We start from the raw sequence: 72,089 nt of genomic DNA on the forward strand, positions 1-72,089 counted from the left end.
AACATGGTGGGTTTGTAGTTGACCAATTGTCGGGACCACCCTTCAATGAAAGAGAAATGCCGGCAGCCCCAGAAAGCACTGAGGCTCCGGTGAGCTTGCAAGACCATGGCAGAACACTCAGACAGAAAGCTCCACTTCCCATATTTTGTCTCTATAGCACCAAACAAGCTGAACTGTCCTCCTCATGGTATGATTTAGGGCTGAAGAATACTAGGGAAGAGGATATTAACTTGAGACCTCTTTCAGATGGTAATTTCATTGCACAGTCTAGGGAGCTTTGGAAAAATTATTTGCCCATGAATTAGGGAATGCTTAGCAACTCTCAAATAAATTTGTATTAAGCTTAACTTTCTGGCTCATCCCCAGAGTCATTTTATGTAAGCCTCTGCTACCAGCAGTAATGGAATAGCAAAAGCACTGTGTCTGTGTGTGTTAATCCATGTGGATTATGTTGGTTTTCACAGAAATAATTATTTTGGAGCTGCATAAAACAATATTCGTGTTACCATTGGCTGCATCTTTCAGATCACTGTTCCCGGCCATGTGTGGCTCTTGACTTTGCCCATTCGTCTGCCTAGTTTGCCCTCTCCAGATTGATTTGTTTATTCCTCTTTGTTGTGCCAAAGCTCGCTGCTTCACCTCCATTAGCCTGCTGCCTCCTCTTTTCCTAAGTCCTTTCCCCCTAAGCTCTTTTTGTTCTTCCTCCCGGCCCCTAGCAGCTGAACGGGGCAATCAGTGGCAGACAGAGACCCTTTAGCACCACTTCCACCAGTGGCAGCCAGAGACCTTCCCTCTCTATCAGCTCCAGTCGACAACACCTGCCAGCCCCACTAACAAAGCATCAAGGGAAAGAGCTCGGCTTTCTAACAAGTTCGCCATCTGTTTGAGGAGAAAGAAGTCCCAGCTCTGTGAGCTCCAGGGAAATTCCAGCTGAAGAAGCAACTCAGAAACCTGCAGGTGAAGTGCCTGAGTGAGGAGAAGGTAAGAACTTTCTGTGGATTCGGCTTACTAAGCAGCAGCTGAAGCCGATACCAAGGCATGGCAATGGGTTGGATCCAGATGTAAACCGGCTTGGCTGCACTGATGGAAGTAGATTTCCCTAGGCCCTTCTTTCTCAGCGGAAGAGATGCTGGAAGGGACCTTTCCAGCTGAAAATACTACACAGAGTTAGGAGAGCCAGCTGAAGGAAGCACACCATGGGAGCGGGGAGAATCCCTCCAAACCCTGCTTCATGAACAGGGCCTTTCCTCTGGCACAAAGCTGATCCCTTTCGTAGAAGGTATGTCCTGGACGGACTATTGCTTGCAGGGCAATAAATTGCTTGCAAAGAGAGGTGGAATCCTGTAGAAATGTATGACTCCAAGATTGAAGTCTAGGGGTGATCACCCTTGAACAGAATGGATCCAGACTGCCGCTGATTAGTATCAAAACTGTGGCAGAGCAGCCTGTACTCTGAACCCTGGAGGAAAGCATCCAGTTCAGAATGAATCATCTCTACATGCCCTCATGCCCCTTTAGATCTGCAGGGGAGGCCTTGCTCCGGGAACCCTCTTTGAAGGAGGTACGGAGGGTATCTACTCGGAGGAGGGCCCTCTCTGCAGTGGTGCCCAGACAATGGAATTTGTTCCCCAGAGAGGTCCGACTGGCGCTGACTCCTTACTCTTTCTGGCGCCAGGTAAAGATTTTTTATTTACCCATCATTTTAATAATTAAATTAATAATTTTAATAAATTAATAGTATTTTATACAGTCGCATTTTCTTTTTCTTTCTTTTTTCTTCCTTCCTTTCTTCAGTTTTGGATTATATTATTGTTAGTTTTGAGTTGCTATTATTGAATGTTTTGAGTTGAATGTTATTATTGAATGTTTTAATTCTATTTTATATTGTAATTAATTTTTTGTAAGCCATCCTGGGGCTTGTGCAAGGAACGGGGCAAAAATGTTTTAAATAAATAAATAAAGTCTCTAGAGGCCAAGGTTGACCAGGCAGGCAGCATGTCCAGATATTGGCCTCCTCGTTTTGTTTCTTGGTGCTTGCAGGAGGCCTGAAACTTGCCTCCTTCCAACAGGGAAACTGGAACTCAGTCTGCCCCACACCCCCGATGCATGCTCTTCCCCACACAGGTGAGTCCCAACTTCCAGGCTGTCCCATTTCCCTTCTGTTCACACACACCAGAGGAGGAATTAACATTGCTAGCGCAGAAATAACAGTGAGGCTGGATGCCCTTTCAGAGGATTTCTCTCGGGGTCAGGCTTGCCTAAGCCCCACCTCCTGGAGGTACCCCACACCCCTGAACTAGACCTTTTAGACATTTGTGGTCCAGTATTGTGCATGTTTGCAGAGAAGGATTATTATATTCAGCAGGGCTCACTCCTAAATAGGTATGCATAGCATGGCAGGCCTTGTCTTCCCTGTTGGTTCTGTTGAGACACTTTGCCATTTTGCTGGATATTGTTGGGAAAATTTGGATAAATCCTGTCTGAAAAGCATTATTTCTATGTGCTTTTTGCATTGTGGGATCAAATCCTGTCTTCCTTCTCAAAACCAAGCTGTCACTGTTTAAAATGGCATTCCCCCACTCCTTTCCCTCACCTTTAGCTGTAAGCTACAGTACACAGGTCATTTAGTCTGAATTTACATTGTATACCTTCACAATGATTAAATAATCATTGTCGGAATTCAAGGAAGTATCTTCCTAGTCCAGAGGCTCCATGTGCCCTGGCCAATTCAGAATGTCTAGAGTCTAGATAAGAGTCTTGAGCTCATGCATAGTTTCTCAGTAGCTTGAATTTACATGTCTAAGCAGACCTGGAGATGGGTTCAAGCTACTGAACTAAAGTATCAATACAGGAAATTAGAAATATTGTAATCTCATTGTTACTGTGTGATTGACTGACATTCCTTTATCTGTTCTGTATGTGATGACCTCAGAATCTTATTGTAATCTCTGCATTATGTCATCAATTGCCCCGTACCTGGGAGTGTATAAAAACTCCGTAGTTGTGATGAAGTTTTGCAGCAGAGTTCACCTCTGCCTGCCCAGTAATGCTTGCATTATCGTGAGTACCGCGGGAACCTTGGGGTAATACAATAAAGCCTCAGATGGTCTGGACGCTTGATCTTTCCCACGAACCTGAGTTTTATTTCCTCTTCTCAAATTGAGATTCCGGGATTCTGACAATATCAATCAAGTTTGAGCTGGAGTCACTTTGTCACACTTGAGTCCCATAGAAAACAATGGGGAAAGTTGGTCATGTCTAATCCAAGGGTGAACAATTCAGTTCTTTGATTTCATTGTTGTTGCTTTAACTTGGAAGCCTTTAGATTTAAAAGCAGGCAGTTAATTGATTGGGTAGAATGGAGGGATGGAGGGATAAATGCCATACTAATTCCTTCTCTCAGTTTTCTAGCTTAGAAAGGTGATTTAGTGGGATTAAATACCCATTAACATCCATTACCCAGCCTGTAATACAGTCAGGGTAGTTAATTGAAAATGGAATGCACTCCCCAGAGAGGTCCGCCTGGCGCCATCATTATTTGTTTTTTGGCACCAGGCTAAGACCTTTTATTTAAACAATATTTTAATAACTTTTAATATCATCTATAGGTTTTAATTTACAGCCAGGGTGAATCTGGATTTTATTTGTATTGTGTTTATTTATTTTATGTAAGCCGTCCTGAGGCTATGCGATGGGACGGCATGCAAAATTCTAAATAAATAAATGACCATCAGTGGTACAGAGTCTGACTTCACTACAGTCCAAAATTCAAGCAGTTCCTGCTTTGTACTGATCAACCATCCCATATGAAATGACTGATGTAGAGAAAACAGTGCCACCTTCTGAAGGGAAAAAGCCATGGCAAAGCACAGCGCTTGAACTGCTTTTCCTTCAGGACACATACTCCCTGTTTCTTCGCACGGACTCATGTGTTGTCCATGCCATGCTATATAACATGGAGGGCTCCCTGAAGGCACGTGTATTTCCTATGATGCCTCTTTCCCCTTTTCTGTATGTGTCACTTCTTGGGAATTCTTCTGGGTTGCCCTCAATAAAACGGAGGGCATCTGGAGAGATTTAGCTGCAAATGGTTGGCGCTTGGAAAGGTGAAAGCATTTTGCAGCCTGCACTGTGTAACAGAAGTCTACTATTTGCAGGAAATGATGTATTAGTAAGAGAATTTAAGATGTCATCAAACATAATTCTGCTTTGCTATTCACTGCAATATTTTCTACTTACTTCTGATGGAGCTGAGTTCCAATAGCTTTAAAGAAATAAAGTGACTAATGCCATTTGGTTTAAGAGATACAACTGGTAGCACTGCATTTCCAGACCCTTACACATACTTTCATGTTTATTTACATCCCTCCCTACAGCATACCAGCAGTGTCGTATTTGAGAAGCCTTGATCACTGGAAGCCAGAAGTGACAATGTAGAAGAATGTTTTGCCCACAAAATCTGGAATATTGGGTAGACTCCGGCCACAAGTGAACTGTGCTTTAGTGCACAGTTTCAATGGAACAGTGAATCTCTCTGTACTTGATTGTGGGCAAAAGATTCCCACATATAGCATATATCCACATTCATGAGTTCTAGAAACTTAATCAAAAAGCGAAACGTTTATAAATCTAAATATTGTGATAGATTTCACAAGTATGGAATTGTAGGTGATGAACAGACCCACCTATAACCCCAAATGAATAGATCCAAGCTATTTGCTCAGTATACAATATCATACCATTAAGATAATGGGAAACTTAAAACATTTATTAAACAACTGCTTTTTCTTCCTGTTTGAGAGAACTGGTGGTTATATTTTGCTTCCTATATAATGGAAATTGGCTCATTCCAGACAGTCTTTCCTCTAATGTCTGAGCTGCCTCCCAAGTTCCAACTTCAGTTGCAAACTAAATATATGAAAATGCCTTTGCTCTGAATGCATCAAAAGGGCAGTGTTCCTGCTATTTTCTTGTAGCTGATTACTAAAGACTTTGACAACAAAGAGCAAGTTTGTAGCACTTCCTTCCCAGAGGCAATGGTGTGACACTAATGCAGTTTGAATTCTTTTTTATCTCATGTAACCAACCCCCCCCCCCCCACATTTCTCAAGGAGACTGTAAACAAGCTGTTTTCAAGGAAGGCAAGTTGATATTACTTTCTACTGATAGTTTATCTGCTCTTCTTGTTTAAAAAAGATCATTTAATCATGTCATGGTTTTGTGATTTTTTAAGAAGGTTGGTGCTAATAAAGGCATTATGGTACTACTCCTCTTCAGATTCTATTGATTGGTGTCTATTCCTATCAAAACGCAGAGATTACGACAAATATTTCCCCATGTATCACATGCTTCCTCTACTGAGCCCAGGAAGAGGGGCCCTTTCCCCCCACTGTCCAGCCATTCCTTGCCGATCAGCAGAGCAGCATGGAGGTAATCAAAGGGGGTGGGGAGAAGGTGTAACCATTTCCTCCCCCCAAATCCTGCACAAAATCACCACATTCACCTTGGGCTGCTGCTGTACAAATCTGAACAAGCAAGACGAGAAGGCCAAGCTAGAACAGGAGGAGGAGAATCCAAGCGCAACTCAGCCGGGGCTGCGGAGTCACTGGCCCTTTTGGCCACCCACTTACACGCAGGCATGAGGCACTTTGGGTTCAGTGGCTCTTGGGGCATCGTGATGCACACGGAAGCACAGATCTGCCTGTTCCTCAAAGTCCTGCTTTAGCAGCACAAGTGCCCTCTGCTCTAGAGCAGGGCCTGCACCCACACAGTGTTGCTTGTGATGCCCTCGGACTACCTCTGAGTTGCTCCTGCAGATCTTGCAAGAACTGGACCACAGGTGCATAAGGGCCAGAAGCTGATATTCCTAGATAGCCTCAATCCCAGCCTAAAAGAATATTGTTCTCCACCCCTAGTGCTAATGGATTCGCAGGCTGTGGCAGGCACTCACGGATGCCTGGGCCCTGCTCAAGAGCTCCCTCCACATCCTCCTGCTTGGACCTCCTCTTGGAGAGCCAGAGGAGTGTGGGAAGATCAGCGCCATCCCACTCCCCCTGCCAAAACAGGCTAGGTGTTTAGCAGGCAGCTGGCGAACACAATTTAGCAGGCAGTCACACACAGTGCTGGTAATTCTGGTGCCGCACAAAAATAATTATCTCCTGGTTTTGTAATCTTTGCTCTCATTTAATTTGTCCATTATTGTCTTTTGCAATACCTGCAATGAAATGGATTTGGCAGCAGCATATTGTAACCAAGTTACCACACTTCATGGTTCCTTTTAAAAAAGAGAAAACATATCTCCTGCTTGCTGCAACTGCTAATATACTTTACACTTTGTTCATGGTGATTGAAATATATTATTCTCAAGTCTCATTAAAGGGCATTTTCCTTCTCTGTCAGTTGATGGAATGAATTAAGCTTTATTGCAAGAGCTGACCTTTAATCAAATCTTTACAGACTGTATATTAGCATTGCCAGGACAGGATCCAAAGTTAAGCACTTCCAAGTGACAATTTGAAGGGAAAGTTAAGCTTCTGCTTACATTTCTTCTATCATACCTAATGAGACTTCAAAGTGCTTGATGTTACTTCTACTAGGGCCCTTACTAAGGTACTAGTAATATTCAAGCTTTTTGAAGAAAGGGTTAGTTAACAATAATGCCTTAACATTAATTATTGCAAGACCAGTAAAAGAAATTGAAGAACAGAGTAAGATATTGCAAAATTTCACTAAAATTTCAAGTTGGAAATGTCAGGATTTTGTTACTACTCTATTATATGCAAGTTATTTTTTCATAGAAGTTGACAAAACTCCATGGAAATGTATATTTATAGCAGATATGATTAATTCCAGGGAATAAATGTACAGATAATGAGATTTTATGTATCATGTACTGAAATCTTGAGTACACATTTAAATGCTGACTATGAAATGGCACTGGAATTTGATGCATACACACATGCCTACTATCTCTTTTGTCCATCTTATCTTAGGCTTCACTCCAGGAAAAAATTTAGCATATTTATGCTGGTAAATTTAGTAAAAGAGACCATGATGCAGTCCAGATTGTTTTAGGACTCATTGTTAACAAACAATGCTGACGGATTCATCCCGTGGCCTTTCAGTATTAATAAACCCATTGACAGAACTGGACTGAGAGCCACTGGATGGGTACATAGAATGTTACTTTGTATTCAGGTTAGGAAGACATAAGAAAGGCTTGCTGAGTCTGTGCTTCAGGGAACCTTTTAGTCAGGCCTGAAAGCAGCGTGTTTTGCATCTTCCGTAGGCTTCAAATTACATTGCTCAGGAGCTGCTTTCGCTTTGCTCTTCCTCTTGTGCTCTTGGGCACAGACCTGTCAATTCTCAAGGATTGCTGCCCTGCTCCCCTTAACCTCAAAACATTCAGGTATCTGATTTTGCTGTCTTGGTGCGTTTGCCCTTGCTGTGAGGAGGAGAGGCTGAGGTTTGGGCAAAGCCAGCCGTGTTCATCACAGCCACCCTCAAGAGGCACTTCTGACGTTCAGTTCTGGCACGCAGCAGGTCAAAGTTTTCCCCCAGAGTGGTTCAAAACACAGCACATCTATGCAGAGGTTGTCGTGCCATTTCTGTTTATTTTACTGGCTTTATGGTTAGAGCTCATTTGCTTGCACTGAAGTTTCCAGGGTGCAGCTTCTGATCCACACCTTTCAGGGCGAATAGATGATGGAGAAGTCCCTCACAGTCTGAGAGATTCGACACCTTCTGGTTGGAGAATGCCAGGGAACGCCTCCCTCAGGACTGCAAGCACAGGGATCCAAAGTACAAACGGGTTGCCTGAAGGACCCTTTCAGGCTAGGCCATGTGCACAGGAGTCAATAGGGCTGTAGCCATGCAGAGTGGGATTTTGTTGCAGGAGCAGTGGGGAGAGAGGATATAAGCCTTGTTTTCCCTGCACATGGCCTTTCAGGGATGACTCATTCCCTCCCCCCCCATACCTGTAATTAATTAAAGAGGGAGACATTGCTGCAGGTTTCATATTAAGTGCAACATGTCAGTCTTTATTTCACCAATTTGTAGACAAATGGCATTGGGGTACCTGGAGCGATTCACCCCTGAAATGTTTCCTCCTTCCATGGAACCAATCAGTGTTACGGATTTTCATTAAAAAAGTCATATGCTAATTTATGTAAACATGTGCCCTTTATTTTGTTACATTGGCACACCGGTGCTCATTTAGCATAACTGACAACAAAGCAGTCAGAACACAGAGTAACAATCACTATTCTAAAGGCATGTATTTCCTTGAAGAATGGAATCAGAAGCGATGAAAGACCTGGCAAGGTTATTTGAAGATATTTTCTTCAAAAATCAGATTTGTCTTTCCACAAAATGAGATTAGAGCACAGCAGCACTGAATCCAGTCCATGTCAAAGCGAGAGGGCTTTTGCTCCTCCGCAAGTACAGTTCACATAAAACCAGCATCACAAACGTTCCAGTAGGCTGCAAAATTTATGAGTGGTACGAATAGAACAGCTGCTGTCCACACACCATTCATTTAAATGGATACAAAGTTAAAGTGATAGCATATTTCAGGGTCTTTAAAAAAATGACTTCAAAGCTAGGTAAATGCCCTGATGACAGGAAAGACTGGGCAAACTGGTGTAATGTTGGTTACATGACTTTCCTTCATGGTAGAAACCAACATATATGAGGAGGTAACTGCACAGCACAACATCAGTATTGCAAATCCTTATCAGCAAATATAATAATAATAAAAACATTACTCTCTTCTTCCAAACAAAGTGCTAGCATGAAAATAACAAAACAGAACAGAACTGTGGCTTGCAAATTATCTGGCCTCATTTGCAAGCAATGCCTGGGTAAACAAGAAAGAGAAAACTGGCTGCCAACCACACCGGCTCATGCCATCCCTGGGGTCATCATGGTTTTGAACCTGGAACCAGTAGGCAGGCAAAGTACCCACATTCATAACACATGGTTAGTTCTAAGTTGCAAGCTGGGGTTGTTGCTCTCACAACACCCTCCAATTCTGGGTAGAAATGTCACAATAAAGAACATAGGAATGGAGTGTCTCTGGGCTTGATGTGAGAACCAGGCACACCCCAGCATCTTGATGCAAACCTGAATTTTGTGGTCCTGAGCAAATACGAAGCTGCTGAGTTTGGGTCATCACACCAACCCTTCATTCATTTCTGTTGAGGATTTAGCATGCAATCCTGTGTACCTTTAGACAGAGAAAAGGCCTTCAATTTCCAGCATGCCCCAGCCAGCCCTGCTGGGAGTTCTAGGAATTTTCTCTGTCTAAAAATGCCTAGGATTGCACCTTTAGATGGTTTTTACAAAATAAGAGCTCCACATTTTTGGTGCAAACACTCTTGCAAGGTGCAAGCTCTTTCAGGGCAGAGTACTTTGATTTTTGCTTTGTTCTTTGTTACAGCAAAAAATATATATAGGCTAAAAAAGAATTTGAGATAAGGAAATAGAGAGAAGCCCCTGTCCTTGGTTCACCGAGCAATCAGTCTGCAATATCTCACAACAAGAACACTAGGCCAAGGCAACGTTCTGAAGCACAGAGTCCTGCTGGCCGCACGGGAATCATTTCAGTGACTGCACAAAAGACAGGCTATGCTCAGTTTCATTAGCATCTTCAAACAGAAGGTTAACAAGTGGCACCATAAGATGAAGTCGAGGCTTAGGAATTTAAATCAATTCGATTTGTAATTAAAAAGAAAGTGCTTGTTTCCACAAAGTGCACATTTGAACATTTAACACCCCAATAAGCTCTATTTCCTCTTTTTTATCTAAATCGCATACACATGGAGAACAGAAGCAAGGACAGAAATGACACAACCCATCCGGTATGAAACTTCCACACAATGAAAATGGCGGGGAATGTGAGGAGCTGCTCCCCATTCACAATTTAGGGACAGTGGGAGGTCATCCGAACTTGGGGGAGGGGGGACAATGCATGGGTGGGGGGGCCACATGCGCTGTCTAGCACCTCCAGCAATGTCCCTGTTTCCTCTGCCATCAAAACAAGGTAAAAGAAGTAAAAATGGTACATAAACGCTGGTGAAAGCTTACTACAGGCAACTGTAGCTTGTTTTCAAGCAAAGTTTGTCCTTAGTAAGCCTCTGGAAAGGCTTTGGAGGCTTACTAAAGATAAGTTTAGTTGACTTTCATGCTCCTTTTCTTTCCTTTCCCTACAACCACCATGGCAAGTGTGCAGTCCAAGGGGTGAGGGAGAGAATTGGACCTCGGCCTGCTTGAAGAGGCCTCTGCCTAATCTAAACACCCATATTACAGTTGGAGTTTCCAACATTTGCTGCTGGAAAGGGAGCCGATAATACTTGAGGCAGGGACTGACAGGGAGTTTTTATTCTAAAATACAGTGGTCCCCAAAAGTATGTTTCACAGTTTTAATTGGATGGTAAGTGGATTTCTTTCTCTTGCCATTGGATGAAACATGATCCTTGCCTTCCAAAGAAATAGGGGTCTCATCAGAATAAGCTGGCAAGGGCAAACTGCATCAGTTCGCACATTGTGTGTTTCCTAAAGCGTTGTTCATACACCCAAATTAAATGTTACCTGCAAATGCAGCACCAGCATCCCCTGGCTCACAAAAATGGGAAAAACTATTTCTAGACGGTCATCTGGAAACAAGATGCAGCAGCTTGCATCCTTTTCCCACCTGCAATTTCCAAGCAGCCAGATCTCCCTCTCTCCGCTCCCTCTGTGGATCGGAATCCAAGAACATAAGCATTTAAACCTCTGTAGAGAGCAAAATCTTCACTGGGGGATGTATTTGCAAAGGCAAAATGAAATGGTGAGCAGCTGTAGCATTAGGATAAGGCAGGTGAACTTTTCCAGTGCAGTCTTGTAGTACCCTCTGAAACTGTGTGCATCTAAATGCACGCCTGTTTAAGGCAACAAACCCAAGCAGACCAAACAGTTATACAGTTGCTCACAACTGGTTCTCTCAGGCTGTAAAGTGTGTATTCACATTTCACACAGAAGAAAAAGGACAAGAGTTTTTGATGACTAAGGCGTAAAGATTCCTCTGGGGTAGCAAAAACGTGATCATCTGATAACTAAAATATGTGGCCAGAGGCAAGCTGCTAATATTAAGACCAGCCTAAATGTATGGACCTAGGTTAGAATGTGACAGGTTGTTAAATTGGCAGCAATTTGGCAATTGTGCAGTGGCTATGTGCGCAAATGTTCGCCCCACAAGAGCAATGGAAATACTTATAGTCACAAACATCTAGTAGTACTTAGCAGAAGGAAGCAGGACAGCAGAATGTGATCTTAATACTGAACACAACTGGGGTAAAATCGCACCTGTACCCAGTTTTCCCTGGCCTATCCCCCTCTTATGCACCCCTGCCCAGTTATTCCTGAGCCGTTCCTGTCATCTTCAGGGATGAAACCCAGAGGTTTAGGATTTGTTAGCGATTCTGCTTTGCTTTGCTTTGCACAAGCAGCATTTATCAATAGGGACCAGGCTCCAAAGATGCATTTCCAGCCATCTTTATTGTGCACCCCCATGTGCCCCAAATCATGTCTGGGGATTGAAGAACTCTCTGAAGTGGCATGTCATGTCCATGGAAAAGAGAAGTAGATGGGTGGAGGAAACACCAGACCAGTACGCCAGTCCAGGAGTCTTTTGGATCTCAGTCAGTGAGATCCTCAGCATATCCAGTGAGATCCTATATACATCCCACAAATGCTGTCAGATAAAAATGTAGCATCAGTGTTCTAGAAATATAGCTCAAAAGAGCAAATGCATTTTCCCCTATGTGTGTCGGGGGCTCATTCCACAGTAAAATTTATTCTTTAGATACTGTGACCTCTTTCCTTCTCGGTCATACAAATGGGACACATTTTTGGCATGATATTTGTTGTGTGTATCTGATGAGAGCTACCAAATTTCTGTGTAAATCCGGCACATAATAGACAACGTGAGCATGGCATCACAACAAGGCACCGCATTTTCACCCACTTCTTCCAAGCTATAGAGATACCAGCAGCGCATTTTGCAGAAAGGGGCTCTAATCTTATACAGAACTTGAAAAGGGAACCACCAGTTTGCCAGCCACATAAACCTCTTCGATATTTCTGTCATCACCTGCAATCACAAAGATGAAAGAGATTACTACCCTTTCAGGAGGGCATCCTATACCACTGTGGAAACCTGGAAGGGTCAGGTGAAGGCTGGGAGCAGAGCTGGGCACTCAGCACCCCTTTCTGGGTATCTAATGAGAGGCAGGGGGCAGCCAGGAATGCTATTTACCTTCACTTATCTTATGCTTACCCAAGAAATCAAATATCACAAAACCGCAGTACGACTGCAGTGATCTCTCTTCCGTAAAAAACCCAACCCAGGCGGTTCCTCTAGAATGTCTTGCAGTTCTAGGAAGTAGGAAACTCTTTGCACAGGCAGCTGTTACTCATGTTGCTCGGACTTTGCTGACTGGTTTTTGCAAGAGGAAGAGTGTGTGGTCACAATGTTACAGAGTTAGTTCCAGTAAGGAAAGTGGGCAAGGATTGATAAAGAGTTCATCAGCTACCATAACTATGGTCCAAACTTCATGTGTAGCGGCAGAACCATGTCTTCCAATATGGATCTGGGCCAGTCATATCTAAAGTGGACCCTTGGGTACAATTATGTTTGTTTCATTTTTATACCACCCAATAGCCGGGAAAAGTTAAAAACACACAAACAAGAAAGAGAGAGGGAAAAACCCTCCAAAATTAACATAAGACAATATAACTGCTGCAATGGCAACCAAGTCAGCACAGGGGTATAACAGTAGTACAGCATACAATGCAACAGTAAAACTGAAGTTAAAAAATTAACTGTTAAAATACTGGGAAAATGAAAAGGGTTTCACTTGGCACTGAAAAGAATACAGAGTAGGCAACAGGCGTACCTCTTTGGGGAGCTGATACCATAGCCAGGATGCCACAACTGAAAAGGCCCTTCTCTTGGTAGCCATCCCCTTTCCTCTGGATAGGGCTTCCAGAGAAGGACCTCTGATGATGACTTTAGGCTCTGGGTAGGTATATATGGGATGAGGTATTCCTTCAGATAAGCTAGCCCCAAGCCATTTAGGGCTTTGAATGTGAATGCTAACTCTTTCAATTGCATCTCTGAATGAATGAATGGGAATGATGCATCCCCATGGCCCTGCAGCTGTGCCCTGTATCAGAAGTGAGACTGAGCAGGACAAAAGCACCCCCCCCCCTCGATCTCATTCAAATGGGTCAAACCTATATGGAAGCATTGCATGTGGTTTGGACCCAAGACTAGGACAATTTGCGTGCCACTTTTTTTACTTCATTTAAGTAGTCATGGGCTTTCCTGAGAATGTAATAGCAGCTGTTCTCATGATGGCAGCCTGGTCGTAGGAACTGCAGGCAGCTGGCTACAGCTGAGCCTCCCAAGTGGCACATTATGCTTTCTGATGCAGGCATGGACACAGGCCTTGTCTATACCCGTGACTTCTAGTGTTCAATGGAACTAAAGCATTCTGTGTGGAGAGTCCCTGAATGCTCACTTATTATAATAATTCTGGTAAAACATAGGAATCCTTTCCATTGCTGTTTTGCTCATATCTCATCCTGCTGAACAGAAGCCTATTAGATTTCTAGTCTCTTGAACAGATGTAAAAAGCTGCCAATAACTGCTACTGTGGGACAAGAAATTGATGGCACTTCACTCAGTGTAGACTAGAATCCCAAAGCACCTTGACCCTAATCCAGATATAATCTAAGCAAAAAAAGTTGCATGCAACCAGAAACAAGTGGGAATAATTAAACTGTTTGCCATAGTACTAAGCAACACATTAAAGCAGCTCTTCTTTTCACATTGAGGGCTGAATGGCAATATGTTCATTCACACACGCTTTGCCAAAGCAATGGGGAGTGCGTAAGGTACTGCATATGAACATCTGGACATGCATATGCATCCTGCCCCTGCAAACTGGCACCAGGACTCGTGTAAGTCAGTTTCCCATACTCAGTGCCAACCTACATGTGAACAAGCTGGTCTTTGGATCTACTGTATTACCTCCCATTAACAGTGTATGTTAGCATATGCAGGCCATCAGTTCAACACAGAGGCAGTATTAGGGGGCTGAGCCCCAGATGGCTGGGAGGCTGCCTGCCCCACCACACTGCTGTGCATGGGCATTTGCTGAAACTGGGGGGTCCTGAAAATCTCTGTTGCATCCGATTCTCCTTCTTATGCTTCTCCTCTTGCTGCCTGCTTTGAATCTTCCTGCCTGAGGTCTTTTTCTGAATTTACATGCACTCCTCTGCCCTGTCCTTACATGCTTTGTGCAATTTGGGACGTCTTTTGGAGGCAGGGGCTTTAGATGCATATATGGACTTCAGCATATTTCTAAATCAGCATATGCCGAACTGTGCATTTTTTCTCCTGTAGGCCTGAGCTGTGGATCTTTTTGGTACCCAGCGCTGCCCTGAGTTCAACTATGCATCTTGTCACAAAGACAAAATCTTATCGTGAAGACAAACTGATGCTGGACAAAGATGATAGATGGGTCTGTTTCAGGTATATTTTCTCATGGCCTGACATTTTTGGGTGTACCAGAATAGATTCACTACGCAGTCCTGTTAATATTTACTCAGGAGTTAGGCGCACTGAGTGTAATAGAACTTACCCATTGGAATTTGAACCTTCATGAGATAAACATCTGTTACTTAGTAAAGTTTACATATTGTGACCATAAAAAAATAAAAGCATGCATTGTAAAAGGGGACAACAAAAACAAGGAAGTGCCTTAATGTCTGTAATGATTAGATGACAATATCTATAGAGGGAAAACTGTTACATACCCAAATACAGGAATTTCTGGGTAAGATCCTAAAACATGGAAGAAAAAGCAAATATTCAAAAAGTAGTTCCTCTCTCTTAATAAAAGAACTCAATCAAAGTCTAGTAATAGTCTTCAATATCAAGCAAATGTAAAATGAACGACTAATCCAAATCAAAGCTGGCTATTGGCTTTAAGGATAATTTAGAATGATCACTGTGACTTGACCTGTGCACAAATGGCTTCTCCAAATTCTCCAAGCTATACATGGGCAGAGACATGGAGAGGGTAAGTTCACCAAATTTCTCCAAGCAGAGGAGAAATTACCAGCAGTTTCCTCCAGGGGTCGCCCTTGGGAGGGGTAGCACAGCGTCTTTTGTGTTGCCTAAGGGTGCTTTACATTTTGTGTTCCCACTGCAAATGGCAACAGCATCAATTCTGATGGCAGGCGCCTCCCCCAGCACTTTTACACCCACCACAGTAGAACTAGCAGAGTGCTGTCCTCCAGGCTCTTCAAATTCTTCTTCCTCAAGGAAGAGGCTTCATCATTATCTCATAATTAAGAGGCAGTTGGGGGTGCTGCGCGTTTTCTTTTATTACACATCTTTCCATTGCTTTGCAGCCTCCCAGAGTGCCCATGCTTCCAGATTTGAAAAAGACCATAGGAAAAATGACCTCATAATGAGGTTTAATTGAAATTTGGGAAGCTGAAGAGCCAACAGGATTCTGGACTGATGATTACTGTTGTTGAAAAGAGGACATGTCTCCCAAGTAAGCAAACCTCAGCAGCCCACAATCATTTCTCCAAAATGTTTTCACTATTAAATTTCTTTTTGAAAACTATTCTTTTCTTTAAAATTGGAAGAGAATGGTTAATATTCGATGGTTAAAAAAGTTAACCATTCAACTACTGCTGTGTCAAAAGAAATTTTTGACACAGCAGTACTTGAAATACTACATTAAATTATCAACCAATTGTAAATGCTTTAGCACATCTTATTTCACATTCGATAGGTTCTCAAATTGCCGCACTGTCCTGTTTCTTCCTTTCTGATGCAATTCTTTTTTAAAATTTCCAGTGTGCAGTCCACAACCCAAAAGCTCGTAGTCTGCACACTGCCAAATACTTGGGAAAGAAAATTGTGTTAGTGGGGAACTGACCCAGATTCTTGCCACAATGTCTCCGAAGGAATCATGGCTCACCCCAGGCTTTTGAAGGCCCCTGGGGAACAGCCACCGTAGGGCCTTCTGCTTGGTGATGGCTCTTTCTCATTCTCACTGGCATTTTCTGATGTTGCTTCTCCCTCCATCTTTCCCATAATTCCCCCCCATGGCTTGCTTGACATGCAAGGAGCCGGTGAGCAAGGAGATGGGGCATTTGCTGCTTCTTCACCTGCTCATCACCATCACTGCCTGGGCCAGAGAGAGAGCCAGGTAAGCAAGCTCTTTGCCATGGTGAAGAATGGCAGCTCCTGGTGTCTCTAGCCCCCCTCCCCCACTGGGGTGCAGGCCCTCAGCAGGTTCCCAGCCATATTCACAGTGAATGTTTCTAAAACAAGGGTAACCACCTTTCACACAATTCTCACAGGTCACTAACATAGCCAACCCACTCCAGGCCATTACTGTTTAGCTTGCCGATTTCTCTCTGTGGTGCGTAATAGCAATCTTGAAGAAGGGCTGCCAAGCATCCCACAGGGTCCTTATACTGATGGGGTGACTGGAAACTTCTGTAGTCCAATGCATTGGACTAAAGCAGGTTTCTCCACTCATGTTGCTTTTCATGATGCAATATTTGATTACCTCAGGGGTGTCAGAAGCAAACACATCAAAAGGGCTGTCAGAAGCTTTTGTGTTGATAAGCAGTGCATCGAATTCCTTGCCAACCTCAAAGTTTCCAGTCACAGTATCTAGTCCTAGAGCTATGAGACAAAGTCGGATTATAAATCAGGCTTTTCTGTTACACATGATCAAATTCTTTGCATTCATATGAACTCTCAAAAGGATGCAAGCATGGCACCTAGCAGTGGAAATAAGCTGCCCAGTGCTTTCCTCCTCCCCTGCTCCTTGTTTTCCCAATGGCCTCGTGCCCTTGTGTTTTTCCTGGCATCATTCCATCCTGGGTAAAGTCCCACTCTGACCAGGAGAGGGCAGGCTACCTCGAAGATTTTTCTTTAGACTCCCTGTAGGACCAGTCCTAAAACATCCAACCACCAAATGATTTTGCCCAAAATATGCAACAGCACTGAAATGATTATCTGAACTCAAATAATACTAAATAAGTAGGGGCAAGGACCCTCCTTTAATTTGAAGGCTGCAGTCCCTTGATGCTCCAGAAGTGGGTGCAACTGCAGTTGCAAATGGATGGGGCTAGGCCTGGGCTTGGACTAGGGGTCATTATGGCCAAAATCAGAAGTACATGGACCACCCCCTTTTCCTTCTTCCCATCTCTTTCTTTCACACAGACCCAATCATACGAGCCCATTCATCCAAATTCCCCACTTTCATACATAACTTCACACATTGGTATTTATAGAAAGACAGACAGACAGACAGACAGACTGCCTTCCTACCCAGAAAAAAATGTCAGTCAAAGTCCCTTACAATCTTAAATAAAATTCAATTAAGACAATAAAACAATTGTAATTAAAACACAGCACAGACACATCCATCCCTCCCTCCCTCCCTCCCTCCCTCCCTACACACCCCCACCCTTCTGTGGTGGATGAGAAAAAAGAGGCTTTTCTTTCTTCCATCCTGAACAGTGGAAAAGAGGCTACAATGTCTGCATGGAAAATGCAGATAGAGAAACAGATCACAGTCTGCTCCAAAGCAAAGGGATGGGAGGCAGTGAGGAGAGGCTGTGAGCAAGGAATCTACTCCTGATTTACAACAACTGTATGTTGTAAGTGATATAATCAATCATTCCCTGGAGCATCTGCTGTGGTGCCCTATTGAAGCAGCATGGGGGGGGGGGGGCACAATTTATCACCCCTCCCATGCCTGAACCAAGATATTAACCCTGAAAGAAACAGCCCTGTTGAGCACAAGGAGAGTTCAGGCTGATGTCACAATGAGCAGAAAGAGAGCTTTTCAAAAATAGTAAGGATTATCCAAAATCCACAGTTGCACAAGAACTTCATTAGGACCAACCAAAATACCACAAGGGATTATATAAGCATTTATATTCTTCATTAAACTAGGTAGCACAAAAATCAGGGGATGGAGGAAGAAACAGGAAGTAAGATGGTACTGAACACAGAGAAACAAAAAGTGGCTTTGCAAGGCTTGTAAGTCCAGAAATTTAATTCTAGGTAGGGAAACTATGACCTGCGCAGGGGGAGATAAAACAATACCTGTCCAATTACAAGAAAGAGCTGTGAACTGATCTTTAAGTGCTTGTGATTTTTCTTAAATGATCCTAAGCAAAAAAACTGTTCAGAACTGCCACATGTCTTCACAGGCTAGATGGGAGACCGTGATCCAATCCTTCTAGAATTTCTCTTGGAGAAATCTAAAGTATTTGCCTTAGTTATGAAGATGTGATATGATAGCAACAAAGGTACACAAGGTAAAGCCATAAATTCTGCTGGTGGACTATCTCCATACTATTCAAAGAAGAGAAACTATCCAATGCAATCAACCTCAAACCTTTTGTTCCGCTTCCGTGCAGTCATCTTCACGACAAACCATTCTGAGAGAGAAGGCAGACCTTGTGTTCCCAGTCTAGACTTTGACTTGAGAAGTTCACTGCCTACCAGCTTCAGGGAAAAGTACTGGAAGTTCTATCTGCCTTATGTACATCCAGGATCTATGCTCTTAGACTAAAGGAGTACAGGGATGCTAAGTGCTTGTCATTGCTTTTTTTAGTCACTTCTTGGAGATGTCTAGTTTTGTTTTCCTTTTCTTTTTCCAGTTTTGCTCTAAAGAAGCGTCATTTATCATGTCTAAGTACAATGCAACAGCGCATGGCTATGCCACTATTATTATCAATATCATATTGACTAGCCGTGACATTTCAGCCACAGAAATTAAAATACAGCAATGGAAGAAATTGTAAGCATGGAACTTACTTCTGAGTAAACATGCATAGGATTGCACTGGCACTGGAGAAGTTATTGTATTTCGACATAGCCTCCTACCTACGGCTTTAATTTATCTCAGTGGTGCCTTTGGTGCAGGTTCCATACTAAACACAAGAGGGTGGCATGAGATCAAGTCAGAACTAATCTGATAAAGCACAAGAGAACCAAACCAGCATCATGCAGAGATAGTTCATAGCACAGAAATGCTGAAAACTGAAGACAGAGCAAACATGAGATGGACTGACTGCCTAAAGGAAGCCACAGCCTCGAATTGATGCGAGCTGAGTAGAGATGGAATCTGTTTTGGGGGTGGGAATCCACTGGAAAGCCTGGGCTCAGCTCCCAGACTCCAGTCTGCTTTGCCACACTTGTGAGTCCGAGATCCTGGAAAGCGCACTCAGCATTCACACAGCTCCCACCAAGAATCACAGTCCATGCACATGTTGCACAATTGTCATCCCTCTTCTTTCTTGTGTGCAGCAGCCTTTCCTTGCATTGCACCTGATGCAGAACAAGCTTGCTGCGTTCCATGAGCACTGGCAAACTTCCTCTCAGCTCCGCTCACTTTCCAGGACAGGGCAGAGCGGGAGAGGAAGGCTGCGAATGGGAGAGGGACGGATTCCATGGAGCTTCGCTGCATCCCCAGCGCTCAGCAGGGCTGTGCAGGCCTGGGCATTTTAGAGGGCATTCATTCATAGGGTCTCCCTAAGGCAGAGGTGACTCGACAGCACAGAACAACACTGGTTTGTAACATTGTCCCAAGGGCCCTTTTTAACCAGGAAAACCAGCGGAGAGGAGAAGGGGTTGAGATTACAGAAGGACCAAGGGAGAAAGAAGGTGTTCAACCTTTTCCTCCACTGTTTCCCCTTCTCCAGATCACGCCCAGCACCTTATTCTTGACAAGATATGCACATATCTAGAGTTTAACAAGGAAAAGCCACCTGGAGCGAGGAAACAAGGGTAGGGAGAAAGGGAGAAACTCTCCCCCTTTTATTGCTGCTTCTCCAATCTGGCTCACCCTTCGGGAAGTGATGTTTCCTGCTCAAGGCATCTTGCTGCCAGAGGCAAAGACAAGGGAGTGTTCCATTCCATTCTGTGCACAATGGCTAAATGGGCTGGCAACTGAATCATACTTGAATGCTGCTGCCTTCCGCCATGCCTGCAGGCAGGAGGCTTGCTTACAAGGGGCAGAGCAGGCTCCTGGCCCACAGCTCCAGCACCCAACTTCCACCTCTCAGCACCTGCTCCCTCTGATGTCTGCCTCACTCTGCCTAGTGGCAGGGCCAGCCTTGGCGCCCTGATGGAAACGGGCTGATCGGTTAAGTGTATGTGTATGTAGCTGCAGGTATTAAATAGCCTGACTCTGAGAAGGCACTTTGGATGTTGTATCCCACAGAGATGTTGCGACAGGAAAATACTATACCATGTATGTAATATGCTATGTCAGGGAACAAGAACAGTTTTCATATTGTGGTTACATATTACAGGAATGCTTTCTGAAAATAAAGCAGAATGTTACACAGGTTTTAACTATTATAGTGTGGCCTAAAGCACAGGTGTTGTCACCAAAATAACACACACGTTGAATTCTCTCCAAAATGTAAAATTCATTCAAAGCTGAATTCAAATGCTGAATATGAAATCTTGGTTTTCATATTTTCAGATTATCAGTCAACCAAATCTCCTTATTTAAGGATATGAGAATATTTCAGCTCTATCTTTGTATAAGAGGTTCTTTGATAAAATTATCCTAAGCAATGCAATTCCTATGGCAGAGATTAAAAGAAGGGAAAACATCATTACCTTGGCTCCCCCCAAGGGTTGCTAGTCGGAAGGCCTCCTTCAGAGTTAAGGCTGTTTCATCCTCTTTATTAATATTAAGAATGTTAGAAACCATAATTGCCTTTCTGATTGCATCGAGCATGGAAGCTGAATAGCCACCAGCAACATCTATAATAAAACAGAATATTAAACATCAGCCAACCCTTGGTGCAAATGTGAGTTTCACTCAATATGGCAAGTTGGTAGGCAGACAGGGACGCCTTAGTATGACACAAATGTACTGTGTTGTAGAGCAAGCATCTGCTAAGGAGCAGCTTGTTGGCAACTGCAGCATTTCCTGCATGGTATCCTCCTAGCTAGGGCAGGATTCCCATTCTGCATTAGGGGGATAAGCACACCTGAATGTCAAGTGCAGTGTTGGGCCTGCACACCTCTCCAGAAGCACCCGGATGCATCAAAGGCATCCACCCAGCTCTGGGCTGTTGCTCATTTCTGAGGAGAGTCCTGTGGCCACACCAACAAGGCTCTGCCTTCTCTCCCAGACTTCAGAACCACACCACCGTCCATTGGTCCAGCTAAGGAGGTGATTCCCTAGGAGGAAACTTGCACAAAGATTTCCCAAACCCGTGGTTGTCACTAGCTCTCCCAGTTCTTCATTCGACTTTTTCCAGTCCTGGAAAGTGAATGTGCCTTGTGACCCTTGCACTGACGCTACCACCATCTGTTCCTGTATGAATCTGCCCAGTTCTTAAGGGGGTCCTTAAGGGGGGCCTGAGGTCCTTCTTGGGATGCCCTTTAGCTGGAGGGTAAAGGGCCTGGGGAAAAAGCTGCTCCAGCTGCAACGCCCCATGGACAGAATGCACTGTTCAGGCACTAAATGCTGGGGGCGTTTTATTTACTCACATCTTTATAAACCTTCAATTATTATGATAATAATACCTGCTGGTTTTACTATTTGTACCCTGATCTGTTTTGAGCATTGTCCTGTATTTTAAGATGGTTTACATGTGGTTTATTTTGAAAAACAAGACAAGTGAGAAATGTTAACAAATTGAAAAGCACGTTAAAATGTTTTAAACAAATGAAGCCACCCATCTCATGCCTTCTACAGGGCATGATATTACAATGCAAGATATTACTCCTCCCACTGAGGGCTATGCTGCCTCAGGCATCTTCATCTTCTGGAACACCAGCTCAGTAAACACACCTCACACCTTGAAACAGGATAATTATTTTGCTCATTGTTGGCATTTAATGCCTTCTTTCAAGCATTAACTCACTGAGGTGCTGTCATTGAGGTGCTGTTCTATGATGGAAGCTCATATGGGGTCTGGTGACAGAAAGAGCTGCCTGGCTGAAGTGCAGAAGCCTGCTGAGGTTCAGTGTCTACGCCTTCCTGCACCAGTTCCAGTTCTGGTTGCCATTTCCTGGGGAAAGCAGCCAGCTCCTGCACCCCAGTCGCATGCCCCCCTGGCACACGTCCCAGCCCTGTCCCTCCTGGGTTGGAGGAATATGTTGCAAGGCACTGGTGCTTGAAGCGGGGTGGGCTGCTGCATGGGAAATGAGGCCTGGGTCTGAAGGAGAGATTGTGGGTTCTGTTGGGTGGCCCGGCATCACTTCTCTGCAACTGAGCAGCTTATCTCAGAGCTGGGGGCCTCCCCGGAGTGCTTGTTGTGCATGGCAACCTCCTTGAACTTGTTCTTTAGGGAGTGCAGTTTACCCTTGCACTGGGCTGGGGTGTACAAGAGGTCCCACTATGTAAGTTACTCTGAAAATCAGGGGAAAAGATGCCCATGGCATGTGGACCTCAGTTGTTCCTGTGCCTCTGGACTGTCCCATCGATAGATGAATGAGCCCTGTTCTTTGGCCCAAAAGCAGTCTTGCAGGACTGTGCTGGCTGCCCCTCTGTAGCCGATGGTGCTTCCTTTGGGAGAGACTGCTGAGGAGGGGCTTGGAGGCTGCTGAGCTGGGAGAGAACGGGCTGGGTGTTGCAGGGCTGATGCCAGCATCCTCTCCAGCGGCAGAAGAGGCTCCCATGCCAGGGGATGGACCACCGTGCGTGAAACTCGGCGCAGCTTTCCAGAAGCAGCCCCTGTCTGGAATTCCCTGCGGATGTTGTGTGGGAGTGGATGGTGACAGTGTAGCAAACCTCATATGAGGGGAGGACTGTAAGGAAGGCAAAGTGGGGGACAGCATTCTTCAGGAGAAACTCTCCTTTAGTGATGCCCGGTCTGCTGCCCATGTTAACCCCATTTGGAACAGTGACACTAAAGGCAGGAGGGAGGTACTCTTGTGAGAACGGCAGTGGAGAGATAGCCGTGCAGAGAGTGGCCAACTCCATGGTGCCCCTCTCTGCTGCAAGAAAACATCAATGGGTGGACATCTGGAGGAAAGCAGAGAAGAGGAGGATGGGAATGAAGAACAGCCTGTAGGTGCAAGGCAGGTGGTGAAACATCTGTTACTAGGCACAAAAGGATAGCAGAGGCTGATGGCCAGAGCAGTTGCCACTCTTTCTAAGGGATTCTGTGACAGCTTTATTTCAGGACTGTAGAAACTACAATGCTGGGTTCAGATGTCATAAGAAACCATGGTGGAACATAGTAGCCATAAAACAAACTATTGGTTCTCCTTGTGGTTCCTAAGGACCAAACATACTACACTGAAATACCATGACTTAGTTTGGGCAAAATGACAGACAAACCAAGACTGAAAAACCCATTATGGGTTGTCGTGTCATATGAACTCAATCACTCTTTTATTCTTGCGGGTCTTCTTTTAAGGTTTAAATGTTTTAAAACCCCTATTCAATGTGAAAATATGGGTGACTACTTTCTTGATGGCAGATGTAGTAATAGTACCATGTGGATATATACATGGCTTGTATCCCTTTTTGGTCTTTTCAAACAAATATTATTTAAAATGAAATATTTAAAAACACTAACCTGTGCCAAGGCCGAGCTTCACATCATGCTTCAGAACCTTTTTTGCATTTAAAAGTCCACTAGACAATCTGGATTGGAAGTGGGGGAAAGAAAAAGACATCGTTTTCACAATTAAAGAACAATGTATCAGGACAGATTGCCCCACTTGCCATCCATAAAATGCAAATCCATGCTCTCAGTGCCTCGACTCCAGTAACATTCATGTGACCTGAGAAAGGTGTGCCTCGAAAAAGTGCGGACATTTGGGCAATAAAGCACATCCACCTGGACGGTCCTCTTCCGATGGACACAGCAGGCCCGCACTGGGGCAGTGGGCATTGCACCTCTGGAATATGGACAGCCCTCCCCTCTCCCGGTTCCTAACCGTGCAAGTCATTTAAGGCACTCTACTAACTCAGAGCTATGAAATGGAAAAACTCCAGGTCAATGCATTCCCATCATTAACAAAGCAAACTAACGCACATTAGCATTTGTCAAGAGGGTCTTGCACCCAGCTCTCCTTTGTACACAGCACCCATAGCAAGCCCTCTAGTACCCTAGATACCTCCTCACTCTTCTTTTATATTTGACAGAAACTCCTCCCCATAAAAAGGAATTCTTTTGCTCAGGCATTCTACCTGTGGCTAGTCTTATTCCCATCTTCCCTGCTTTGACTTCCCTTTCCCACATCTGTATAGTTACACTTCCAGTCCAGTCAGGGCTCTAAAGGAGTAGAGGTGTACCTTTATGAGACTATATTTTGGGCAAATTCTCTATTTCTTAACTTGGCTCAGCAGTGCCACTCTAGAAAACCCAATTTTAGCTTTGCATTCAGTAACACCCTCTGCCATCCCAGTTCAATACTGTCAGTAAACAAACATATTGTCAGACTGCAGTTCTACTTTCAGCTTTAAAGTAATGTTAACTCTATCAGAAACTAAATTCTGACAAACAGTTTTCCAGCTTAATTTTTGTGTTTTGAGTTGCTTGTCAAAGGCACGGCATTGCAGCTAGAGGGCACTGGGATTCATACCAGAGGTGGAACATGGGGCAAGAGAGTGCTTTTCACTCCCCCCAAAGCATCAGTGCAAATGTCCATTGCCCCCGTGAAGAAACTGGTTCGGTGCTTCCTCCTACTCATAGAAATGAGGGTAGCTTTAAAGCATAGGAATGGAAGACAGGACTGCCTGGAAAACTGCTCTGAATAATTTGGTTCATTTACAGTAAGTCGTGCTATTCTACTTACGATATGTTTGAATTAGGGCAATGCACAATGGCAGCTCCTCTGAGATTAAACACGTCCAGCTCTTCATCAGAAAGATAGCAGCCATGAGCCATTATGGTCTACAGAGAAAACAGTGCCATTTAGTTTTTGTTGTTGTGAATTACCACCATTTTTATCAAGTTAGCTTTTACTTCAAATGCTGAGGTGAAATTCTTCTGTGGAATTGAACAGGAGAGGCGCAGAAGAGGGCAGCCAAAAGAATCAAGAGGCTGGAGTAACTCCACCGTGAGGAAAGGTTTGAGGCTGCTCAGCTTGGAGAAAGTGGTAAACATGACAGAGATATATAAAATGATGCATGGTGTGGGATTTTCCCCCCCCTCGCTCATAATATTAGAACCTGCATCATCCTATGAAGCTGTTCATGACAGCGAGAGGAAGTAACTCCTCACAAAGCACAGAGCTGAACTATGGGCTTCATTGCCTCAAATGCAGCAATGGTCACCAAGATGGAGGAACGGAGAAGTTCACTGAGAAAGCCCACCAGTCTACATCACTTCCACTATGAGAGGCCGCAGGCCTATGGGAACCACTTACTGGGGACATGAGCAGGAAAGTGCCACAGCATTAATGTCCTGCTTGTGGACTTCCTGTGGGTATCTGGCAGCTCAGTGTGTCAACCAAATTCTGGACAAGACAGGCCACGGGTGTCATCCTTGATGGCACTTCCCATATTCTTATATTAAAATAGCAGAGAAGATCATTTACGCTACAGTGTGACATCACTCAAACCTTTTAATATGGTCTGTAGAGCCTTAGCACAGCAGTTTTTAATTGCAAAGTGACTCTTATGTATATACAGGTACAGGTATGTTTTGTGTCAAAGAGACAGGATGTGTCCCTGTGGATGTGGAGTTGATGTTTTTCCCTCCCTCCCTCCCTCCCTCCCTCTTTCTTTCTTTCTTTCTTTCTTTCTGACCTCTCAGAAGTCTAGGCTGAGTTGCCCGATGTCCTTGGTGCATTTTATCTAATACACTAAAAGTAATGCATGAAAAGTAATAACTTTGTATTTATGTTTTATCACTGCTTTCTTAAAGAACAGAAAGGGTTGTTTGCTCTCGGATAATCAAAGAACATCTTCACAGCTGTATGTGAAAAATTAGCATAGTGGGACACTGCCACTTGCAAACCTGGGAATGGTTGGTAGTAAACCTTGATTACTAATTACTTTATTTAGAAGCATAACACTTAGATTTGCATCTCATTAACATGATTAATGTTGTGTGCACAAGCTGCTAATTGACACTAATTCAGCTAATAAAATGCTATGTAAATCTGAAGGTCCAAAAGGAAATTTTCAAAGGCAAACTCATCTGATTCCCCCATGAATTTAAGTGACACTTGAAAATGTCTCGCATATCTTTGCAGGAGAAAAAAAACCTCCTTCACAAGAATAAAAAAGTGTACAATGCATGCTTCAAAGTCAGGTTTGTACAACTGCATTCACTAATGAGGTCATAATTAATTTTAGAGTGCTTCTGGTGGTGGAGGGAAATCACAAAGAAAACCGTCTAGAAAAACCTGGGGATTAACAGCCAAATGAATTCAAATGCATAGAGATATATCCCATTTAGTGCACTGGGAGTTTGCATGCAACTTTAGAGGTATCATAACTGTATTTGAAAACCAGGATGGAATTTTAAAACAAAGAAGATTCAACCTAAGAGAACAGACTTAGCTCTCAAGAGAAAAGACAGATTGGCCACTGTTGCCATGAAGAAAAGTAGGCATTGATGATTTCAATATATAAAAATATAGAATTCATGCAAATTTAAAATACGTCCTCAGAATTATTAAACTGAATTATATAAATTATTTAAAATGAATACATGCATCATGATTTGAGTGTTCTTCTTAATCCACAGATCTTAAGTTAGGAGAAAAAATTGCTTTTGTCTTCAAGATTATCTTTTGTCTTATGAGCAGTCTTAAAGCACAATGCTATATATGTGTTGACAGAGGAAAGTCCTACAACGTAGAACTAGCTGGAAATAGTAGGACATTTTGTCTGTGTAAAAACAAATAGCCTTGTGGCCTTAGATGTATTTTACCTCTTCAAGCATCAAGAGACCTTTACATGTGTTATCAGGTTAGGAAAAAGGAAGGCAAACCTAGTGACCTAAAGTTGCTTTGGAGTACAATTCTCATAAACCTCAGACAGCATGGCTAACACTCAGGGACTATGAGCTTTTGGGCCTGAAATACCAGAAGGCACCAGACCACCTGGTATTTCAGGGTAGAATTTAAGTTTGGATGCCAGGATATTGGGTGAGAATCCATGAAGCAATCTCCTTCCTGAAGCTACACAGACCTGAATTTGATCACTGCCTTGCCTGGAGGCATCCTTTATTGCTATCAATTTGGCTTATGCGCCCTTTGTTAATTACCAGTTTGATCAACAACATTTTATTTTCTTGCAACAGTACTTTTCACCCCTTGGACAAAGTATATTATTTCACCCTATATCCTCCTGAATGACAAATCATGTGTCTCTTAAAAATAACCCACCTTGTTTGTAAGAAGTTTATTTTTATCATACAACTCTGTATAATTTTGATATGAAGGAAACATGTTTTCTACAAGTTTGATTTCCCCTTCACTCTCACTTATGTGGCTCTGTAAGAAAAGAAGGGGAAAAGAAAATTGTTAGCATTTCAATGCTTGCTTATGCATGAAATTAAGTACTTGCTTTTCATTATAAAATAATGCTAACATTGAATTTCTTAATTTAAACATCTGCAGCACCAACAGCAACAGGAGAAAACTCCTGTGTGCAGTGATTTCAGTCCCACAAAGTCCATCAGAGTTGCCTGGGCTATCCATGCAAGACCTTTTATAAAGCTAGAATTGCTTGAAGAAATGAGCAAGACTGCCACAGATAAGGCATTTTGGAGGGCTTTCATTCATAGGGTTGTCCTACGTTGGAGATGACTTGATGGCACATGACAACAACAGATTTATCATCATCATCATCATCATCATCACCACTACCATCTGAAGTACTAATACATCTCACCTGTTTTCCTCTTGCAAGGAATCCAAGTCTTCCTCCTCTCCATTTCATCCTCACAAGAGCAATGTGAGGTTGGATCTGCAGAGAGTCAGTGACTAGCCCAAACTTCATGGCTGAGATGGAACTAGAACCTGGATCTTCTGTCCTGAGTCCTGGTCCAACCCAACCCTCTAACCACTCTGCTATTTGCTCTCTCTATTTAATGGTAAGGAGGAGTGGAAGGGACTCAGTCCAGCCCCACTATCCCTCCTGATTGGCAGGATTTCGGCACTTTAAGCAGCTAATGATGCCCGCCTGCCTCAATAGCTCTGTTCCAGAACAGCTGCCACTTTGGGGTTCAGATCACATGAAGTGCAGAAATGGGGAACAGAAACTGATAAGTGTCATTAATTGCCCAGTGGAAGTTTAACATGTACGAATGAGAAGAGAAGACAGAAGAAAGCAACTCACAGAAAGACTAATGAATGTACTTGCACACAGTTGAGAAAAATGAATCCATTTGCCTACTAGTGAAGCAGCAAAAATAGTTTTTTAAAAGGTTGTGAATAGGCACATTGCACAGAAAAGGGGTAGAAGGTTGTAGTAGGACAAGATGTCCTGTAGAGATAAGAATACAAGAGAGGTCATGCTGTAAGGGCCCATGGGTCAAATGCTGGGAATGGATGGGAGGGCTAAGCCGGTAACAATCCACAGCAAGCCATAGAGTGTGTGGTTTTCTCTTGGAAGCAAGTAAACAACCAAACCATCACGGTTTGTTTCCAGGGTTGTTTATCATGACCTTTTCAAAGGCAAAGGTTCTTACTGTTCCCTATGGTAAACGCTGCATTGCAAAGGGCATTTTCATATCTCCCAACTAAATAGGGAATATTTGAATGGGCAGTGCCTGCTGAAGAAAAAGCTTCAACCTGAAGGAAACTGGCAGGTGCTTGTTTCCTATAGATCTCAGGACTTCAAAGCCTGACTTCAAGTACTCATGAGCTAAACAAAAGTTACTATTGTTTTAAGATATTTTAAACTGTTGAATGGATGAACTTTCTGTAAATACAATAAGAAAAAACTTACCTGCACATGAATATTGTGATTCTTGGCCAAGTTACCAAGTTTACTAAGTAATTCCTCTGTACAGGATGGTCCAAAGCGAGGTGTTACTATGGGATGCACCCTTGGATACTATGAAAGTTGAAATAATATCAAAAATAGGCAAAAGAGTCTTATGCAAAGAAGCTGCTCAGCTATATCAATTACAGTATTAGCTTGTTCCTTTGGGAATTATTAAAAGACTAGTAGTACTTTTTCCAAAGTGCATTGTTTCCATTCTACTGTGACTAAACCACAATATCCGTATTCTAACACAGCTAGCATGCACAACACACCCAGCATGTACAAATTTAAGATTTAATTAATCATTATTTACCATGATGATGCTATTAATTATCAGAAATCCAATCTGTTAATTCATGTCTGCTGGAAGTACTAAAATGACTTACTGTTTTCATCTACGTAAATTGATAACAGAGAAATATACAAAATGCAAAATTGTCAGAAAACCAGAGAAAGCAAAGGAAGGAGCACCAAATATAAAAACCCTGATACTGTTTCTAAGGCACGACATTTCTTGTTAGTCCACAGAGCGACTCTGTGAAGTAAAGTAACAGAAGTAAATTCCAGGCGAGGCAAGTGCTTGCCCAATGATGACTATTTGATGTCCATGGTTAAGGCTGAGACTGGGCATTATGGTGACAGTCTCAGTTACTACAATGTCATTGTACTCCATTCAGACATGAAATGGGGGTGGGTCCAATTTTTAAAGCAAAAGGGGTGCAAGGTAAAGTGTGCTACCCCCACATCCACAGCTAATTTTCCTTTATACCAAAGGCATTGAGCCTCTTTCAGCTGAAGCAGTGATTCTAAAGTGGGCAGTCCATCCCCCCCAGGGGGGCAGTGGAAAGATTCAGGGGGGCAGTGATTGGCAATTTTTAATTTGCAGAAAAGCAGTAGACCAAATACAAAGAAAGAGGTGTGAGGGCACTAGGGTTGTCGCCCAAGAGGAAAGGCGGTGGCAGCCCGAAAAGTTTGGGGACCACTGAACTAAAGGATCACACTCCACTCTGGGAAAGCTTTCAGGGACCGCATCGCAGTGGTGGGCAGAGACAAAAGTTAAACAAACAGGGCCAAATTATCGATTCTACCTGCATATTTTAGCATCATGCTCTTACTGCCAGTAGCTGAAATTTAGAGGTAGCATTTCAAAGAATGGGGAAGGAAACTGCACAAAAGCTGAAAAACCATTAGGGAGTTGGGGGAAAGGGGGTGAGGCTAGGGGAGGGAGGTATGGCTGGAGCTGCGGCCTGCACCCCTGCTCCAAATCTATGCCCTAACATACCAGAAATCAATCTAGAGAAGAGGTAAGCTATAGCGGAAAGTACAGTATAAGGGCTGGCTCCCACATGTCCAGGCCATCTCAAAGTATTTGGTGCCCCTTCCATTATCCCTGCTCTCAGTTCCTGAAATGGCTTCCTGGAATGCCTAATTGGCTGTTCACCCCACTGCCCCCCCCCCCGCTTCGGAGAGAGTGAGCTGATTGGTTCAGCTCATTGCCTCACACAGTCTGGAAAATACCTCCACAGACTGAAAGGCAGGAGCAGCCTGCAGAGACGAATGCAGCCCTTTCTTCTACTATGGGCCAGGCCTTGGTGGACTGGTGTTGCTGCTGCCTCCCTGGGGGTCACTGGGCACCCTTAATTTCTCGGTGTTCTACATGATTGCCCATGTTGTCCCCGCTTAGCAATGGCCTGGCACCAGTCCCTTTTGCCTTGCAGATCAACCTTTAAGAAATGGGTCTATTACCATCCAGTCTAGCATGGCCCTAAGCTGAGACTCCAGCCACCAAGTTTAGCATTTTAGCAGCAATCTCTACTGCCTAACCCAGGGGTCCTCGAACCTTTTGAACAGGGGGCCAGCGGACAGGTGCCGGCAGTGGCCGCGGGCTGCCAAGGCGGTGCCGGCAGGGAGGTGCGGGCGTGTGGGAGCAGGGGGCGCCTGCATGCATGCACATGTAAGGCGAGGTGGGGATGGGGGGCATGCGGGGCGAGGCGCCGGCTTGCTCACAAGGAGATCGTTTTCTCCAATCAGTCCAAAACTATCTCCCCAGGAGCAAGCTGCATAGGGCGAGATGCCGACTTTCTCATGGGGAGATAGTTTTCTCCAAGCGGCTCCAAAGCAACCTCCTTGCGAGCAAGCCACACAGGTACCGATTGAGTGCAAAATCTGTGGGGCGAGCCGGTTAAAAGGGCATGGCTGGCTGGATGTGGCCCGCAGGCCTTAGTTTGAGGACCCATGGCCTAACCCTTTACACAGGAAAACATCCTATCTTTCTTTGAGTAAAAGGCATTCATAGAAAAGACAGCATAATGAATTATTGCTCAAAGGAAGACAATGCATTTTTACTTACTTTCTTTTCCAATACTCCTCTAACAAACCTGAGAAGATTAGAGAGGGAAGTTAACACATATAAAGAATAATATTAGTATTGAATTTTAGCAGGTAATACACAGTATTTTGTGTCTGTGTATAAGTGAAATTGGTGTGTGAATTGTTTGAGAGTGTGGCCAGTGCATCACCTAGTAAGTCAACACTGTTTAATGGAGGTTAGTAAAACAGTGCAAGTGTACATCAGCTAAAGATTTTGACCTCAAATTTGTACAAGCTGTTGTTAATTAACAGCAAGCAACTGGTCATTACTGTGCTTCCTCTGACAACTGGATACCATGTAAAAACAAATGAAAGCATAATTATATAGAACTGTGGCAGGGTGTTTTTTTTTTAAATAAAAACTTAATTTTGGCTTCATGCCACAAACTGAATGTGCTGTGTTTTTTTACTCCTATTTTAAGATGGCTTCCTTTACAGTACTTAATTAGGTCTAATTTTGAATCTCTTCTTACTTGATAGTAATTTGATACTGTCTGCTTTTTTATATCTTTCTAGGAGCATAATTTGCTTTTGAAGAATGTAGGGAAATGATACTTCAAAGGATTTTGAAGATAGTACCATCTCTATAGCTAATATTAACAGAAGGATTTTTAAACCATAGATGAGTTACAGTCGCTGCATGAGTGGTAACTGGTCTAAATCCCTTGGGTGCCACTGAAGACACAGGTATCTTAGCAGAAGTAAGACATTTCTGCATTGGCATGACCAGTCACCAGACTGGTGGCTTTGGATGCCACTGTGAGACACCCAAGGCATGGATGCCGAAAGTGTCTTTCATACATGACAGTGCCTGCATATTCATGCAGACACTTTAAGGAACCACTGTTCACACACCTAGAACATGGTGGGAACTTTTAATAAACTTTCAGAAGTCCATCTAGATGCCACATCCTGGGGCCTTTCCCGTTCTTTTTGCTAGTCACAGATGAAATAATTTGCATTGAAAACTTGTTCATTGAAAGCCTCAGTTTCTCAATGCTTTAGAACCAACCCAGACCTGATAAATATCTCTTGAATTATGGACCTTTATGTTTTCTAATTAGCAGCCCCAGGTAGATGGGACAAATAATTGGCCCTGATATAAAACAGCCTCCTATATTCCCATGTGAAAAGAATATCACAGAATAGGTGCTGCCCCAAGGGCGTAATGACACTGAAGGGAATACCCATGCACGTGGTGGAGAGTTCCTTCTATAGTTGAACTTGAGGCAGGCAGCCTTTAAAAACACTCCAAAAATGTGTTTACATTCTATTCTAGGCCTTTCAATTGTCCAGGACACATTATACTTGAATTAACTAGGCTATGTTGCACTAGCGTGTTGTCACTGGCTGGAATTTTCCAGTTGACCAAATTAGGGTTTCCTAGGACGTAAATACCCACAACAACCAAAAATGGAATGTGTATCATCTTATTTCTCCTCTTTCTCTTTCCTCCTATGTTCCTTGTTCTTAATTAAATACTAAATACTGTACAGGCAGAACTTGTTATAGCTTTTAATCTGCAACACTCAGTATATTTATTAAGTATTTTATATACTACTAGTACTACTACTAATAGTACTAATGATAATAAGATGATGAAGGAATCTAAAAACAGTGCAGAAGGAATATGATTTTATGAACCTTCAAACGACACAAACATATTTATATATGTACAGTATATTCATAATCACCAAACCTCCCTGAAATATATTAATATGTTTGCAAGTATGCTCAGGCACTAATGCTAGGACACTTCCAGGCAGAGGGCTTCTTACTGCTACCCGATAGGAGGCATTACGGAACTATTCTTTTCCTCTTTGACGTTTTTTTGTTCTTTCCCTAACAAAAATGACAAAACTGAGGCTGTCATAATTTGGGCAAATTATGAGAAGACAATCATGCTAGAGAAAGTCAAAGGCAGAAAAAGAAAAGGAAGATCATATATGAGGCAGATTTCCTCCATAAAGGAAGCAATAGGCAAGAGCTAAGCCGGGCTGTCGTGGCTCAAACATTTTGGACGACTGCCATTCATGTCAGAGACAACTTGATGGCAGATAGCAACAACAAGGACAACATCAACGAAGAAAGAAGGAAGGACGGAAGGACGGAAGGACAGAAGGACAGAGACTAGAAAAGACAGAAGACAGTTTGGGAAAACATGGGAGGTTTGAAAATTAAAGACAGCATTCTCAGAACTGTCTGCAGACTTTCCCAAATGAAGCAGAGTGATTCCAAGAAGAAGCACTCACTCTCAGCATTCATTTCCAACAGGTTAATTTTGATTATGTTCTTTGGGAATGGGATGTAAAGTAAGCCCCAAAACATGGAAAATAGTTTCCCCTCCTGATTGATAGTAGGCTATTCAAAGCATTGAAAATAAAAACGGACACTATATCTCTTTAAAATGAACAAGCACATCTGAAAATATATTGAGAAAGAAATCTGTCCCCTCAATTTTCTTCAGTAGTAGCTATTCAGAAATATGCTAATGTGGGGACAAAGCCTCAATGGTTTTGCTCTTATCAACTCTTTGCCCTATATCTTACAGACTTCTCACTTCCATTACGTTCAGGAAAATATGTAGTTTAATGTGTCCATAAAGAATTCTCTACAGTTTACCTTTCAGTTTCCTCAACAGATTCTGTGGTGCTCTCCTTGTACTCTTGAAGACTCTCGTTGAGATCCATACAAACCTTGCCCACAAATGCCCGCTGGCCAAATTTATCTGTGTGGAATAAAGAGAATGACACTCAAAAGAATGCTTTCTGCCTACATTACTAGGCAGAATTGCTCTAAACCACTCAGAGAGTGTCAGCTGCAGGGCAGCACAGAAGTCAAAATCATCCACTGGTCTTTGTTCTGAAAGCATTCATCACCCGTCTTTTTGGAGCACGACTGCACTGAAGGAGCAACATGGGAGCAAGAATTTGTGTGACCAACTTTCCAGGCAATTGCGGTGCATTGCAGCCACAGCAACACAGCCCCGCATGGCTCCAGTGTGGGTGCCAAGCGCACACTGCAGCTACAAGTGTGTGTCGTGAATTATTTATCCCTCCATTCATATCTCAGCAGCGAACCTCCTAGGGACCATCTCTCAGCTGAGTAAAGAGCTTTGGACACCCCCAAAGTGCTATAGATATAATGATGGATCAACAGCAACATGCCTGGCTACGGAATAATTGCCACGAGGTATAGTGAAAAGGAGCCAAGTACATTGGGGACAGGTCTAACGAAGGCAAGTCGCTCTCTCTGCATGGAGTCTTCACTGAACGAAAGGCAAGCTGCGTGAAATCTAACAGGCCACTGCTGGAGAGAGAATGCATAATCAGAGTGAATTGTTCAGCTGATCCAACAATGGGATTCTGAAATGAATCACATAGAAAGCTATTTGGAGAATTTGGGTGGGTTGCGACAAACACTAAGGAAATACTCTAATGTCCTAGTCTAGAACTACAGGGTAATCTGAAGCTGACTAGGACTCCTGCAGCTTCCCATTCCTTTCACAGGCAAGATCCAGTTGGACTGGAGCTCACACCTTTCTATCTTTGAGTAGACAACAGTCCTCATTCCATTTTCATTATTCTGGCCAGCTTCAAAGATACGAAAGAGCTATATGTTTATATGAATTCTGTTATAGGGGAAAGTAATAACTAAGTTGGTTTCATCTAATAAGAAGACTTGAAAAATCCTCTGAAAGACTTTCAGGATTTTACCTATAATATCAGCAAGAAGCAAAGAGGCATCTGTGTGAATTGTTGCAAAGTAGCAGGCGGTAGTTGTGCCATTCTTGAGTGTTCGCCTCTGTAAGAAGAACCCAAAAGTTCAGTTCCTTGCCAAAAAAGCCATCCAATTAATACTGTTAGTAATGTTTGGTCCAGGTATCGGCACAGGTTAGAGCAGTGTTTGTAACACTTCAAAAAGATCTGGCCAGATGCAACAGTCAGGCAATTCAGTTGTACCCCGTCCAACACACTTAAAAATTATTATCTGTTTCTAGCCTGTGGAATACTTTTATAACATACATCTGATGAGCCGGATTTCCACCTTTTGCATGTTCCCTCTTCTTCCCCACATGCCACCCATTTATTACTGTTTAACTGTTTATTCATCCTTTACCAGAACACGAAGGATTGGAAAGAGTCACTCTTGTTCATAATGATGTGGTTCACACATAAGACTGAGGGTTAAACAACCCATAAGTAGTTGGGTCTGCATGGCAGGGCATGTTCACACTGCTTCCCCCATGATAGTTGCATTTGCTTTGCATCCACATTCATGAGCAACCCAGGGTCAGCCTGGTTCCTCCGCTGTTTGATGCAACATCTGTACTCCGAGCTCTGTGTTGCTGAGAGCAAACAATTCAGAGTCTGACTCCCTGGCCTATTGCTGGCTAAGAACATGGGGTTGCTTATCCCTCAGCAAGTCCAACCTCCAGTTTCACATATGATAAACAACCCAGGAGGGAGGCATTCCTGGAGTGTTTATGTGGTCGGCCGGTGGGAGGCAACGCGTGGCTCATTCCAGTCAATCTCTGCCGAGCTCATACTCTGAATGAATGTCTAATTGGAACGCTCAGGAGGAGTAGGGGTGGTAGTGTGATCTCATGCCAAATACTCTTGCTTACAAAAATGTTACCAAAACAGTTGAGGGAGAAGTTACTTACCACAGCTCTAGTGTACACCTCTTCAGCAAAATCAATGTCTTTGTATTTGGCCTCTGTTGGGAATGTGTATCTCTTCAACCACTCCAAAAGAGGCAGTTCTAGTTGTATTCCTGCAAAGGAATACTGAGGAGCGTGGATGTGAGCATCAATCAAACCTGGCATGAAGAATTCACTGTGGAAGAGAAGAGAGCCATTTGAGATAAATAGCTTACTTCAAAAAAAAATGGTTTTCCTAAGTGTCTTATGTCTTTGATTACTGTGCCTTAAGAATATACTTATGTGACATTCCTCAGCTTGAGAGTATAATAAGCAATTAAAAAATCAGCATCTATAGATCAAAAATTACTACTAGCCAAAAGGAATAATTCCTTCATTCCCTCCAGCCACTAGGCAATGCGGCACAATTTCGCTTCAAATGACTTTTTTTTTAACCTAACGCAACACTTACAATTAATATCTGGCTCTGCTAATATAAAAACAGTCATGTTTCTCTTCATTTCCAGACTCTGCCTGTTCAAGAACCCATGTCTTTCACCCAAGAGAGAAACTTGGGTAAAATACATCTTTAGCTTCTCATAGTGACTAATTAATGCAACTTGCAGTCTCTGTTTTGAAATTTAGTCAACATGGCCTAATTGTTTCTTCCCCCACCTTTTCCTCCTTGCACCACTTAGCCTGATAAAGAGTTCTGGACAACCTGAAACTTTGCACACTTTTGTTACATTTTGGTTGATACTAATAAGGGTATTGCTCAGCTGTAGATTTTGGATTCCTTTATTTATATAGTTTCTATTACAGCCTGAAGTGCCTGATTCTCCCTAATCTTGAAAGCTAAGCAGAGTCAGGCCTGGTTAGAATGTGGATGGGTGACTTGAGTGTATGGTTCTATGATTATGGTTGCAAACCTCCCACAGAAGTTAGGCCATCGGCAATATAGAAACGTTAACAACAACAACAGCAACTAGTGAGCAGACCTGGCTTTCCATGGGTTAGAATAGCCCTCAGTTTGATACAGTGAAGCTGTCAAGCAAACTTACACAGCTATCAAAGTTGGACACACTCTGCCTGCCTTGCCCGAGTGAAGGCATCTCTGCATCATTGCCTCTGCCATGCTGCACCTCGATTGCTCCCTGAGGAAGGAGCCTCTCCACACCATCCTTCTCGAGGATGCTATCCAAGAACAGCAGAAAGAGGCACCCAACTCTGTCTCTGCTCAATGCGCTGCGCACTGATTAGGGCATCTGCCACCCAGTGCCTGCTGCCATTATTGCATGCTTCGAGTACATTGCCCAGTTGCATTTTTACAACAAAGTAACTTCAAGGTGCACAGGCTAGGGTGGCAGATTTACAGGCATATATATGGAAAAAGCGTTCCAATAACAACACATGAAGACTCGCACCTTTTTAAAACTCACCAAAAATGCAAATACATTTTTTCCAATATAGTCACAATATTTGAATAGAAATCTGAATCTTAAACTTCAGTTATGAAACCACTAGAAAAAAACAGGGAAAATAAGTTGTACCTTAAGATCCAACTCTGACAGTTCAAGTTTAGCAGGATTTCTTCCCTGTCCATTTATTTAATTAATTTTTAAAATACTACCCTGCGTCCTTTTTAAGATCCCAGAGTAATGTATACTCAAACAAGCAACCAGTTAACAGTTAATAAAATCAGTTTACAGCAGATTAAAATGCCTGGTTAGACAAAAGAGAGCCTCAGTTAATGGGCAGTATAAAACTGAAATAAATAAATAAATAAATAAATAAATAAATAAATAAATAAAGCCATTTTGTCTGTTGCCAAAAGACTGTACACAAGGCAAACCTCTCCTAGCTGGGATGCCACATCCCCCCCCCCCAAAAAAAAAAAAAGCTTACTCTTTTGTTGTTGAATATTGTACCACTAACAAAAGAAGCATCTGGAAGAGGACTTCAGTGGCACGTCTAAAGGTTAGGGCAGACTGATAGATGAAGAGGTGCACATTTCTTCAGGATTTGGGTCTCAGGCCATTCATGGATAAATACCAGCACATTGAATTGGACTTCAGCCAGTGGACTCTTTCATAACTGATGCCCCCTGCAGAAATTTGGCTGCACCAGCCAGCTTTCCAGTGGCTGTGCTCTGCACCAGCTGAACCTTCGGGGAGTAGGGTAGGCCCATGCAAAACAGCCTGCAGTAATCCAGACTGTTGCTTAACAGTATATGGATCACCCTGATCGGAGCATTCTTGCCCAGAAATGGCCACAGCTGGTGGGCAGGTTGAAGCTGCCCAAAGGCACTCTATGCTCTCGTGGCCACCTGCTCTTCTAGCAACAAAACTGTATCTAAGAGTACCTCAAGTGGTGCACCTGTTCACAATGTCATCTGCCATGCATTATTGATACAGGCAACCAATTGGTTAATATGGACAAGGTTTACCCCTTGATAGGATCTTCAGCCTTGACCATAGATTGGAAACAATGGCAGGAAAACTGCTCACCACACAACCAAACAAATGGAAAGCTGTTCGTCTCCATTGTGCCACAGCTGCCTGTTTTAGGTACCCTCTCCAAGAGATCTACAACTGGAGGGGAAAGAGTTCCAGCTCAGACCCAATAGGATCGTATTCTATGGGCAGAATGAGCAAGGCTTTGTTGAAATTCATGATTATTTCACAGGAACAATGTTGCTATATACTGTATTAATATCATATAAATACTGCTAGTTGATACAGTTAGTCGCTGGTAACTCATTTCGTTATGGAAATTACAAACAGCAAAGGCAGCAGTTAATATTTCTAAATGCTAAATTGCAACTTCTGTTAAAATGTATTTATGTAATTCCATCCCTTTTATCTAGGGATTTGAGAATTGCGCTTCTCAGTTCAGTAAGAGTTTTCAGCTAGCTATGCCCAAAGTTCTTTATTATTCATTCATTTATTTAGTTGATAAACAGAATTACACCCTCCACATAACAGGCTCTTGGGGCAATATACAATAGAAAAAAACATTAAAACTTCACATAAAATTCCTGGAACAAAGAAGCAAAACCAGGCACTGCAGAGTACCAGCAGCATTAAAATTAAAACATGAAACATTAAGACCCTGCCAAAACAGGATTTATTTACTGTCCATCTAAAGCAGAACAAGGAGGGAGTCAACAGCTGGGTTTGCATAATTAGGGAAGCAAAAGATGCCACAGTCACTACGGCTTGCAGCCCCCAGGTGCCAGCCATCAGTCCCCTCATTTTCGAAAGCACCCATCCCATGCAGGGGTTGCCACGGAGGCCCAAATCTACCTGGGTGGGCAGTGAGGATGGTTTCCACCCCACCCCAGAAAAGCCACCCCCACCTCACTGGGTTTCTCTGACAAGGCAACCCATGCACGGCACAGGTAAGAATGGAAATAAGGTGGCACTCAGGGTGGGTAGAGGAAGCCACCATGCCTTCTTTTCATTCCCTGATCATGCAAGCCCAGCCAATATCGCTTCCCTTGCAAAGGCATTCCACAAATGGCGTGGCCATCAAAAAGGCTCTGTCCCGATACCTCTCCGCCTATCCCAGCTTTGGGATATTACACTCTGCGCAAACAGATGCATCCGATTCTGCGCAGGAGGTGGGGGACAGAGGTGAGCAACTGCCTTTGTAATTTCAAGGTTACCTAGAGAAGACTGGCAGGCAGAAGGTGAAAACCAGCCCACCTTGGAAAAGGAGAGAGACATTTCAGAATGAGGGAGAGGGGTGCCAGAGATTGAGGGGTGCCAGAGATTAACCCTGTAAGGAGGAGACAGGAGAAGTGAGCAGACCTATTAAGAAGTGTCTGACTGCACACTACCTACCTGTCAAGTGAAATCGTTCTGAAAAGGAGGGGAAGAAGGAGGGGAAGTTTCAGGTTAGAGTCATCTCTTTTTGTGGGCAGATACTTTTCACACATCTTGAGGAAAATGCTGCCTTAACCTGTGCTGTAACCAGTAAAGCTCTAATAAGGGTCATGCTTCTCTGTTCCCATCTAAGTCCCCTGGGGAGGAAAAGAGCGAAGGGAAATTGTGCTCGTGACAATCCTGATATATCAGAGGAAATGCTGCCCTCTCCTGAATGAGCTGTGTTCCCAGTCCTGGGCTCAGTTGTCCACTGACCAACATGGACCGACATTACTTCCATTTTATCTGGACAGAGCTTCAGTTTGTTCACACTCAACTAATTCCTCGCTGCCTCCAGCCAATTGGTTGGACTTAATTGCTAGCTTTGATGGAATTTGTTTTAGAGCTGAAGCAAAGGTATGAATGTTTGTTTTGTAAATGAAAAAATGAAAGAAGAGCATTAAAAAATGTAAGTTTTAATTTCATGAGATGTTAAAACTCAGTGTCAAAAACGTGTTGGAAAAGTTGCCAGCAGAACCTTCCTGGGAAAAGAGGCCTGTAAACAGGGCACTGGGACTGACTCTCTCTCCAGTCACTGCCCTACTCAGGTGGCAGGAACACCACAGAGAAAGCACCAAAGCTGACTGCGGAGCTGATAGGATGGCCATTTCCAGTGCCCATTTCCTGAAGGCAGTTGCATGCCTGCGGGCTGCGTGGCAGGTTGCATTGGGATCCGCCTTCTGAAAGAGGAAGAGGCCTTCCATGAGAGGAAGAGTTCCACTCCTGGAAAGTCCTTCTGGCTGACTCCTGGGGATCCCCCTCCCAACACAGACTGGAGCTCACCCCATTCACCTGGGCCCGATTGCTGCAGCTGACCATCACTTTTTCAAGCTGCAACGGACTGCAGCATGTGCGGTAGCCAATCTGAACAGTCAAGCCGGAGCAGGCAATCACCGTGGGTTGCTGGCATGGGTAAAAAACCACCTACGGCCCTAAAACAATTCATACATTGTGGGTGGTTTGTTAACCATAGTGACAACTCGCTCTTGCTGCGTTTGTGGAAGCCATACCACAGCCGCCCCGAGGCTTTGTTGCGATGGGGGCGGCATAGAAGTGTTTTAAATAAATAATAAATAAATAAATACCGGGCTGCAGCAATCATGCAAATTGAGTCTCGGCAGCATTTTCGGAGGACTGAAGAGCCAGCCCTGCCAGGAGAGGGCAAGGAATTCCACTTCCACCAGGACTGACGATCCAGCTTGGATCTGAATCGAGCAGTCTGACCCACTCTCCAGCTGCCACCCAGGACTTAATTTGTGTGAGGAAGCACCAGGCCTGGAACATACGAAGTGTCCATTAACAGATTTAGAGCAAATTTCCATCATCAGTGAGTAACTGAAGATCATTCCCAGACAGCCTGGATGAGAGAATGCAGTACAGCATTTCCAGAAAGGAGCCGATCCCAAGCATCGCGTAGTAATCACTGTTCCCAGGTGACTTTAGGGTATGTCATAATTTTGCAATCCACACTGGCATACAGGAGGGAGACAGAAGCACATAACCTTTTGCACGGATTATGCACATAATTTTGGCCATTTCCCTAAATCATTTTAATCCAGCCTTTGCTTTGTCACTTCAGTTGAATAATACTGATTCAGCTCACTGAGAAGTGCTTACTTTTGCTGCTGCCCCACACATCGTATCTTATTCTCATTTTAGTCTAGTATCATATGTGATTCATGCTCATTCCAGCAAATATTCAGACCTGTCCTAGTTGCATAATCCTGCAGCAGCCTAATCACAGAGTTGCCCACTTTGTGATTAATTTAATGTTGTATAAGACACTACTGAAAGATTTGCTTTCCCTGAATATTGATGCGAGTCAGTCTTGACAATGGTAATTTGAAGAAGGAGCATCTGAACAGGTTACCTCAAATGGTATAATTTAAATTTAACGCACTTTGGCTGAACTGCATACAAATATGTTGCTTGCTGGATTTCAGCCCTGTGGGATGCACAAACATCTCTCTCTCTATCTCACTGAAAGCAAGCCTCCTTTCTATGGCACAAGAGGTGAAACAAGGAGACCTCCCGCAGTTCCACCAATTTCCTGCTACCCAAGACAACCCACACTTATTAACACAGCTGGAGTTCAAAGCCAACCTGTTCTGGCAAAGCTTTTTAAATGCTGCAGAGCACTAAAGATGAAAAATAACCTTTCTGCCATGTTATAAGAACATTCTGTCTCCAGAGCCAACTAACAACCCACACCTAAATGTATTTCCTTGAAATTAAGGCTCACACCCTACAGCTGTAGTCACCCACTTTGTAGCAATAAGCATTACTTCACTGTAATGAGAGTAGGATAAATGGTTTGTCCATTGCACATAGCTCAAGCTACACTCTTAAATTCCTCTTTTAACCCTACACAGAATCAGTGTCGATCTTATTCCTGAACACTAAGGGGGCTTTTCCTTTCTACCCTCATTTTCTTATTCCGATATTTAATTGCCCCTTGGCAGCTGAGACAAAAAGGAGGAGGAGGGGAGGAAGATAGAGAAGTGAATAGAAGAACTGCCCTGCTGGCTTAGGCAAAGGATCCATCTATCCCAGCGTCCTGTTTCCAACAGGGGCCAGCCAAATACTTCTGCGAAGCTCTTCAGCAGGCCTTCCCTCCCTTATTGCTTGCTTGCAAAACTAGTATTCAGAAGCACAATGATTCATAGAACAGTAGAGTCAGAAGGGGCCAAGAAGGCCATTGAGTCGAACCCCCTGCTGTTGCAGGACACCAGTTTGCACCCCTGCTTGTTTGCCCATTCCAAGCAAACAGAACAAGATGCTGGTGCAGGAAGCAGTCCAGGTTGTATGACATGTCAGCCCACTGTGGCTCGTTACCCATGATGGGTTGCCTTGACATGCAAAGCTAGTCAGTGTCTGACCTTTTGTAAACCATCTCTCGGTTGCAGTCTTGCTACCACCACTGTAACATTTCACATTTTCTTTCATCGTTCTTACACCCTTAAGGGATATTGAAATGATTTCTCCATATTAAGGATGTAAGGATGATGAGAGACAATGTAAAATATTTTGAACGCTCCGAAAAAGTGTTTCATAAATATAATCATCCTCATCATTGAAAACATTTGATGAAAAAGGGCAAATAAACAAATGCTTACTTACTAATTACTGAGCTCTCGGATATCAGATGATTTGAACCCCCACTTCTTTGCCAGATTGTCTTGTTCTTCGGCTGGTTCCAAAAACGCAATCTAAGATGGAGGGGAAAGAATGAGGTATTCAGGTGTATGTGAAAGCCAGTGTGGTGTAGTGGAAAAGAGCGTGGCGCTGGGCCTCAGGCAACCTGGGTTCTAGGGCCCGCTCAGCCATGAAGCCAAATGGGTGCCTTTGGGCCAGTCACAGGCTCTCAGCCCAACTGCCTCACAGGGGGGATAATATTGAGAGCGGGAGGAGGAGAATGTTGTAAGCTACTCTGAGTTCTTTGAAAGAAAAAGATGGGATATAAATATAAGAAAGAAAGAACGAACGAACGAACGAACGGTATTCGGCATCACTCTGTGCATGTGCACTTTAGATTCACATAAAAGGAAAATAGTAAAGGTTCTGTATTATATATTATTCAGTTTATTTTTCTTATATTTTCTTATATATCATTTTAAGTTCATTTTCTGGTCGCATCCTGTAAGCCAGGATGTTATGTTCACCTGGCAGTTGCCCGTCTGAAAGTTACTGGTATCACCCAATTAAAAAAGCCTTAGGATGGCATCCAATAGCCCTACCTCAGATGCATGTACTTGTAAGTCTCCAGACTCAGAGGCTTCCTTCTGTCTAATGGCGGAGGGGAGGGGAGGGGAGGGGAGGGGAGGTGGGGCATGGCATGGCGCGGCAGCAGTGGCCCATCACTGCATCATGTTATCTAGATGGTCATTTTTGGCCATCTAGATAAAGCACCAGGGAGGAGCAGGGAAGGAGGCTGGGGTAGAAGCAGGTACATGGCCCCGGGCTCCTCTCCTCTCTGCCCCCAGCATGGCCCTCTCCCTTTCCACTTCCATTCTCAGGGAGGCAGCCAGTGTGGTTCCTCCCATGCCAGCTGCAAGGTGAGCAGAGAGGTGGCCCAGCCTCCAGAGAACCAGCCCTGCAGTTACGGTTCCTTGGAAGATCCGATGGCCTCCCAGACAATGGTGGGAGGCCACTGAATGGCACCTGAGTCAATTAATCATGTGAGTTTCCACTGAGTATTAACTCCACCTTTTGAATGCAAAATGGCTTCTCTGCGTGTGTCACAAGCGACATTATCTTAGAAGAGGTTTTCCATCTTCTAAGTAAGAGAAGGCAGAATTTCTCTTCCAAGATGGACCCTACCTTGTGTTTGGACTCATTGTGCCTTTACTTCAGCAACAACATTAAACCAAGGCAAAATGGCCAACTTTCACGGTACTCGGACTACCTGCAGACCATGGTGACATTAATCCAAAGTGGCCTGAGGCAAAGGGGACAAATCTTGAGGCTTCAGACCTGCTTTGAAACTGTTCTCCTTTTTTGTCCAATGTAGTACAGTTTTGAAGCTCCTGCCAAGCTCTCCATAAACAGAAAATGCTGGCGGTGACGGATAAGGAGAGGAAATGTAGTTTTATGACTGATAGCTCTAGCTTCCCATTAGCAAAGGAGTTCATTAAGGATTTCCATTAGCAGTGCTTTTCAAAGGCATGTGCAAAGGCTGCATCTGACATGGTTTCAGTAAATTCTCTGGTCTTTGCATGTTGTTTACACCTAGTGATTCTGCTTGGGTGAACTTTATACCTTTTGCTACTTCACTTCTTGTGCCACTTCACTCTGTTTCCAAAATCCTTTGGATCCCGTCTTTTAAAATTGTTAACGTGGTTTGTCTCTGAACTTTCTACATTAGGTTGTTAATCTGTTCTTGGTTTCATTGCAGAATCGACATCCAAGCTCTACATAGCTTTTTCTCTTCCCTGATTTTCCACTGTATAATCTCTGGGTGGCACTGTGCTACAACACAATAACACAACACCCAAGTAGGAAAATGCATTTTCTTTTGCTTCCATCTATAATATTCCGCTTCCCCACAGTTAAAACCAAAAACCTAAATAAATAAATAAATAAATAAATAAATCCCTGTTCAAGTGCTCTTTAAAACAGAAATGAAAGTGGATGGTCATGTCATCACCTAAAGAACCTGTGAACAACTATCATGAAGAAATGAGAAATGATGAGTGAGAAATGAATACATGCCTAATGTCAAAAAGCTCTCAGATTTGAAATGAATCTGTGTTTAAGCTACTAGGTTAGTCACTTCTCTTCACATACACACAGCATTCTAACTGTACTAGCAATTCCTTAAATAATTTTTAAACTGGTATATTTGTAGGGCTCTGGTGTGTCTACGTTGATTTGTTTCATCTGTGTCCTGCCTTTTTGTGTAAACATGGTGCTCAAGGTAGTTTGCAGAAGCAATTAAAATTGATCAAGGGTGCCATCCTCTGGCTGGTAGACACTGACTGTCCAGCCATGGGGAACTGTACAGCCCCAGCTCCAGCAGAGAAAGGTGCTCCAAGGTTGGAGTGGGGGGTCCCAACGCAGAGCACAGTCACTCCCCCTCCCTCACAGCCAGCAGGGTTCTTTCTATGCCAACTGCAGCTTTAAGCCACGTGACTGATCTCTGAGCTGCACTGCAGGGATAGGCCGGGGGAGTCAGGATGCCTGGAGATAAAATGAACCCCAGCAGCACCTTGCCTGGGACTCCTCACAAGCAACCTCAAAAGAACTAGATGGCCAAAACTGGCTAAGTCTTTTGCGGGGCAGCAGGAGATCTTCAGCCCAATGCCTTTCCTGACTCCCACAGGATGCCCTAATCCCCCTTGTTCAGAGGGTTGCAGGCCTCCCTGTAGGACTGAGCACTAAAGGAATACATTAAAATACAATAAAAGCATAACAATTACAAGGAAAAAGTTCTATCTCTGGTCTTTGTTGTAAGTATTGTGTGACTATTCAGACACACAGAGTGCAGTTCATCATAGCTCCCACTGCATCTTCTGGTCAATGCCAATACAAGCATCTCTCCCTCTTTTTTTTTCTTTTTTTCCAAAATATCAAATTTTGAAGTTACCTAGTACAGCTCCCCTCCCCTATACCTTTCTGTCTACAAACCTGGTGGGGTTCATCCCCATCTGAAGGGCCCTGCATATTTAAATTCTTCCAAAAATTAAAATGTTATAAGGATTTTGTCATCAGCGGGGAAGCACATTAGGAAGTTGCTGATAATTTTCTCCACCAGAAAGTGTGTTGCTAATAACCTCCTCCACCAGAAAGTGTGTTGTGGATAACTTCTTTCAAGAGGAGGTGTATTTTGCAGATAACTTCCTCCAAGAGAAAGTGGAGGAAGGAACAAGAGGAACGGCTGTCCTTAATTGACCCTAAGCAAGAGGGAAGACCTAGTGGACAAGGTCAGTTATGGGAACTCTGAGGGAAAGTGGACGTACCTGAATTCTTTATTCTAAAGGAAGCAAAAGCCAAATGGAGACAAACATGTACCCTGGATTTCAAGAAAGTCCGTTTTAATAAAGTCAGAACAATGATGAGTAAAGTCCCGTGGCAACTGGCTCTAATGAGAAAAGATGGGTGGGGATTTTTTAAAAAGGAAAATTCTAAAGGCACAATTTCAAACAATTCCAATGAGGAAAAAAGGTCAAAGACAACAGAAGAAGCCCACGTGGCTTCACGAAAAGAGATGATCTGAAAACAAACATGGACATGCACAGGAAGCAGAAGGAAGGTCAGTCTACAAAGGAAGAATACAGGCAGACAGCATGGAATTGCAGGGAAGGTGTCAGGAAGGCTAAAGCTGGTAATGAACTGAGGCTAGCGAAGGATGCTAAAAGCAACAAAAAAGCCTTCTTCAGATATTCCCAAAGAAAAAGACAGAGGAAAGAAATGGGGGTTCAGCTACTCAGTGTGGATGGCAAAATGGTAACAGATGACAAAGAAAAAGTAGAAGTGCTCAATTCCTACTTTGGCTCAGTCTTCTCCCAAAAGAAGATCTGTGACTTTCCTGACAAAAAGCAAGTACAAGCTGAAGGAACAGGTACAAGTACAAGCAAGTACAAGCTGAAGAAGCTCAAGGTTGATAGGCAAATGGTGAAAGATCATCTAATTGGATTGAATGAGTTCAAATCTCCAGGGCCTAGTGAACTCCACCCTAGTCATAAAGAAACTGGCAGAAGAACTCTCAAAACCATTCTCAATTCTCTTTGAGAAATCATGGAGGAAAGGGACGTGCCAGAGGATTAGAGAAATGCTAATGTTGTCCCATCTTCAAGAAAAGAAAAGAAGAACCCGGGAACAACAGAGCAGTCAGTCTGACATCAGTCCCTGGGAACATTCTGGAGCAGATTATGAAGCAGTCAGTCTGCAAACGCTTGAGAACAATGCAGTGATCTATTTGATTGGGTAACCTCCCTGAGGGACTGTGAGAATGCTGTGGACATTATCTTGACTTTAGCAGTACTTTTGACAAAGTGCCCTATGATATCCTGATTAGCAAACTAGGAAAAAATGGGCTAAATGGAACAATTATCAGGTGTTATTAATCCAAGATTCCAAACTAAAGTAGCCTTTGATACAAGGTAATGATAATCATATTTTGAGCAAGGAATTAATATCTCTTGGTGGCACTAGGTTCAAATGCAATTGAGATATTTTAAAGACCATAGAATGTGGGGTTTTTATAAGGAGTTAACAACATTTGACCATGTGACTTTAAAATCAGATGAGAAAATGATTAAAAGATTGTATAATTTTCTTCTGGATAAGAGAATGGTAGATGAACAAGTTAAGGAAACTATGATAACTTGGGCACAAAACTTTGGATACAATATTGAGTTAAAGATATGGCAAAAACTGTGGGCAAGAAACATTAAAGTAACATTAGCAACCTCATAAGAAAACCTGTATAAAATGTTTTATAGATGGTATCTATCGCCAAATAGATTAGCTAAGATGTTTCCAAATATGTCAAATGGATGTTGGAAATGTAAACACAAACTGGGTACTTTTTATCATATGTGGTGGACAAATAAAGCAAAAAAATATTGGATTAAAATACATAAATAGCTTGAGGGAATGTTACAAAACCCCCTAATATTTAAACCTGAAGTTTTCTTACTAGGCATTGTACCTGAGGATGTTGGCAATCAAGCAATGTATTTGATTTTACATGTAACTACTGCGGCGAGGATCGCATTTGTCCAGCATTGGAAAAGTGAAGAACCACCTACCGATGAACTGATTTTAAAAAAGATCTTGGACTGTGCTGAAATGGACAGATTGACTTTGTCTCTGAAGGAGAAAGAAGTAAACTGTAAACACAGTTGACAGCTGAATTCCATGAGTGTCAACTGTGTTTAGAATTATATAGGATTGCATCCTAAGGACTGTTGTTATGAAATCAACATTTTCTTGAGGTTTTGGTAATATTCAAATGCAAATATTTGCTATTGACCATAAGCAATAGCAATGGTAGAATTACCTATTACCAGTTCATACAAGGCAAAAGTTGTTGTTGTTCCTGTTAGCATGCTTGGACGTATGCATCCCTGCTGTCCAGCTATTTAACAGATGCAGATGCTTTATAACTTGGATCTTCTGATGAGCAATAAAAGAAATGTTACAGAGCTAGAGTCAAACTGGAAAGAGAATGACTAATGCCACTTACTAAATACAAACTAGATAACAAGAATAAGGGATAGAAAGACAAACATGTAACACCAGATGGCAAGTATTGAAAGCAGACCTGTTGTCATGGAAGATATGCCGCCTATACAATATTCATAGCAAGACTTCATTCTAGAGAAGCAAAGTACAATAGTATATGCATCATGCAAATGTTACTTTCAGAGGAAAATGTGAATTCATTGTTTATTTAATCCACAATTAACCCATGGTTCTTTGCCCTATCCAGCATTTGTCTGGCAAATGGTCAAACGAATTGTGGTCTCTTTTCTCAATCCCTCCATTGTTTGTGTGATTTTCCTTTTCCTATTCCCTCACTGTATCCCAAGTATCTTTTGTGTTGCTGTAGTAATGGAATGCATAGGGCTGGGGGTTTTGCTTACTTGTTTCTTTGTTTACCACTCTTACCAACCACCTCTGAAGCCTGGCAAAATTACTCATTAACAACCCATGGTTCTGGGTTCATACATAGCAATGACTCATGTTTTAAACAAAGCAGCCATGGGTTCCCCTTTTGGATTATCTGTGTTTAACAAACTATGGTTTATTAGCACAGCTGTGTTCACGCATCATGGCAGTCCAGAATTCAGTATCGTATAGGCTAGTGTTATATGCTGAAAAAGTGAATATACAGGCAGCAAAGAAAAACCCCAGCATTATTAAACACAAAATGTGAAAAGTTAAGACTACAATCAGTCTGAGATCTTCTTCCATTGTACATCAGTCCTGGTTGGTAATATTCAGCTAATCAGAATGATGAAGCAGGAATCAATTCACACATGCCAATCCAACATCACTTGATTTCTGAGTTGCTCGTCACTTGATTCTTCACAGCTGAATGAAGAAACTCACTCCACTGAAAGCCCTTGAGTTTGGTTTGGTTTGGTTTAATGTGAGGTGATATGAAAAGTAAATCTGTAAGGGCCGTGCATCTGCATAAGTTACCATTTGATGATACACTCACATGGCCATGTGTGAACCAGCCAAAAGACTGCCAAACTCTGTTTCATGAGCCACCCATGTGTATTTTGTAGGGATGATCAATACATTGAACAGAACTTAATGATGGACTGCCGGGCATGCATATGCACTGGGCAAAAAAAGACACTTGCCTTTGGAAATGAGAATACTGAGTACGCAGATGTATACCTGAGAAGGCCCTCACAGTAAGGACTCTGGAGAACCACAAGATAAATATGCAGGCTGATCTGTGGTGGTAAAGATGTCCAATCCCACAATAAGTTACCAGAAAGACAAAAACGGTCAGAAAGCCATTCTGACTAATGGACAGTATAGAAATAAATAAAAGAATCATAGAATAGTAGGGTTGGAAGGGACCAGAAAGCCAATGGGTCCAACCGAGTTGGTAACAGCACCAAGTTATACCATCCCATTCAGATGAGTGTCCAGGCACTGAATTCTCCAGTGATGGAGATTCTTCCCCAAATAGGCTCCACTGTTGCACTGCCCTGACAGTGAGGAAATTCTTCCTGGTGTCTAGTCTAAACCTCGTTTCTTTTAACTTAAGTCCATTATTCCATGTCCTGCATTTTCCGTGCTCTGCATTGATTCATTTTCATCAATCAATCAGACAGACAGACAGATGGTGGCAGGTTGGAATATAGTGGAGGCTGTGACTTTCACTCAAACAAAGCTACTGCTAGGCATTTGTATCCCTTCCCTGGTATCTGCAGAATTGATGAAAATGTTGTAGTGGAGAGCAAAGAATCAAGTCAGTCAGTAATGAAGCAGATGCACATTTATTGTCAGATATTCTGCTCAGCATGTACATAGCTCCTTATTGGTGGATGTTTGAATTCAACAGAGAGTCCCAGCTTCTCCAAATGAAAAGGACTTCCAATGTTTGTCAAGGTTTTGTCAAATCTACAGGGGAGCCCACTGCTTAACAGCAAATAGGCAAGCTAATGCTTGAATTATGCATGCATAGAGAGAGAGAGAGAATTTGTTTGTCAGCAACTAAAAGACAAAGAAATCAGATACAATTACTGCGGAAGAGACAAACTGTTCATTTCTTGGAAGAGAGAAACTGTTTATTTCTTTAGGAAAGGTAAGTACCAGGGTTTCAGAGAAGCTAAACAGAAAACACTGTTACTTAGTTACTGAAAAGATTCTTCACGCCTTCCATACCTTGATCCAGGTGCATTTGCTTGGGAGTGATGAGTAGAGCTGGCTCACCCGTGAAATAGGGAGGCACCCACGCCAGGTGGCAGAACAGGACCAGCAGCGAATGGCACCGCTCGGTGGGTGCCTCCACCGGGAGGGCCTGACCCTTCCGTGTCCTGCTGCTGCCCCGGAGGGCCCTTCCAGCCATCCTCTCGCCATGGCGTTTGCTTCTACAGAAGTGCTTGCCTTTTCCTCCCTTCAGTGCAAAATGTGAGAGAGCTCCTGCAAGACCCCTGAGGCCACTTCTTCTGGCCGGGCAGGACGGGGGCAACAGGAAAGGCAAGAGGGTGTGTGACAGGGCAAGAGGCAGCAGCAAAGTTTCCGCTCCCTCATGTCTTCTCTCTTGCCTTCGGTGGTGAAAGAGCTCATGCATTGCCTGGTGGCAAGATATACTGATTGCACTAGTATTGCCAAGCAACTGTTCCTTGGACTCCTACTTCTTATAGCCATTTTTCTTACTAAGGGCCACAACCTTATGTAACTGAATTAAAAGAAGTGCAACATAATTACTGTCAGCTTTCACCACTCTTCCCATGGTGTTGGTAAACTGCCTGGACTGAGATGACAATTCTTCTGTGGGTGCCAATTCATAGTCACGTCCACTTGCGGTTGAGCTCTTGCTTCCAAGCGTAGCAGCAGCTGTGATAACTGCTCTTGTTACCACACGTCCTGGCATGTGTGCAGGAAGATTGCCACATCTCTGCCCCCAGGGATTATGCGATTTGGCTGTGTGAGGCAGACATGTCCCGGGAGGGTTCACTTCCTTGTTCCTCTCAGCCCACTCGCTCTGGGTGGCTGGTCCTCTCTAGCCTTCACTTGATGCTCCAGGTATGCTGCCAACGTGCCCTCGGCCTCCACGCCATTCCTGGTCAGGAGTGCCTAAAGCAATTGGCAACAAGCCACAAACGCAGAGAAGAACAGATATGTTCAAACCCATATTTCAGAGCTTGGTGTGAGAAGAGAGCAAACAATCCCTGCTTGGCCCTGAGGTCCTGCACTGCAAAAAGGGAAGAAGGGTGGCCATGTAGCTACACCAGACTGAAGACGGAGGCTGGGCTTCGAGCCCCTGGGACCCAGCCCGAGCCTCCTTCCTACCTACCAGGTCACCAGAGGTTCTGGGACCTGCAGCCCCTGCCACCATCTCCCTTTGGCAAGCCGCATCTCTGCCACGTCCACCCCTCATTTCACTGTGGGTGGGGACAAAATAAGTCAGCAAACCCAAGTAAAACAACCACCTGGAATTCTCTCACGAAACAAGCTCTCAGTGACAAAGCAGCGACAGTCCTATCCAATGCACAATACAAGTAGATACCTGGGTGCCACAGTGTTCAGTGCGTCAGGCCACTGTGAAAACCACAGAAAAGAGGAATGCTGCACCCTGCTCTGCTCCTGAGTCTCAGAAAAGGAGGCCCTTCGCTCAATAAGTGCGTCCCCTTCCCCATAATTTTCCGTAACTGCAGCCCCTCTCCTTGTCCAGGGCTGCACTTAAGAAACTGCTTCAAGAGCAGATGGTTTAGTAAAACCATCTAAATCTGTAACTTCTTGATTAGGGTTTAAATTGCTGTGATACGTTCTATATGGGGCTGCCACAACAGACTCTGAAACTAGAGAAAAGACAATTTACGGCAGTGAGTGTACAAAACTGGAACTGGCTGCCATCAACCTATTTCGCCAGTATTGAATCACCTTCACTGGTTCCCACTTTGTTTCCTGGTCTAATTCAAAGTTAGACCCATAATGGCTTGGGACCCATAATGGCTTGGGACCACAGTATCTGAAGGACAACCACTACCTTAAAATGTATGTATTGGAATCTGAAATTTTCAAAACTTGACTGATTTACCTCATTGCTCTGCCTTGAAATGTGTTTCATAATTTCCAACCCACTTCACTGTTTCCGGAGTGAGTGTGCTTCCTTCAGCAGAACGTCCTTGCTTTTTAGCAAGGGAAGCGAGGAAGAACAGAGTGAAATGAAGAAGATGTAGGCAAGATGTCACTACTGATTTGCTTGGCTAAACAGCTGGACAAGCAGTTCTTCATCCTTGTGCAAGATCCTGACCAAAATTAGCGAACGCATGCATAAAGCCTTGGAAATTGATTCTGTCTGATATGGATGGGAGAAGGAGAGTCCCCTGGCCACTGGGAGCCCCACAGGACTAACTGCAGAGCAGTTGTTGGCATAGGACTGAAGCAATGAGGGGTTCTGCCACAAAGGTGCCTGGAATGCAGGCTGGGGGAAGCAAGCCACAACCAGCCACCTGGTCATCCGTTGGGCTAGCAGGCGACCCATGATGGCTCATTCACAGGGCAGCTTAGTGTGCCATGTGAACTTGCATGCTGTATCTCTCTCTGTCCCTTTCTCACTCCATCTCAGTCTTCCCAACCAAACCCCAACATCATGCCGGAACAAATGTATGGACCAGCACAGTTGTCTGCGATTTGGGGCTTTCCTTGGGAACATGGCTGCAGGGCCTAACATGGCGACTCAGCACTGCTCTGCTCTCAGAAGGGAGGGAAATCCCCCACCTCTGTGTGCAAACTGTGATATGCCAGGGACTGTGAATTATGTTGCTACAGCAATTGTTTGCAGAATAGTTGGGTCCCCTATCAGTCTATGCTGAGAAGGGCAGGTACACTTAATACAGTCATTTGGGGGGTTCAGCCTGGAACTCAACAGAACTTTCCTGCTTTTTCCCTTCTTTCTCATCCTACCCCAATGATTTGTCAAAAGACCATTTTTTTAAAAAAAAAGGCAGGGAATGATGGACCACCAGCCCCTAAAAATCCTACACCAGGAAGCTTCTCAAGCAAATTACCATCTTTGTTTTCCTCTTCCTGTTATGCTTGAGTTGGGAATTGCCAGAGATGTGGCACACCTTCCAGGACTATTCTGACCCCTTGCTACTTTAGTTCAATAAAGAAAAAGAAATGCCAGCAAAGAAACCCAGCATTGCACAGCAAATTTTACCATTGTGCAAATGTGCCAGAAATAAAACATATGGTCTAAAATAGGAACTATGTTAAAATCAAGAGCCACAAAGTAGAAATCATTGCTATGCCAGATACATTCGTTTATTAGGCAATGCATCCATCTGTTCTCCAAACATATTTGAAAGTGTATGAGCATGCAAAATAATGTACTCCGTTAAGATTTTAACTGCACCCTTACCAATGAATATGGAACATATAATTAGGCATCATGTTAAATGAACATCTAATTAGTTGAGATTTTGCTGGCTGTAAGAATACATGAGGCCAGATGGTCAAAGAGGCAAAACCTGAAAGCTCTGAGCAATATTTTGTATCTAATGTTTGAATAAAAAATGCCCTTCTAGATTTGGCTAGAGAAGACAAAAACATTAATAGTATTTGGAGAAATTGTGCAAAGGTACGCATGAAATAGCTTTCTGGACCATTTAAGATATTTACTAAAAAATAACATTAAATGTGCTGTTAATCGGATTAGAGAAACATGATTGAGCAGAGCAAGAGGCAGGGAAAACTCAATAGATAGTTTTAAAACAGTTTGATATAATTTATTGCATGAAGCAAAACAAAAAACAAAAAACCCCAGTGTTTTAAAAGCCATTTTGTAGCCTTGTAATCTATAAATCCCTTATAAAAAGAGTTGCTGGTGAATCATCTTAACTTATTCTTAAACAGATAGAAAACAGCCTCCAGAAAGTTAAAATGACTTAGAACTAGAGATAAGGACCAAGTCTACTTTACAGTCAGACATGAATATTTCAGCAGCCACAATTTTATATTTCAAAGCTACATTGCATGGCATGTTTTGATTTTATATTAAGCATTCTGAACCTATACAAATCATCTATGTGCAAGCCACTGTATATCAAACAGATATAGCCAGTACTTCTGCCAATCAATATCCCAACATACAAGATAATGAACCAAACATTCCATTTTCTGCACTGTTCGTTCCCCTACAGAGGTATATAGCATCCTTTCTCTGACATTCCCCAGGATATTTACAGATTTCCTGCCTCCTCCCTCTCACCAAGAACCCTAGTAAGAAAGTATTTCTTACAATTGATATGGTAATATCTCCACCCTCTTTGAAAGGGAACACTCAAAAATAGAGTGTAGATTCTGGGATTGTTGAGGTGGACTATGGTAGATTAGTTCGCTCATGTTAAATTGTACAGTGGATTCAAAATCAGGAAGGAAAAGGAGTCCTAAAGATAGCAAGTTCTTCACTCTTCCATCAGTTATTTATGGCATAGTCTTTCTGATCTATGTTGGCAATTAATGATGCAGTTCAGCACACACCATAATTATTATTCAGAATTTTAGTGTTTTCCAAGCATAAACTTCCCTGTAATCCCCCACATACCAAAGTCATTCACAACAGCCATAATGCACTGGGACCCATGACTTCTAAGACTATGGAAAACATAATTTGGCAGCCTGTGTGATTTTTAAATTTTCTTTTCTTGTTCATGCACTTGGCCCAATCTACCTGAGTCATCGAATTAAGACTGTAACATACTGTTTCCACCATGTCTCTGCTGGCAACATCTTCAATTCCCATCTCCACCCCCGCCACGCAGACACTTTCTGCTCTGTGTTTAAACCCCAGCCCAGGAAGCCAACAGCGAGGCCACTGCTGTGTGACTTGCGGTTGGCCCTGGAAAACCCCGTCGAGATGTTTGGCTTCCTCCATGAACTTGGAGAGCTGCTAGGGCCATAGATCCTCGGGTCCACTTCCTGCGCTGGATGGGACCCTGGCTTCCTCCGCTCCTTCCAAACCCGTTTCCCGCTTCCGCCGCCAGGTCTTACATAACGCAGCCTTTGCACCGGGACAGCGCACAGCGCACGGCCTCTCCTGGTGCCTCCGCCCTGCTCCAGTTGTCGCTGCAACCCGGGCAGGTTCCGCGCGTGTTGGGGACCAGGTCAAAGCGCCCGCTTCTTCCACGCTCCTGCCTTATGTAACGCGCTCTTCCCGCGCACCTCTCCGCGCAACCTCTGAGCGCCCGCCCGGCCGGCCCGCTGCGCAGGGATCCATCCCGCACCGGCCCGCTGCGTCCGTCCCGGGCTTTTCCCTCGGCCCCCCCCCCCCCCCGACCCTCGCCCGGCACGCGGGCGGCTGGCGGAGGAGCGCAGCCCGGGGAGCGCGAGGGCGCCCACGTGCCGGCGGCGGCCCCCGCCCCAGGCTCACCTGCCCGCTCTCCTGGACCCCCAACAGGTGGCCTTGCAGCAGCACCATCGGCGAGGAGCTGTCCGAGTGCGCAAAGGTCCCCTTGAAGACGTGCGCGAGCGGCGCAGCCTGCGGGGAGCCCATTGCGCGCGCTCCTGCGGCTGCCCGGGCGAAGCGGGAGGTCACCGCGGCGCCTTCTGCCGCCGCCGCCGCCGCCGCCGCTCTCGCGCTCCCGGGCGAGGAGGGCGCTGCGCTCCCCGCAGGCTGCCGCCGCCGCCGCTCGCAGGAGTGCCTCCTCCGCCGGCGCCAAGCGCAGCGCGCAGCACCTGTCAACCATCTCTCCTCCCCCACCAGGCGAAGACGTCCCCCCTTTGGGGTGTGGTTAGGCGAAGCGCCGGCTTGCGCCCCGCGTCCTCCGCCCGGCGGAGCCCGGCTCTGCCCGTGGCCCTCCCGCAACCACCCGCCTCGCCGAGCGCGGGACCCCAAGGGCGCGCGGCCGCCTTCCCTCGGCGCGCCCGGAGGGCGAGAGGCGCGCGTGGCGGGCGCCTACTCAGCCCTTCCCGCTCCCTGTTTTGCCACAAGCGAGCAGGCAAGCCAGCCCTGCTGCACAGAGCACCCGGCTGTTTATTCAGCAAAGGAAAGCAGACGGGAAAAGGAGAGATCGCTCTGGAGAGCCGTCGGTGGGAGACGGTGGCGGTGCGGAGCCCCAGGCTGAGCCGGGCTGCCATGTTCCGAAAGCGCTCCGTCTGCTGCGGAAGGGCTGCTGCCCTACCTGTGCGCGCCAGCCGCCTGAATGGCGGGCGAAACCATCCCTCCCTCGTTCCTAACAAAGCCTGGCCATGAAAGGGCTGCTCTGTTCTACTCGGCAGGACTGAGGTTTTCCTCTGCCCGCAGTTTCTCTGCCCTACTTTTTATCCGCCCACAGTAGCCTGGACGGGCAACCATCTGCCCAGGTGTGTGCCTCAGATGCAAGTTAGATGCCTGAAAGCTACCTGGGTGAGAAGTGTTGTGAGCCTTCTGGAAAAATGGGTGGTATTTTTAAACCCTTTTTTAATTTAAGAAGAATACTGAGTAGCAAAACTGCATGGAGCCTTGGAAAGACCGTTGTGGTAGGTAATTGAAAACTTGCTTCAACTTGGTATTATGTGGCTCCTTCAGTCCCAGCCAGAATTTGTGGTGCCACAAAATATGCAGAGGCAATTAATAGTCCCTGCCCTGATAAACTCCCTTTGGGCTTATTAGAATGCATTGTCTGTGCACCTGTACTAAAAGACAGTCTAGAAATGCTGCAAAATATAATGGCAATTCTTTAAAGTGTGACTGGGCATTATGAATATATTACTTTAGTGTGTGTGTGTTTTAATTATCATTAGCTCCCAATTCATTTTCACACTCAATTCAAATGATGACTTTGACTTAATAAGCCCTTGGTTACCTGAAGGGTCCCCTTGGCTCATATGTAGCTACGCAGATTCTGTACTCAGGGTACATAACATACCATTGTGAGAGATGGCTTTTCTGCTGTACCTTCCCATCCCTCTGCCAGCTGTAAGATGCTCTTCTCAGGAAGGCTCACCCAGTGCACACTCCAATTCCTTACCAGCACCAGGAAAATACCTTTTTTATTTACATGGGCCTTTAGAAAACTGCTGTTGCATGCCATCAAGTCATAACTGACTTATGGCAGCCCTATGAATGAAGGCACTCCAAATATCCTGCCTCTTGACAGCCCTGTTAGCAACTCAATCCTATTGCTTTCAGTGAACCTTGCCTTCTCATGATATGCCCAAAGTATGTCAACTTCAGTTTTGTCCTTTTTGCTTCCAGGGAAAGTTCTGCCTTGATTTGCTCTACGACCACTTGTTCTTTCTGTTGATCCAGTGGTTTCACATAGCTTCAGTCCAGGCCCATGTTTCAAAAGCATCATTCCCCCCCCCCCCCCATCAGTTTTCTTCACTGTTCAGCTTTCACACCCACACACAGTGTTTGGGAATACAATACTGTGAATGATCTTGGCCTAATCTAATAAAGCATTCTTACACTTGATCTTGTTTAATTCCTTCCTTGCTGTCCTTCTAAGTCTCAGCCTTCTAATTTTTACCTGTAGTCTCCTTTTGAATTGATGACTGAACCAAGGTATGTAAAATCTTTCACAATTTTGATTTTTTTTATTATAGTAAAGAATAGTACAGTAAAGTACAGTACAATTCTGTAGTTTTTCAGTGGACATGATTTTTGTTTTCGTACTATTCATCTGCAGTTCTGCTTTTGTACTTCCTTCTTTCACTTTCATCAGGAATCATTTCAAATCATTACTGCTTTTTGCCATTAATATGGTATCATTTGCATATCATAAATTATTGATCCATCTTCCACTAATTTTCATGTCTTCATCCTCTGATCCTAATCCAGCTTTCTTCAACATACATTCTGTGTAAAAGTAGAACACATAGGGAAATAATCTGATGCCTTTGCCTATAGGAAATTATTCTCTTTTTCCATATGTACTCCAAAATGTAGCTTCTTGTCCATGATGTGGGACAAACAAGTCCTGAGGCACACCCAGTTTTTTCAGAAACATTCATAACTTCCCATGTTCCACACAAAGACTTTTCTGACGTCTATAAAGCACCAATCATTTGAAATTCTTTGGTGTGTTTCAGTAGCCAACATATATTTGCTATATGATCTCAAGCGCCTCTTCCTCTACAGAATCCAGTTGAATGACTGGTATTTCTTGCTCCATATAGGGTAAAAAAAAGTATAATGTTAAAATCATAGTTGCTAACATTTTAATCTCTGCATCTTTCCATGAATTCAGGATGTTTTAGCTCTGCAAAGATGTTTTATGACTCTCTTCATTATATTATCCATCTTCATAAATTGGTCAGAAGATCAAGGACTACTGGGGCTGTATTCCTGTTTCCCAGAAGAACATCATAGTTCCACCCACTGGCCAGAGGAGATACAGCTGCAGGAAACCGGTTTCATCATTCCCACCAGAAGGCATATAACACTGAGCGATGGTGTCTTAGCTTTGCAGTTTCCTCCTCTCTCCCAAATCCCTTTTCCTTTCATCTCATCACTTTCAGATTGCATGCTCGAGGGCCTCACAACTAATCATTGAAAGCTACTTTAAGAGTCTTTTTTTAAGCTGAGGGGTAAAAAATGAATGAATGTAAATGATTAGACTGCGACTACAGTTGTATGTGTGTGATACAATATGGATGCTTTTCAGATTATTGTGCTGCTATTTATGATACTTTTACTCGTTTGTGATCTTAAATTGTTTTTAATAGTTCATTAGCCAGGCAACCTTGGCTATATGATCTGTCTGATTCACACAATTAAAAAACCACCCAATCGACCGGAACAAGGATTGTGCAGCTCCAGATTAGCACTGATAATTACTCTAGCACTTATTTTGTAGAATTCTTAGCAATCTGCATTGTGCTTGTGCTCACTTCAACCCTGCAAAGCAGATCAGTATTGTAACAGGGAGAGCAAGAGCTAAACAGAAATGGCTTTTCAATGGCATTCAGAACTATGTTTCTTATACCCAAGTCTGTATATGCAGCTAGAAAAGACTGTGCTCAATCACTGCCCTTCCATTTATATGACAGATTCTATCCACTCTGTAATCTATAGGGCCTGCTATTGATTGATTGATTGATTGATTGATCGATCGATTGATTGCAGACATTTATATCTCATCCTATCGCCAAGCGTTCAGGGTGGCTTACAAAATATAAAAGTATATAGATGCCATATATAGCAGATTCCATAGTCTGCTATAGCCTTCTTCAGACCTGAAAGTGGTCTGTGATGAGAGACATTCAAGAAGAATATTAGAGGAGTCAGTGAAATTATAAGGAAGTAGAAGTGGAGCAGATCTGCACTTTGAACAAAGATACAATTTTAATGTAAAGCCAGTCCTTGCTCTACGCAAGGCTGTTCTTCTTGATTGTGACTGCTTTAATAGCATTTGCAACAGGGAACTTAGTCAAGAAGCAAAGTCCTTTATCCCATTTTATGACAGCATTATGGCTGTCAGTTCTAAAAGCAGGAACCGGTCCTCCCTGAAGCAACAGTACTGACAATTGAAACCTTTCCCCAAATCAACTTGTTCTGTCTTCCTAAGCTCAATTGTTCACAGCGCTTATGCACTGTTTCAGAAAAACACCAAATTTGCACCATTTCAGGATGAATGAAGTGATCATTTTCAGATGTGGCGGTTGTGTGATTTTGTACATCTGTGCTCTTGCACAGATGACTGAGCCTGGTATAACACAGAATGAAATGACAAAATATCTTCGGATATGCATGAAGTAGTTAGCCGGAATCAGGGGTAAGGAATTGCTATGGGCTTGGGGGTATACTGGCAATATGGAAAAACATAACAAAACCCTGTTCTGGGCACCACTACAAAATGGCTGCTGCAAGATTCAAGGCCACTCAAAAAGGACAAGTCACCTGCCCAAAAGATCAAACAAGTTACGAATTAGCACACTAAGCATCCCCCTCTTCTCACCGCAAGCACAAGAAAATAAGCTGGCCTGGTGTTTTTAAGGATTCCTCCAAAATCCCCCCAAGCCCTTTCTTTCTTCCTGTCCCCACAGCTGGCCCACAATTGCCCTTCTTAACCCCACTGCTCTCTTTAGCCACCCTGCCAAAGGTGACAAGTCCCAATTTCTTTTCTCTCTCCTTTTTCTCTATAGCTGAACATACTGCAGATGAAAGTGTCAGCATCATGTATATTTCTTAAGAATGTCTCTGAGTCTCATATACAGCCCAGCAGCATTCATGAGAAATGAAGATGACAGTGGCTGGAAGTCCTTCCCTTAATATGATGTCATCTCAGCAGCCAATAGGGGAAAATTGTGTTCTATCTGGCTCTGCATCAGGTGCTGAGAAAGTTATCTGGGACATGCTTGTGCCCACCAACAGCAATGCCCACCAGTGTTGCCTGTTCCTGAGTTAAATAGTTCAAACTGAGTTAAAACTATGGGATCGTACACTTTCAAGAAATGAGTTTTTGCAAATCTTAGGAGAGTGTTTACTGTGCTTGGTTGAAATGAACTGCATACTGAGATTGGTCACTTCAGTTCAGGGTTTATTTGTCAATTTTCCTAGAATTAATAAGGGAGCTGCCAAGAACATACCAGTTACTTGGCACATAATCTAGTAAGCAATTCATTTAAGAACAGGACATGGCTGGGACAAGTTGAAAGGGACCTACCCTCAGCCAGCCATTCCCTGACCTCATGAATTTCTGTTCCCTGTATGTTTGGAGGGTGACGGTCTGCACAAGAGCCCTTCTGTAGTGGTAGAAACTGTCCCTCTGGTTAAGAACCCTGAACTTCTAGGGTCCTGGCTTGTGGGGAGGGTCCCCATGGATACAAGAGGCTCTCTTGTTCAGACTGCTGTTCCCACAGCTGTTGCCCTCATTATCTGTTGGCGAGGCTGCCACGGAGGATCTGGCTGGTCGCAGAATGCTAGGCTAGATAGACCTTTGGTATGATCCAACACAACCATTTTATGTTCTCTTGAGAGTTGTCTAATGTTCATTTCAGGAGTGCTAATACAGGGAAGAACACCAAGTTTTCTGAATCCAGTCATTATTTAAAGCAATGGGTAAGAAACTGTAGTATTCATTCTGCAGAGGAGTCCAGCACTGACATTCCAAACAAGAGAGGAAATATGCACCTAATGAATTTTCCCTAAATTCCAGTATATCTCATTAGCATGCGCTCCATTGCTGGGTAGCTCTTGACAACAGTCTCTGTGATCAACAACTGAGTCAAATCCAAATCGTTCTGCTATTTGGTGGAATGCAGTGTTGGCTAAGCTCCAAGTAGGAATGAAGTTTAAAATAATGCACCATGTGGAGAAAGTAGTAAGGGAGACATTTTTCTCCCTCTACCATAACGCTTGAACCCAGGGTCATCCCATGAAGCTGATCGGTGGTAGGTTTAGGACAGGTCAAAGGAAGCACTTCTTCACACACACATCGTTAAATGGTGGAATTCCCTGCCGCAGGAAGTGGCGATGGCCACCAATCCGAATGGCCTTTAGAAGGGACTGGACAGGACTTTAAAAAGGAACTGAGGGGAAAGGGCTACCAGTGGCTACTAGCCTTGCTAGCTATGTGCCACCCTCTTTACCAGAGGTGGCCTCCCTGCATACCCCAGTTGCTGAGGAGCTTGGGCAGGAGGAGGCCTTGCACCCATCCTGCTTGAGGAATCCTGTGGGCAGCTGGTTTGCCATCGTGTGTACGGAGTGTTGGAATAGTTGGACCTTTGGTCTAATCTGTCGTGAACTTTCTTAAGTTCTTATGTTCTAAGGGTGACCCATTTCTCTATTGCTATGGGTTGTCTCATAATTATACCTACGTGTAGGGCAAAGTTCCTCCACAGTTTCAAACAGAGTTCCCTTAGTCATTCCAAAGAGTTGCCACTGTTCTTCATCCTGCATTGGGAGAAGAAAGTTCTTCCACCAGCCTTCATATACATTTCTACAGTAATCCTAACAAGTATCCATCATGCCAGCCCAGTAGTATTTCTTTTCTGCGGATAGGATACAGAAGCTGAAATATAGCACTTGCTTAAGGTCAACTAAGGCATTCATGGTAGGGATGAAATTAAAATTAACCTGGGAAACGTGATACATTAAAGGCTGCGATGTTCAGCAGAATATATGCCAGTAAACCTTCACAGACAACTCACAGACAAAGATCTAATGCCTAGAGTTAAGGAACATTATTTCTTTGAAGAAGATGCTACACAGGATCTCCTTCAATTGCATCTTTCTAAAAGAAAGGTCTGCTCTATTAGTTAGTTTCTATATAGAACTCAATGCAATGGTCCAATCAACAATCTTTCTTTCTTATTTGTAAGTCCAGTGTCAGACAAAGAGTTTTTCTATACAAGGCATTTATTGTGCTCCCATGAGAATAACTCATGCTTATTTATGAGCTCCTTAGACAATTTCATGATCCTCCAGTCTTGCTTCTTTTTGTTGTTGTTGATCAAGGCAAATGGGGCATTATATAAGTATGAATAATATGTGCATTTTTTTCTTTTGTATTTGAGTGTACAGCAAAGCTCCACCTAGAGGTTATATTGTGGAAAAGATGAAAAACAGCTCTAGCTCAGAACTCAGTGTACATCAAAACCAACAGTAGATAGTGTTGTTTTCATGGAGAAAAGCCCAAGGTGAACTGGCTAGGAGTACTTGATCAAGCTGCATCACAGAAACTGACTGAAACACTGCCTGTACACTGGGATCCCCTTGTACACTACCCTAAAGTTTCCAAATAAAAAACACTTCAATACATGTATGATCCAAACCCACCAATTTCAAAAGTATAACCAAGCATCCAAATCACTCCATCCATTCCTCCCCAAGGGCCATTTACACAGACTGTCGCAAGCATAACTAACTACATGCTGTCCGTGCTCAGGACTCACCCCGGCAAAACTTTTTCACAATGGCATATTGTTACTCATTCTCAATGGTTATTGCTTCCTCATACATTAATTGCTTTGCTGTGGGATTTTTATATTATTATTTTATCTTCATTTGTGCTTCCAGGGGAAACTAGCTGCCTCCTTTCATGTGCTATTTCAGGACTATATTTGTCTAGCTTCTATTTATACTGCAGCTTTTTTGGTGCCTGTGAATATCACATTCTGAAGACTCAGGTTTGCTTCCAAAATTGTTTGGCATTTCCAGTAAGTGTCTAGAAGCATTTAGACATCTGATTTCATAGCTTCTGTGAAACTCTTTTCTTATTTATTCTGCAGTCTTTCTAATTATACTAAACCTCAAAACCTTTGCAATGCAGTCATATGCATGTTTATTTAGAATTAAGTTCCATTATGTTCAAGATACTTACTCCCAGATTATTGTACATAAACACCCCTACATTACATGAAACTTCTCTGTAAACATGTGTAAGTTATCATAATAAACATGCACAAGTTCACCATGAAGTTGCTCACCTCGGGTGCTGCTCCCAAAGAGGTTTTTATGGAGCCACCATCTTGCTTTGTTCACAGAATTTTTTTGGTGTGTGTGTGTGTGGGACCTGGTGGTTCAGACATCATCATTATCTTCCACTCATAACCCTCTCATGTTTTCCCACCACTCCAAGAAAGGAAGTAAAAAAGATGGCCTCCTGTTTGGTACACAAGGAACCTCTTTCTGAAAGTAACTCTCATTGTATGATTGCCATAATAATAAACTGATCCAGGATTTTGTAAAAAATCTGAGTTGCAAGAACTGATGGTGCCCTGATTAATTAACATCAGCACTTCTTCCTTCATGAAGACAGAACTGAAAAGATGCCATTCAGTTTAGAATGCTTGACCTTAGATAGATTCCCTTGAGTCCATTTAGTTTTTATTTATACAGCAGAGCTTTGTGTTTTAAATTGCGTTTTGAAATGTTATTATTTCCAACATATTCCACTATGGTTTGTCATCCTGATTTTATGCATGTGTACCTGGAAGTAAGCAGTGCTTAGTTCAATAACCTTCATTCATAAGCATTATCATAGAAAAGACATTGGAGTTCAACTCCTAGCATCCCTCACCTTTGGTTTTGCTGGCTAGGGATGATGGCCAGCAACATCTGGGGGGACCACATGCTCCCCACCACAGGTGCATAGGATGCAGCCTTAGGACCCATATGGAGCAAGTAAGTCTTTTTGAACCCCATTTCTGAGTAAATATGCATCGGATGGGACTGCATTGCTCATAGTTTTAATACATTCCATAGCCAATGAAATTGCTACTTTAAAAAGGAAAAAGGTGTTTTGGTTTTTTGCCCAGTTCATGGTGAACTTGAATGATTTTTTTAATGGAAGGTGGTGAAGCATCAGATTAAGAATGTGTGCTATTTTATTATCTGGTCATAATTCCATTCAACCTTTGATTTGGATGTCATACTAAGAGTGCAGTGTCTCTTCTAAAATTTGCTCCCATCAATTAATACTACTTTAAGGATGTTGGCAATACAAGATTTAAACAACAACAGCACAATCCTATCCATATTTACTCAGGAAAAAGTTCTACTGAGTTCAGTGGGGTTGCTTCTAGACAAGGGGATATACAATTGCAGGCTATATATAATTCAACCTTATCACAAAAGGATATTGCTGTGATTCAGAACTAACATGACTCAAAGTTCTGACGTGGATGCATTTACCACCCATAAAGAATTAGCATTATCACCCTTAGCAAAAAGATTGAAATATACTGAACTATTGAAGGATGCTACTGTTTGACATTTTGTCACCATTCACAGCCTTCTGGTATTAAAGTACCCACTACTTTTTTTTCCAAAGAGTTTTGTTCTGGTACAAAAGATACATTTATGGCATTTAATGGAACCAATGATCTTACAAAGAAAAAATAGATAAAGCTGTGGGAGCAGATTGAAGATACTTTCTCTAATTCAGCATAGTTTCATGATTCAAATAATATCTGTGCTGGGGAAAATTAATTATAAACAGGTGCTCACAAATGATCTCAGAGAGATGATAAAGTTAAGGAGTGAAGGGAGAGGCATTTTTGCCTAGTTATTAGCAACAAAAGTAATCTCTAATTAGTGTTCTTCGAGTCGTCATCTCTGCTCTGCAGCTGCATGTTTGCCGTGTGTACAGGAATCGACCCCGTATTCGCCATTAACAACGATGACCGCCCTCTAGTGAACACTCTTCTCCCTTCGGCTCTGCACTTGCATGACAGCAGCATAAGTGCAGGTCAGCAACAGAAGATTAACGATTAAAGCCGCATTATTATAGCAACAGACCAGACCAAACCAAACACATTAAGCGACTGCCTCCACCCTCAAATATACCCATGCTGGATGGCTGGGGGCGGATGTGAGCCGCATTATCAGAGGGAACCGATATGCAAAAAGTACAGACTGTGAAGATGACCTTAATGGGTCCCATTCACAAGACAGTTGTTGGATGTTAACAGGGACATCATTGCAAGTAATTCTCAATTGCAATTGTTAATTGGTGAGCCAACTAACATATCGTGTAATTGAAACTAAACCAAACCAAACCAAATTCAAACTGCAGGGTATAGAGTTAAATTTCTTAATGAATTGTACCTACAGAATTGAATGTTCTATATACCATGCATAACTTTTTTTACTGGGACTGTTTCATGGATTTGTATAATAGCATTATAATGCTGGCAGCTTTATTTTTAACCCCTTTCCTAATAAACCCAAACAAGGAAATTCACCCTTTTCATAATTTCCATAAAGTTGAGTTGATCTAGTCATTATCATTACTCATTAAGAATCCAAGAGTGTATGAGTCTGTCCCCCATCAGGGTGTATATGAAGTTAGAAAGATTTTAGCATCACTTTACACTTAATTGTTGCCCATTCAGCCAGTTTGTCCTCCTTACCACTCACCCCTGATTTCAGGTCATTTATGAAAAGGTTAAAGAATAGTACTTTGAATGTAGCCTTTTGGGAATCACTACTGCTTACACCTCTCCACTAGGAGAAGAGGAGAAGTGGCCCAGTATTTGTATCCACTGCTGCTGCTGCTTTAACCAGTTACAGATCCTTAAGAAAACCTGCCCTGTTCTCCTGAAACTTCTTGACTGTGAAGTTTACTCAGGAGTCAGGAGATATTAGTGAAAGATGCTTTTCACAAGCATATAGGAACTCAAAAGTCCAAATTTACTTTGTGTCTTGGATCTCTTCTATCCACAGTTAGAAGCAGGTTACATAGCTATGCAAAGTATTACAAATTTTAGATTAGGGACCAGATAAAAAGTTCTTCCTTCATCTTTGTCCTATGCTGAGAGAACATTTTGGATAAACATCTAAACAAGGATTGTATTGAAATCATTTAGCCTGCATTGGAGAAAGTTTCTGAGGCTGTTTAAAAGCAATTAATACTGAACATTGGTGGGGTTTGCACAATGTGGCAACCTATTGTGGGTAACTAGTCACAATCATGCAGATGGTAATAATAAATTTGCAGTAGTTCATAGTTTTACACGCATTTCGTACCTAAACATGCATGACAAAATATTTTAAAGACTGGGCAGATTAACCCTTTCCTTAGCTTTTCTAAAAGAATTCCTGTTCATAGAAATATTTAATTTTATTTCCTTGTCTAACCATTCAATACCATTACAATATTTGAAAATGAATTACAGTGTTTCAACTCTGCAAATATATACTGCAGAGTATATCTACTCTTAGCATCTCTAGCTGTTAAGTCACATGGCCATAGCCTATTGGAATAATCGATAATGGTATATACTATTTTTGGGAGTCTGGATAGACTTAAATCTTCCCTCCCCCACTATTGTATGATAGTTTATTCATCACCATGGCAATACAAATTTTCTTTCCTTGTGCCAGAGATGGAATGCTTGTTGGTTGCCATGCTTTGGCAAGAGGATCCTTGCAGCTATTAACATATGACTCGGTATCACTAAGAAATCTCTAGGGCAAATTTCCTCCACTGTTTCAGACAGAGTCCCCCTAGTCATTCAAAAGTGTTGCCACTTGTCATCTGAGAGAACTATCAGCCTTCATATACATTTCCACAGTAAACCCAAAAAATATCAATCATGCCAGTCAAGTATTGTGATTCCTTTCCTGAATTTAGGGCACAGAGGCTGAGATATAGTACTTGTTTAAGGTCAACTAATATCAGAAATAAAGTTGTTGGGATTAAAAGCAACTCATAGTCTGCAATTTCTCTGTTTCTGTTTATTATCATATTTTAATATTCCTTAATGAAATAATGATACCACCATTTATGGGCAAAAGGTTCTCTACCATTAAACTTCTAACACCTACCTGTTACTGCTGGAAGTATCCTAGAAATCTCTCTTTGTGTCTATGTGTAATTTTACAGAAATTTTCTCTAAAAGTGTATTCCTACAAAGTTTTGAACAAACATACTACAGTTATTCTTCTGAGGTCATTATGTTAAATTCTTTTTCATACTTTTGTTTAACTATCTCTATTTCATATATTAATCTTTTATATACTTGGACCAATGTTTTGGAATGTTTGAGCGAAATAATATCTTGAAATAAGTATGAGGTCTAGCCACACCTCCATAAAGGTAAAGGTAAAGGTTTCCCCTTGACGTTAAGTCCAGTCATGCCTGACTCTAGGGGGCGGTGCTCATTTCCTAGCCGAGGGAGCCAGCGTTTGTCCTCAGACAGTCTCCATGGTCATGTGGCCGGCATGACTAAACACCGAGTTGCACGGAACACTGTTACCTTCTCACCGAAGTGGTACCCCTTATCTACTTGCATTTGCATGCTTTCGAACTGCAAGGTTGGCAGGAGCTGGGACAGAGCAATGGGGAACTCACCCTGTTGTGCAGATTCGAACCAGCGACCTTTCAATCAACCAGCCCAGCAGCCCAGCAGTTTAAACCACTGCACCACCTGCAGTCCCCTATACCTGTCTATACACACACACACACACACACACACCTCTCTCTCTCTATACACATACACACACACACACACACACACACACACACACCTCTCTCTATATATATATATACGTCCATAGTTTCTTCTTAAACATAACTTCTAATTTGCAAGAGGGGAAGGTGTGGATTGACTTTTCTGTCTGCCAGTTGGGCATATTTTAAAAAATCTCCCTGGGAACAATAATCATTGAATTTTTCCTACCTGCAGGGCATCTTTAAATGGTCCACTGTGTCATAGTCTCAAATATAGCTGTTTGGTAATCATATATAATATTAGAGACTGGAATTCCTCTCCTGTTGCAATAAAGATCAGCCTGCCCTTGCTCTGTTATAGTACCATCTATATCGAGACATTCCTGATTGAATGTTATTTAAACAGCTTTCTGGAACTTTTAACTGACAATGTAAGAGAAGTACAAATCTGGATAGCATTTTCATCTTAACAACTGTAATTCATCCTTCACCTTAACAACTGTAATTTTTGGCAATGAAACATGCAATTTCGCTCATTTCTTGAGATCCTGTACACAACACCCTCATACAGTTATCCTTAGCTAGATTATATATATTACCAGAGAATATTATTCCCAAGCAGTTGACCCCTCTTGCTTTACATTTTGAGTTTGTTACAAATCCAAGTCCTACTTTTTGCTCCTTCTCCATCTATAATTATAATATGTCCAATTTTCCTGGCTTCACTTTATATCCAGATGAATGATCAAATCCATTTAATTTGTTTTTCAGCCTTTTAGCTGATCCTCAGGGTCTTGCAACAAAACAGGCATCTTCTGCATATAGCACTGATTTACATTCATACTAATTTAGAGTAATTATGGATTTCTGCTTCTGAAGGATTAGCGTATTTATATAGATTGTCGTAGAAGTGTGTACACTCATTACCAATTTCTTGATTTTTACATTCTCGTTTGCCATTAAATTTTTCTATGCAGTTTATTTTCTGCATATTTTCTTTATCCTTCCAGAGTTTTGCTAAGGACTTCCCTGGCTTGTTGCCATATTCATACATTCTTAGTTTTAAATAAAATGTTACTGTGGATGAACAGGAATCCATTAATCATAATTTATACTTTGCGGTGCCCTTCCTTTTAATGTCTTTTAATGCCCTGTTTCTGTTGCTTGGGTTTCCTTCAGAAATTCATTATTTTTCCTATCACCCTCTGTCTTCTGGTATATTCACGATATAAAAAAAAATCCTCTAAGCCATGCCTTCAATGCATCCCCACTACTGAAGAATCTGTCAGTTGACTGAGCAGCATTAATTACAAAAATTCCTTACACATCCTCTTATTTTAATCATCAAGCCACTATCATTTAATAGTAGCATGTTAATGCTTGATTGTGAAACCACTTTTGGGGGTGGGGTACAGAATAAATATATGCCTATTGTGTCTTGGTTAAAATGGCATTAATATATTCTGCCAGGATTCCATCCAATGATTAAACTGTAAAATTAAATATCTATAAAACTGTGTTTGTCCTGATTTTGGTGGAAATATACAAATTAACATGAATTTAATCCCCTGATGTGCCTTTTATGAAAAAAATAACACCCTTCATGATCTTTCAGTTCCATATTTATAATATGAGCAAGTTGTTTCCTTTAGGGAATCATAACTCGTCTTGTTTTGGCAGAACCAAATGCATTATAAATGATTCCATTGAACATTGTCTTAACACATTTTTCATGTTCTGCTCTTAAGTGTGTTTCTTGACAACAGAGTATATATTTATTCAAGGTCCTTTTTCTTCTCCTTCTTTTGTAAGAAATATTACAGGCATTTTATTAATGAAAATTTACTTTATTCATTGCCTTGGTGTAAAAAATAGATCAATGTATGTTAAATAAATAGATCAATAGATACAAAAGGTGGATAGATAAAACAAATGGGGGAAAGTCCCAATTTTTCTACTAGATCAGATAAAATTTCTGTGCTTTTTCAATATTTCCCCACTTTTATGTAAAAGGTCAAAGAGTCCTACTGAGGGGATAATTCTGACTATCGATAGTATTATTTATTTATTTATTTATTTAGAAAATTTCTATGCTGCCCCATTCGCCGAAGCCTCGGGGCGGCTCACAATTAAAATATAATGCATTAAAAATATAAAACGAATTAACAATATAAAATAAGTATTCAATTCTTCAGTCACTACCTATCCCTAGTAGCTACTTAATACACCCAAGAAAGGTTTTTGCTTCTTTCATCTTGCTTGGTACAATTCTTTTGTGTTTATAATTAATTATTAACCAAGAAGGCAATGCCTGCTTTTGTATGATAACTTTGTCTATTCCTTTTCACAAAATGATTAATTCTATAAGCAGAGTCAATATAAGTTTCATTTCTCATCTTGGTTCTAGTTCTATATCTAAAATACTCCCTTATTTTTTTTTTAAATGATTGTTTTTAGCACACTCCTTCAGTCAGTAAGCAGAGTTTTATCAGCTCACGGTATCACTGATTACCTCCACAATTCCATACATTTGATCTAGATCTTCTTCCTACCTTCCCATTTCTTTTTCCAGTAGTCTCAATGCCTGTGTCATTCCCTTGGTTTTCCAATCAACTTCCCCCTGCTAATACTCTACTGATTTTACTGTCTCCTGGACCTCCCCATACCATGGCTTCCCCTGTTCCTCATGCTGCAAACTTGGAGGAAGATTTGAATTCAGAAATATAAGAGGATGATAACTTTGGTCTTGTTGTTGTTGTTGTTAGTTGCGAAGTCATGTCCGATCCATCGTGACCCCATGGACAACACTCCTCCAGGCCTTCCTGTTCTCCACCATCCCCTGGAGTCCACTCAAGCTCACGCCAACTGCTTCAGTGACTCCATCCAGCCACCTCATCCTCTGCCGCCCCCTTCTTCTTTTGCCATCTATTGTTCCCAGCATTAGGCTCTTCTCCAGGGAGTCCTTCCTTCTCATTAGGTGGCCAAAGTATTTGAGGTTCATCTTCAGGATCTGGCCTTCTAAAGAGCAGTCAGGGTTGATCTCCTCTAGGACTGACCGGTTTGATCGCCTTGCAGTCCAAGGGACTCGCAGGAGTCTCCTCCAGCACCTCAGTTCAAAGGCCTCAGTTCTTTGGTGCAAGGCCTTCCTTATGGTCCAAGTTTTACAGCCATACATTGCTGGGAAAACCATAGCCTTGACTATGCGCACTTTTTTTGGCAGGGTGATGTCTCTGCTTTTTAGTATGCTGTCTAGATTTGCCGTAGCTTTCCTCCCCAGGAGCAAGCATCTTTTAATTTCTTGGCTGCAGTCCCCGTCTGCGGTGATCTTGGAGTCCAGGAAAATAAAATCTGTCACTACCTACATTTCTTCCCCATCTATTTGCCAGGAAGTGAGAGGACCAGAAGGCTTGATCTTAGTTTTCTTAATGTTGAGTTTCAAGCCAACTCTTGTGCTCTCCTTCTCCTGCATCAAGAGGCTCTTTAGTTCCTCTTCACTTTCTGCCATTAGAGTGGTGTCATCTGCATATCTGAGGTTGTTGATACTTCTCCCAGCAATCTTAATTCCAACTGGTGATTCATCTAGGAATTCCAAAGCTGTGGAATGTCAGAA

The 72,089-nt window shown here is 42.9% G+C and overlaps 1 protein-coding gene across 1 annotated transcript; it reads right to left on the reverse strand.

Annotated features, from left to right (window-relative positions):
• Positions 1-7,885: 7,885 nt before the first annotated feature.
• On the reverse strand, positions 7,886-56,268 carry GDA (guanine deaminase). Its single transcript, XM_044446614.1, has 14 exons — positions 56,029-56,268; positions 43,080-43,168; positions 36,058-36,229; positions 35,108-35,195; positions 34,014-34,119; positions 31,372-31,399; positions 28,983-29,090; positions 27,416-27,523; positions 24,872-24,969; positions 23,647-23,714; positions 20,726-20,872; positions 16,641-16,759; positions 14,863-14,890; positions 7,886-12,130 (listed from the first exon to the last, which is right to left on the reverse strand). The coding sequence occupies exons 1-14, from the start codon at positions 56,149-56,151 to the stop codon at positions 12,060-12,062; spliced, it is 1,353 nt and encodes a 450-aa protein (XP_044302549.1). The 5' UTR covers positions 56,152-56,268; the 3' UTR covers positions 7,886-12,059.
• Between the last annotated feature and the right edge of the window lie 15,821 nt (positions 56,269-72,089).

This window comes from Varanus komodoensis, unplaced genomic scaffold, assembly GCF_004798865.1.
Source record: "Varanus komodoensis strain SLA01 unplaced genomic scaffold, ASM479886v1 scaffold5, whole genome shotgun sequence".
NCBI lineage: Eukaryota > Metazoa > Chordata > Lepidosauria > Squamata > Varanidae > Varanus > Varanus komodoensis.

What these genes read in the sequence shown, in the direction of transcription:
- GDA (XM_044446614.1), bottom strand. Translation starts at nt 56,151, where the DNA reads ATGGGCTCCCCGCAGGCTGCGCCGCTCGCGCACGTCTTCAAGGGGACC. An exon ending in GCTTCTTGCTGATATTATAG is followed by an intron (nt 34,120 to 35,107) that starts GTAAAATCCTGA and finishes TATTCCACACAG; the next exon opens with ATAAATTTGGCCAGCGGGCA. An exon ending in AACCCTTGGGGGGAGCCAAG is followed by an intron (nt 16,760 to 20,725) that starts GTAATGATGTTT and finishes TTTGTCTCATAG; the next exon opens with CTCTAGGACTAGATACTGTG.